The 60,393-nt window shown below is 42.4% G+C and overlaps 1 protein-coding gene across 2 annotated transcripts; it reads right to left on the reverse strand.

Moving 5' to 3' along the window:
• Positions 1 to 462: 462 nt before the first annotated feature.
• On the reverse strand, positions 463 to 32,822 carry LOC140187619 (adenine phosphoribosyltransferase). 2 transcript variants are annotated; one of them, XM_072243132.1, is made up of 6 exons: positions 32,687 to 32,822; positions 18,974 to 19,097; positions 16,060 to 16,153; positions 9,636 to 9,782; positions 4,398 to 4,493; positions 463 to 636 (listed from the first exon to the last, which is right to left on the reverse strand). In XM_072243132.1, the coding sequence occupies exons 2-6, from the start codon at positions 19,094 to 19,096 to the stop codon at positions 485 to 487; spliced, it is 612 nt and encodes a 203-aa protein (XP_072099233.1). In that variant the 5' UTR covers position 19,097; positions 32,687 to 32,822; the 3' UTR covers positions 463 to 484. The 2 variants fall into 2 exon arrangements, with proteins under 2 accessions (XP_072099233.1, XP_072099234.1); XM_072243133.1 differs by lacking the exon at positions 32,687 to 32,822 and adding an exon at positions 20,966 to 21,191.
• Between the last annotated feature and the right edge of the window lie 27,571 nt (positions 32,823 to 60,393).

The following is a 60,393-nucleotide window of genomic DNA, read 5'->3' on the forward strand; positions in this document are numbered from 1 at the left end:
TGCTTTAAAATTGAAGTGTGGATTGAGGTGGCTGGGTGGGAGATAATAAGTAGGTGACACCAGGAGTTTGGGGGAAGGGCGGTAGTGTGATGGGAAGAGGTGGTATTAGATCATCAGAAGATCTGAGGAAGCCTGGGGAGATGATCAGGTTGATGTGATGCTGCCACGAAGAAAACTGGGAGGAAGTTCTGGAAGGAAGGCAATCAAATGGAGCTGAACAAAAGGTGGAGATGGTCGAGGAGATAATTATAGAGATGAACAATATCAGCCAAGATTGAATGTAGGTCAATAAATGACGTAAAAGATTAACAAAAAAAAACCTTTCAACAGAAAGGTGAATGTATAAAGCTCTCCAGCACCAGCCCAAGTAAGAATGAACTCTTTATCTCATTTCATATGTGCATTTGAACTTCTTTTCCTGAGCATTATTTGTGACAAAGATCAATAAGAGAGACTTCGTGATTCATGTTATGCTTCACTTTTTTTAATTACATTTAGTTTCAAAGGCTTTAAAGCTCTCTAGGTATTTACTGTTAAATTGCGGCTGCAGGAGCTCAGGGACGCAAGTTGAATATTTGTATTTCTCTTTAATTTTTCTTCCTCCCTCTGTGTCTTCAATGCAAATTGCAGCAATACCTGTGAAGGCAACAAAGAACATCTTCAAAGAGATAGAACAGAAAGGCAGGATGACTGAAACCTGCTGGTTGGTGTAAGGAAGATGCAAGACTCTGTCACTTCATATCAACTTCCAGTATTTCTGAAAAAAGCTGTGGGGTTTTACTTTTTCCATTTATGTTGAGCAAAGCTGGAATGTTTCAATGGCCAAATGGATATACTCTAATTCCTCATTATTGCAGCCCTTTTGGCTTATTTTGTTGTTATGTGCTCACTTCTTCACCGTGCAGATGGGGCTCCAAATAGCAACCCATGTGTTGCATCATGTCCATTCTTCTTCCAAAGCAATGTCCTATTTAGTGCAAATTGACAAGAGGGAGCTAATGAGCCAAGCTAGCTCGCCTATCAATCAATAGTGCCTCTCTGCCCTGCTTAGCTCAGGGCTTGGAACATCGCATATGCATCTAGGGCTTGTTTTAGATCCACTAACACTTATGCAACTTTTGAACCAATTTTACCCCAGAGAAAGCCTGCCTCCGTTTTGCACACTAAGGGACATTACCTCTAGTTGGGCCCGCAGTCTGCCTGAGGTCAGTTGCTAATGTAGCGACCTATGCTTGGAATATTACTTGACAGCATTTTTATCAGTGATTTGGATGGAAGTTTTAGGGGAACAGATCTTATGTTTGCTAAGAGCAAAGGCAAATAGACATCACAGTTGGCAAAAGTGAAGCTGGCCCAAAGGGCCTATTTCTTTGGATTATGATTCTGTGATTACAGAAACACAAGACACTGCAGATTCTGGAATCTGGAGCAAAACACAAACTGTTGGAGGCACTTTGGGTCAAGCAGCATCTGTGGAGGGAAATGGACAATCATTGTTTCAGGTTGAGGCCCTTCATTTGGACTAATGATAAAGAATCTATGATTTTCATGACTCAAGGGTGTGTAAGGGAGTTGAGTCTTTAGATTAAAGAGATTTAGGTTCTCCTTTCCCTCCTTGTAATATTTCCTTTGTCTCTCTTACCCTTCTTTCCATCGTCACTCCATAGTCTCCCATACCCTAAGATAATGGTGGAAGGAGAGAGAGCAGCGCACCGCGTGTGCGCAGCCCTCCGGTGAAAAATGATGTCGTATCTGTTAAATAGGGGCCGTGGACAATTCTGATTTGATGGAGAATGGACGTGAAAGCACAGAGGAACATCTGGAGAAATTTCTGAAACGCTCGTTTGCTGCTATCGTTACTGCGTGGTCAGGAATCATTCAGAGGGTAGGCCTCAAAATCCCCGGCTTTGCCTGCTGTTGGCGACCGAGATTGAGGTTGAATCATTCGGACAGAGATGGCGCTCAGTACTCGGTGTTGGAGAGCTGATCAGAGCTCGAAGTTTTCGGATGACTCAGAGTCGGATTGTGGTCGGCATGGCAGGGACAGTTTTTCTTCCTTCTCCCATCTGCGTGAGATGTGGGACATTTGAGAGACTTTGAACTTTTACTGTGCTCACGGACTTCATCAAGTTATGGTATTGTTGCACTGTTGTAACTATATGTTATAATTATGTGGTTTTGTCAGTTTTTTCAGTCTTGGTCGTTCCTGTGTTTTGTGATATCACATCGGAGGAAATATTGTATCATTTCTTAATGCATGCATTACTAAATGACAATAAAAGAGGACTGCGTGTCTTCATAATCTAAGCAGTGACCGTAAGCGACCACAAAACTAACCAAGAATTGTGGTGCACATTTGGCATAGTTTGCTGCTTCTCATAACCAAAGTGGCAGGAGCAGGGACAGGGGCTGTCATGGCATGGGAGGACCAAAGTGGAGCAGTTGCAAGAAGACCATTAACCTTAATGTTAGGATTCAGGCAGGCTCTGCCTCAGGCCATTTGTTAGATACCTGTTGACTGTACTTTTACTCCCAAGAGTGCTCCTGTGAAGTAATGGAATCTGCACTGGCATGGGTGCAATTGCAAGAGTCATATTCTGTTCATTCATTATATTAAATTGACAAATGAAGTGCATGGTGCATAAAATAGACTGGAGGAGGCTTTGAGTGAAATATAATAATTGGAAAGACCACAAGACATAGGAGCAGAATTAGGCTATTTGGCCCACCGAGTCTGTTCCGCCATTCAATCATGGCTGATCCTTTTTTCCCCTCCTCAGCCCCACTTCCTGGCCTTCTCCCTTTAACTTTTGATGCTGTGTCCAATCAGGAACCTATCAAGCTCTGCCTTAAATACACCCAATGACCTGGCCTCCACAATTTTCACAAATTCACCACCCTCTGGCTAAAGAAATTTCTCCACATCTCTGTTTTAAATGGATGCCCCTCTATCCTGAGGCTGTGCCCTTTTGTCCTGGACTCTCTCATCATAGGAAACATCCTTTCCACATCTACCCTGTCTAGGCCTTTCAACATTCAAAAGGTTTCAATGAGATCCCCCCTCCTCCTTGTGAATTCCAACGAGCACAGAGACAGAGCTATCAAACGTTCCTCGTATGATAACCCTTCCATTTCTGGAATCATTCTTGTTAATCTCCTCTGAACCCTCTCCAATGCCAGTACATCTTTTCTTAGACGAGGAGCCCAAAACTGTTCACAATACTGAAGGTGAGGCCTCACCAGTGCCTTATAAAGTCTCAGCATCACATCCCCGCTCCCGTATTCTAGAACTCTTGAAATGAATACTAACATGGCATTTGCCTTCCTCACCACTGACTCAACCTGCAAGCTAACTTTTTAGGGTGTTCTGTACAAGGACTCCCAAGTTCCTTTGCATCTCAAATTTTTTGATTTTATCCTCATTTAGAAAATAGTCTGCATATTTATTTCTACTACCAAAGTACATGACCGTGCATTTTCCAACATTGTATTTCATTTGCCACTCTCTTGCTCATTCTCCTAATCTATCTAAGTCCTTCTGCAGCCTACCTGTTCTCTCAACACTACCTGCTCCTCCACCAATCTTCGTATCATCTGAAAACTTGGCAACAAAGCCATCTATTCCATCATCTAAATTATTTAAATACAGAATTTAAAAAAAGCTCGCAACACTATCCCCTGCAGAACACCACTAGTCACTGGCAGCCAACCAGAAAAGGATCCTTTTATTCCCACTCACTGACTCCTACCAATCAGCCAATGCTCTAAACATGCCAGTAACTTTCCTGTAATATCATGAGCTCTTAACTTGGAAAGCAGCCTTGTGTATGGCACCTTGTCAAAGGCCTTCTGAAAGTCCAAATATACAACATCCACTGCATCCCCTTTAACTATACTACTTGTAATCTCCTCAAAGAATTAAGGAAACCATGCTGACTTTGTCCTTATCTTGTCCTGTGTCAGCAAGTACTCAATTACTTCGTCCTTAACAATCGGCTCCAACATCTTCCCAATCACTGAGGTCAGGCTAACTGGTCTATAATTTCCTTTCTGCTGCCTTCCTCCTTTCTTAAAGAGTGGAGTGATATTTGAAAGGCTGGAAGACTTGTAGAGCCTCGCCTGTATCAGACATAATTAGCCACCTATACAACACCTACACCAGGGGTTCCCAACCTGGGGTTCACAGACCCCTTGGTTAATGGTAGGGGTCCATGGCATAAAGAAGTTTGGGAACCCCTGATCTACATGCATGAATATCGTTAATGTCCTGTTACAGATATCCTTTAAGGCTCACGGTTCATATCATTTTACCACACATGGTGCTATTCTATTTAAATATCAGAATGATAAAAGGTGTACAGTGTACAACACTGATTTATCAGCTGTTTTCTTTTTACCTGCTATAATTCCACCTTCCTGTTCAATGAGTGTTATTGCAGCCTCCATCGTCCCTCCGGTCTCAACCCACTGGTCCACCAACAGGATTCGCAAACCTGAAATAATAAATTTCAGAAGTATTTTTCTAGAAAGGTCTCCCTTTCCTTGCCTATTTATAAGGTACTATTGAGATGAATAGCCATTCTGCAAAGAAACTGTGTTCAGTGATGAGTCAGGATAGTTTGGAAACAGGCCCATTGACCCACTATTAAGAATTGGGCACCACGGTAGCGTAGTGGTTAGCGCGACATTATTACAGCTTGGGATGTCAGACTTCGGAATTCAGTTCTGCAATATCTGTAAGGAGTTTGTACGTTCTCCTCATGACCTCGTGGGCTTCCTCCCGGTGCTCTGGTTTTCTCCCACAGTCCAAAGATGTATCGGTTAGTAGGTTAATTGGTCATTATAAATTGTCCTGTGATTAGGCTAGTGTTAAATAGGTGGCTTGCATGGCTTGTCGGGCCAAAGGGCTTGTTCCACGCTGTATCTCTAAATAAAATAAAATAAAAGTCCATTTGCACTAATCCTAATCCTACAGTAACCCCCATTTTATTTTCTCCACATTTCCATCAAAAACTCCCAGATTTCTACCACACGCCAGGCACAATTACTGAATTAATCCATCAAACCCCAAATCTTCGGAATGCCTGTGGAAAGTAGAATTCCCAGAGTTTTATCGTGCTCAGTAAGTTCCATGTTGAAGAGCAAACATTGAAACAATATTGACGCTCAGAGATCACTGTTATTAAAGCAGACAATTATAATAGCGGGCCATTCCTTTTAGGAGAACTTTTGGTCCCTTTTTTTCATATTATATAAGCCTTTGCCAGAACTATCACTTTACGCCTGCCACCATATAATTGCTTCATATGCCAACAGTACAGTTTGAAGGAGAGATGTAAGCTGTTGCTATTACACGTGGAATTGGTTTAATATTGTCCCATGTACCAAGATAGTGCTGGTGAAACACAGCGACAACTTGCAGGCAACAAACACAACCATTAATTACTTTATTATTTACACTTTTTCTTGAAAATGATCACTGCAATCAATAGCTTGTAACTTCCCCTATGGAGCTGAGCTTTTGAACTGTCTGTGCGACCTGGCACGTTTGCAGTGTGAACTCAAGTCTCAGAAGTGCAGGACGGTTGCGGCGTGGCATGAACGGGCCAAAGCAAGGAGGCACGGCCTGGGCCCAAAAGCGAGGAACGACCTGCTGTTTTCCCCACCTGTCTGAGAGTGAGGAATGACTGAGGTTCAATCGATTTAAGCAGTGGGCCAGATTGAAAAGGTCAGGGAATCGTGGCCGGGGACGAGGGATGAGCCAGTGTTCAACCCGCTGCTCAGTTTACTTGCCTCTGTGCTGAGGCTGTGGCCTGCGACTAACAGGCTCCTGGATCGGCTGTGACTGGCTATGTGGCTGTGGGATCACATTCAGCTGTGAATGTTATTTACTTACTTTTATTGTTTGCGTGATTTGTTTTTTCTCTGCACATTGGGTGTTTGATGGTCTTCCTTATTTTAATGGGTTCTATTGGGTTTCTTTGTTTTGTGACTGCCTGTAAGAAGACGAATCTCAAGGTTGTATATAAAGTACATAATTTGATAATAAATGTGCTTTGAACTTTGAAGTTGCAGTTAAACCGTTGTGTACGTGCGCCATCCATACAGATAGTGCATATGTAATGACGCCGAGGTGGTAAAAAGAATAAAACAGAATGCAGAATGGGGTGTTGAGTTACAGAAAAGGTGCAGTGCATGTAGACAAATAGTGCAAGAGCCACAACAAGGTAGATTGGGAGAACAAGAGTTCATCTTGCAGCATTTGAGACATCCATTCAAGAGTCTGATAACAGTGGGATAGAAGCTGTCCTTGAACCTGGTGTGATATTCTCTCAAGCTTCTGTATCTTTTCCTCCATTGGTGAGGAGGGGAAAGAAAATTACTGGGGCAGGTGGGGTCTTTGGTACATTGGCCGCTTTCCCAAGGCAGCAAGATGTGTAGACAGAGTCAATACTTGGTGGATGGCATTGACATGGGCCTGTTTCTCTGCAGAATGATTATTCAACAAGAGGTGTGGCTGTGAATCTGCGTTTTGTTCACAAAGAGGGAAATTGAAACAATGGAGAGTGAAGAGGTGAAGGGGACGGCAGAAATCTCTCATCGAGGAGCAGAGCTTAAAGTTGGAATTATGGAAGAAAAGTGGCATTGAAGTTACTGGTAATTGGCAAACAATAAAAATGCACAGGGTAGAAATCTGAAATAAAATAGCATTTTTTGGTTTTATTTAAGATATGTGGCATCTGCAGTTTGCAGAAATTACACTTGACTGTGCTCCATTTCTTCATTTTGGCTCCAATTAATCCAGAACATAAAAAAGAAAGGTTTAAGTTAGCAGCAAACTTCTCTGTTGTGTTTGTAACCAGACTGGACCGTAGTGCTATCTATAGCAGTGTAATAGTTATCCCAGGACCAATAACCATAGAACCATAGAACCATAGAAACTACAGCACAGAAACAGGCCCTTTGGCCCTTCTTGGCTGTGCCGAACCATTTTCTGCCTAGTCCCACTGACCTGCACACGGACCATATCCCTCCATACACCTCCCATCCATGTATCTGTCCAATTTATTCTTAAATGTTAAAAAAGAACCCGCATTTACCACCTCGTCTGGCAGCTCATTCCATACTCCCACCACTCTCTGTGTGAAGAAGCCCCCCCTAATGTTCCCTTTAAACTTTTCCCCCCTCACCTTTAACCCATGTCCTCTGGTTTTTTTCTCCCCTTGCCTCAGTGGAAAAAGCCTGCTTGCATTCACTCTATCTATACCCATCATAATTTTATATACCTCTATCAAATCTCCCCTCATTCTTCTACGCTCCAGGGAACAAAGTCCTAACCTATTCAACCTTTCTCTGTAACTGAGTTTCTCAAGTCCCGGCAACATCCTTGTAAACCTTCTCTGCACTCTTTCAACCTTATTTATATCCTTCCTGTAATTTGGTGACCAAAACTGAACACAATACTCCAGATTCAGCCTCACCAATGCCTTACACAACCTCATCATAACATTCCAGCTCTTATACTCAATACTTCGATTAATAAAGGCCAATGTACCAAAAGCTCTCTTTACGACCCTATCTACCTGTGACGACACTTTTAGGGAATTTTGTATCTGTATTCCCAGATCCCTCTGTTCCACTGCACTCCTCAGTGCCTTATCATTAACCTGTATGTTCTACGTTGGTTTGTCCTTCCAACGTGCAATACCTCACACTTGTCAGTATTAAACTCCATCTGCCATTTTTCAGCCCATTTTTCCAGCTGGTCCAAGGCCCTCTGCAGGCTCTGAAAACTTTCCTCACTGTCTACTACACCTCCAATCTTTGTATCATCAGCAAACTTGCAAACTCCAATAATCCAGAAGTTCATTCAAGGAAGAAAACCTGCTGTTGTGATCTCGCTCTGCATGCTTTACACTTATGACTGTGAGGCTAAGTACAGCTCTAATGCCTTATTTAAGTTAGCTGATGACACCACTGTTGTTTTGCCAGCTGGTGGCGTAGTGGCATCAGCGCTGGATTTTGGGGCGAGAGATCCTGAGTTCAAATTCGGCCGGCTCCCTTGCACGCTCTCCATCCGTGCCTGGGTTGAGTGTCGAGCTAGCAACTCAACCTGGTCAAAGAAAACCTGGAGAGGGATGGGCTCCGCCAGGTTTCAGATGCCCAAGACACAACGTACAATGAGCACACCAAAAAAAAGATTGGTGCGAAAAGCTTGTCATGACGGCGCCCCGACGACTCCACCAGGAGTTAAGGGGACACACACACCCACACACACTGTTGTTGGCTAAATCAAAGTTGGTGACAAATCAGCAGATAGGAAGGAGATTGAAAGTCCAGTTGAATGGTGCCCCAACAACAACCTCTCACTCAATGTCAGCAAAACCAAAGAATTGATTATTGACTACAGCAGGAAGAAACAGGAGGCCCATGAACCAGTTTTCATCAGGGAATCATAGGCAGAGAGGGTCAGCAACTTTAAATTCCTCAGTTTTATCACTTCAAAGGACCTGTCCTGGGTCCAGAACATAAGTACTAATTGCAAAGAAGGCACAGCAGTTCCTCTACTTTCTTAGAAGTTTGCGAAGATTCGGCATGTCATCAAAAACTTTAACAAACTTCTATAGAAGCGTGGTGGAGAGTACTGAGTGGTTGCATTACTGCTTGAAATGGAAACACCAATGCCCTTGAATGGACAAACCTCCTAAAAGTAGTGAATGCAGCCCAGTCCATCTCAGATAAAGCCCTCCCTACCATTGAGCACTCCTACAAGGGGCACTGTCACAGAAAAACAGCATCCATAAGGACCTCCACCATCCCGACACTGCTTTCTTTTCGCTGCTGCCATCATGAATGGGATCCCACACCACCAGGTTCAGGAAGTTATTACCCCGCAAATATCAAGCTCTTGAACCATAGGGGGTAACTTCACTCACCCCAACACTGAACTGATTCCACAACTTACGGACCTCACTTTCAAGGATTCTAGAACTCGTGTTCTCAATATTCATTCATTATTTATTATTATAATGATTTAATATTTTGTTTTATTTTCTTTTTTGTATTTGCACAGTTTGTTGTCTTTTGCACGTTGGTTGTTACTCAATTTTTGTTGTATGTGTTTTTTCATTGATTCTCTTGATTCACTGTGAGTGCCCGCAAGAAAATTAATCTCAGGGTAGTATAAGATCACATATATGTACTTTGATAATAAATTCACTTTGAACTTTGAATTTTGGCTCCCAATTCCATGCTAAAATGGTTGACTTATAAAGGAAAGACAGCTATTCAGTTAAGGAGGGAAGGGAGGGAAGGGAGGGAGGGAGGGAACGCCGACTCAGACCATGAGAGGCCTGCGTCAGGCATTTTCATGCCTTACAAGGTGCAGATTGGAAGTCTGTGTGGGGCACCACTCCTCGCACAGACTAGAGCAATGTGTGGTTAAGTGCCTTGCTCAAGAGCACAAACACGCTGCCACAGCTGAGGCTCGAACTAGCAACCTTGAGATAAGTAGACCAATGCCTTAACCACTTGGCCACGTGCCCAACACAAAGACACCCAAAACGGGTATGAATACTAATCAAGGACATTCACATCCCAAGAATCTTTTGAAATACACCTTTCCAAATGCCAACCTGCTCTTACAACATCACTGCGCATCTCCATCACTTTCTGTCGACCTGTATAGTCAGAGTAGGCCATTCTTTTAGTTTCCACACAGAGGTGACCTTCTTTCCGGACTGTTAAGAATCCTTTTCCAAGGCGGTTTGCTATGGCTGCTCCTGAAATGTACAATAGATTTGAGTCTTAGTGGTATTTGCTGAATTCACATCTTTAGTTTATACTTCGCCTCAGCTGAATGCTTGAAGCCCCCTGAAAATAGAACTCTGCTCTCAAACGCATCTCTCCCATTTCACACACAACACATCTGCTCTCACTCCATCCTCCTGCCACCCCACTAGGAATAGGGTTCCCCTGGTCCTCACCTACCACCCCACCAGCCTCCGGGTCCAACATATAATTCTCCGTAACTTCCGCCACCTCCAATGGGATCCCACCACTAAGCACATCCTTCTCTTCCCCCACCCCCCCCCGGCTTTCCGCAGGGATTGCTCCCTACGCGACTCCCTTGTCCATTCATTCCCCCCATCCCTTCCCATCGATCTCTCTCCCGGCACTTACCCTCGTAAGCGGAACAAGTGCTACACATGCCCTTACACTTCCTCCCTCACCACCATTCAGGGCCCCAGACAGTCCTTCCAGGTGAGGCGACACTTCACCTGTGAGTCGGCTGGGGTGATATACTGCGTCCAGTGCTCCCGATGTGGCCTTCTATATATTGGCGAGACCCGACACAGGCTGGGAGATCGTTTCACTGAACACCTACGCTCTGTACGCTAGAGAAAGCAGGACCTCCCAGTGGCCACACATTTTAATTCCACGTCCCATTCCCATTCTGATATGTCTATCCACGGCCTCCTCTACTGTCAAGATGAAGCCACACTCAGGTTGGAGGAACAACACCTTATATTCCGTCTGGGTAGCCTCCAACCTGATGGCATGAACATTGACTTCTCTAACTTCCGTTAAGGCCCCACCTTCCCTTCGTACTCCATCGGTTATTTATTTATTATTATTATATATTTTCTTTTCTCTCTCTCTTTTTCTCCCTCTGTCCCTCTCACTATACTCCTTGCCCATCCTCTGGGCTTCCCCCTCCCCCTTCTTTCTCCCCAGGCCTCCCGTCCCATGATCCTCTCATGTCCCTTTTGCCAATCGACTTTCCAGCTCTTGGTTCCATCCCTCCCCCTCCTGTCTTCTCCTATCATTTCGGATCTCCCCCTCCCCTCCCACTTTCAAATCTCTTACTAGCTCTTCTTTCAGTTAGCCCTGACGAAGGGTCTCGGCCCGAAACATCGACTGTACCTCTTCCTAGAGATGCTGCCTGGCCTGCTGCGTTCACCAGTAACTTTTATGTGTGTAGCTGGACCTTGTACCTATTCTCTAAATGTAAATTTAGAAATGTTACGCCTGACACCTCAGTTAGTGTCTCCCTTCTGCCAGTACCCTGGCATCAGCCCCATCTTTGCTTTCTCCACAAATGTTTGTATTCACAGCTCACCTTTGATATGGTGAGACATCCCAAGATTTTTCAGCAGAACAATATTTGGCATGACTTATTTTTAGGTATATTATGACAACTGGGCTTGAATAAAGAGTTTGTATTCTAGTCAAACTGCAATTTGTATTCAAGGTAGTTCCATAGTTTCCTCAACGAAAAATTGTATTTGCTTTGCATTGTTTCTGCAAATCTAGGTTATTTTCCAGATGACCAAGATTTATTGTTGAACATTCAAAAGGAGATTACCATTATCACACTCTGAAACAAACTGTTAGTTTTTTCCTACAAGGCACCTGAGGTGGGGTCAGGATGCTGCTGAAACACAATGACATGGAGTTTTCCCACTCTCCTCCTCAGGAATTCCCTCAGAATTGAGTATGATGTGCTTCCACTGAAGTTCTCTGGGGTTCTGGGATTGCCAGTGGAGCCACCACTGATCCTTCCAGTGGTGTCACTGGGCCAGTTGCTTCATCCTGAGCGGTTAGACTCACTAAACTCCCTTTCTCTCAGACATGGGCAGCTTATCGTCTCCTCTTCAGGGAAGAGGCTAGTGGTGACTAATGAAGCAAGAGGGTAGTCTATGTGATTGGACACCCCTTCCTTTACCTACAAAGGGCATCTGATTGCTCAAACTGCATTGCCATGAGATGCTTAACACCATCCCAATTACTTATTCTCTACTTTGAGCAGTCGTCAGCCAGAGACTCTACCAGGACTAGTAAGGATCTTGTACTTCTTCAAGGAGAGTTTGAACCCATCCTTGATTTTTTTCTCTCTCTAGCTCATGATCTCCTCCCACAAGAGAGCTAAGATGAGTGTATTTGTTTTGGGAGCCTGGTAGCCTGCCGAGTGTTGCTGGCTGAGAATAATTGGGCCTCGGCGGTGGGAATAAGGATAGCAAACAGTGATAATGAAGGCATCATTTTACACTATTCAACACCAGATTGAGCTATTGAATCACTGAATCAGCCCAATGGTTCTGAGCGTCTTGGATTCACATTTTCATGTCCAGAATTTTTCAGTGCCAGTGATGGAAACTGCTAAATACCTTCCTGCAGGTCAGAAAGAATTTCCTTTACAATGTGCTTCAGATCAAATTCCCTAAAGCACTCTAGAAACATGGTCTAAAATTGAATTGTCTTCTAGCTCATAAATGACTGAAGAGAATTTAGCGTAGTGGTTAGCTCTGCACTATTACAGCTCGGGGCATCGTAGCTCGGAGTTCAATCCTGGCATCCCCTGTAAGGAGTCTGTACATCCTCCGCGTGGAATGTATATTTTTTTCCAGGTCCTCCAGTTTCCTCCTGGAGTCCAAAAGCATACCAGGTAGGTTAATTGCTCATTGTAAATTGTTGTGTTAAATTGTGGTTGTCAGGGGTTGCTGGGGTGTGTGTAGAGCTGGAAGGCCTATTCCACACTGTATCTCTAAATAAAATAAATAAATTTCCAATGAATTACTGATGAAATTAATCAACAGAAATATGAAAAGATCAGTATTCATGCGCAGCCCTCCGGTGAAAAATGATATCGTATCTGTTAAATAGGGGCCGTGGACAATTCTGATTTGATGGAGAATGGACATGAAAGCACAGAGGAACATCTGGAGAAATTTCTGAAACGCCCGTTCGCTGCTGTCGTTACTGTGTGGTCGGGAATCTTTCGGAGGGTAGGTCTCAAAATCCCCAGCCGTGCCTGCTTTTGGCGACTGAGAAGGAGGTCGAATCGTTCAGACAGAGATGGCGCTCAGTACTCGGTGTCAGAGAGCTGATCAGAGCTCGAAGTTTTCAGATGACTCAGAGTCGGATTGTGGTCGGCATGGCAGGGAGAGTTTTACTTCCTTCTCCTGTCTGCGTGAGATTTGGGACATTTGAGAAACTTTGGACTTTAACGTGCTCATGGACTTCTTCATCAAGTTATGGTATTGTGCACTGTTGAAGGTAGAAGGAGATGAGATTTTAACTCCAAACTTTCTGCATAATCACTCAAAGAGTTGAACTGCATGTGCATGTAACAAGAGCTGTATAACTCATCTCCTTCTACCTTAGGCCACGAAGTTATCAATCACCACTGCTGTGGATACCTTCCGGAGGTCCAAGATCCGTATGCTCCACGACCGCTGGACTAAGTGTGTAAATGTGGGAGGGGACTATGCCGAAAAATAAATGTGCTAGGTTTTCTAAAATTGACTCCTTCTATCTTAGGCCACGAACTTATCAATCACTCCTCATAAAAATTTCAGCCAAGAAGGTTGAGCTAAGAAACCAAATCGATAAGGAATTTTAATATACCTCCAGCAAGCAAATGTGCAAATTTAATTATACCAGTTTATTACAATCCTTAAATCCAACTTCTTTCAAAGGGTAGAAATGAAATTGGGATTAAGCCACTGGAATAAGGACAAAGTCTGCTTAAACGAGTACTGTACTTGCTCTATCCTTCCAAAAACATTTTTTCCTGGCGGCCACAGCACTTAATTTAACCTTATATTAATAATAACATTGATGAATGGGAGGTTTAGTGGAATGAAAGGACAGAGACCAATAGTGCAGAACGAGTCTATTTGGCACACTGCCCACACTCAACACAAAAGTGCTAAAGAGTCTATTCTTATCTTTGCTAAGGGAAATGGATGGTACAACTGTTCATTTATTTTTAACCAGACAGTGATGAACAGATACTTAAATGAGACATAAGTCTTATAAGCAGATAATGTGAGAATATAATTCATTCTCTGGATACTTGAGCACGGAGTTTGAAGACCTCCCATCCACACCTTTATGGAAACTAAAGAAGTTGTGATCCTGACCAAAGGTTTTCTGTGGGCTCACTGACTAGAGCGAGCTCTAACTGTCCAAAGTTTACTAGCATACCTCTTACTGTTTAAAATCTGCCTTTTAAACAAAGCATTAGATTGCCTCTCCTGATGTCTCCTTTGTGGCTCACTGTAAAATATAACCTAGTACCTCTCCAGCAAAAAATTCTGGAATTTTTTAATGCTAAAATTGCTTTTCAATGTAAATTGTTGACTTAATATGGTATAAAAAATGAATTTTAAAGTTCAAAGTACATTTATTATCAAAGTATATACGAAGGGGTGATTGATAAGTTCGTGATCTAAAGTAGAAGGAGTCAATTTTAGAAAACCTAGCACATTTATTTTTCAACATAGTCCCCTCCTACATGTACACACTTAGTCCAGCGGTCATGGGGCATGCAGATCTTGGACCTCCAGTAAGTGTCCACAGCAGGGCTGATTGATAAGTTCGTAGCCTAAAGTAGAAGGAAATGAGTTATACGGCTCTCGTTACATGCACACGCGGTTCAACTCTTTGAGTGATTATGCAGAACGTTCGAAGTTAATAACTCATCAGTTAATAATGCATCAGGGGTGATTGATAAGGTTGTGGCCTAAGGTAGAAGGAAATGAGTTATTAACTCCAAACTTTCTGCATAATCACTCAGAGTTACTGCTTGTGCATGTAACGAGAGCTGTATAACTCATCTCCTTCTACCATAGGCCACAAACTTATTAATCATCCATCTATGGACACTTTTTGGAGGTCCAAGATCCATATGCTCCATGACCGCTGGACTAAGTGTGTAAATGTAGGAGGGGACTATGTTGAAAAATAAATGTGCTAGGTTTTCTAAAATTGACTCCTTCTACCCTAGGCTACGAACTTATCAAACACCCCTCGTGTACATTATACAACCTTGAGATTCTTCTCCTTACTGGCAGCCACAAAACAAAGAAACAGAAAGGTTCCCATTATAAAAAAAACAACAAACACCTAATGTGCAGAGGGAGGGAAAAAAAACACAATAAATGGAAGCAAATAGCACTCAGATTGAAAGTGAGTCCTCAGATACGAAGCCCAGGGCTGCCAGAGCAGGGCCACAGCCGCAGCCTCAGTTCAGCACGTAGCGGAGTAAAGGTCGTGGAGCATGCAATCACGAAGCTCGGAGCAGCTGGGGCAGGCTCAATGGTCCTGGATTCCAAACCCACGTTATCAAGTTCAGTCAATCTGCTCATCTGTGGTCTTGGCACATGAAAGAGACAAGCTTTGACCTAAAATCTTCATGCTAGAAGCTCCCAGCAATTTAAAAGAGAAAGGGAGAGAGAACATTGGATGCTTCAGGCCAAGGGCCCCTTCTTAGAGCTGGATGAAAACTGCTGGATTTTTGTTTAAATTAGTTAATTCAGCTATATCTTTTAGGAAAGAGACACTGCAGGCTTCCCTGGTCAGGCTGTTTGTATGACTGCAGTCTGAATGTAAGTGATTGACAATACCGTTATCAATGAACAGAATATAGGTTTCAAACAAACAAGAAAATCCAATAATGCTAGAAATCGAAAAGAAAAAAAATTGCTGGAGGTAGCCATGCAGGTTAGGCAATACCAGCAGCAGAGTTTACATTTCCAGTTGATAACCTTCCATCAGAACTACTGATAAGGTATGTTTCATATGTTCTCTGTGAATAACTAGAAATAATCACCTTGCCTGTCTTTTTGTCTTGAGTGAAGCTGTTTCACAGCCAGCTGGCATAAACATTTTGTTACTGTTTTGCTGCATCTACCTATCACAGTGTGAATTTGTGCTTCCAAGCTGTCACTCACTGGGACACCGAAATAATTCCACCTTTAAAACTGTGAGGGAAAAATAACAGAATCCAGTAGGACTGTTCATCATTGAGTGCAAACAATGCCTCAGCTAAGCAACTTGTTGTCAATCAACGACACCCTGGGAGTTCTTTGTTGCTTCAAAGCTACAAAAACTTGTGAAGCTGAGCCTTAATTAATCAATTACCTTGGCAACTGATCTGGTGTCAGTGCTGCTAGTTTAACGTTGGCAAGAAACGTACTGAATTATATACTGTGGCGACGTTATCACTTACGGAAACCTATACAGAACCAATTGATCAGATTATGGACATACCTAAGACAAAACCCATGGCATCTATTCCAGCTACGAGGTCTATTGTGTCATTTTGGAATGGTTGGATCAAGTCTTCAACGCAGTCCTTAAAGGCCTTTAAAAAGAAGAAAAAACAACACTTAAATCACCATCCATAACATGAAACAAATATTAATTATGTTAATATCATATTTATATTGTTTTTTTACAGGAATACTAAGATGATAATCTCCCAACACAGTGGCTGTGTAGATGGATAGGAACAGATATACAAAATGCTGGAGGAACTCAACAAGTCAGCACCTGTGGAGGAGAACAAACATTCAGTGGTCTCGGCCCGAAATATCAACTGTTTATTGCCCTTCAATTGCTGCCTGCTTCCAAGAGGACCACAACCCTGTCGTGGTTTGGAGGCTAGTGTGCCTCAAAGACCCAGAGAGCTATGTTGTCAGGAGTCAAGGCTTTATGCCATGACTCCATGCCAAACAGGACAAATGTAGAGGCCCGACTAAGAGTAATCCATTGGTCCTTCAGGTTCAGGGGGCTCAGCTCAGGGCTAACAACCCTGACTGGTAAAACAAAATTGTTACGGAAGCAGCAATGAAGAATCCTTCTACATCTGAGTGCGGTATTCCTGAGTCTCCAACCAGGACTTGCGTGACTGACAGTAGCGAAAACCGAGAGGAAGCTGCTGGCATGAAAGCCCTGAACATCACCAGAGATGGAAGACATTCATTGCTGCCCTAAACGCCAGCTGTGTAACAGGCAGTAAGTAACTAAGTATAGATGCTGCCAGACTTGCTGAGTTCCTCCAGCACTCTGTACATGTTGCTTAAGATTTTCAGCATCTGCGGAATCTCATGTTTATAGATAAGAAGAGAAGTTGGTTCACCTTTTGGCTAATTCCATTATTCAGTCAAATCAAGGAGAAGTAAGAATGTTAGTGAAGGTTGAAGAGATGGATCACCTTGAATACACTGTCCTAACACCACCAACATCAGAAGAAGAACTGTATAGACTCTGCAAAGAAATCACATTAAGATCTCTTTTCTTCTGCTGAAATCATGGTGGGAGAGTCTGACTAGGAAAGTTCAGATGAAACACGTCCCTCTAATGTTGGACACCAATTGCCTTTGTCTAAAAGTATGTGAGTTTGGACAGACTTGGGTTGTTTTGTCTGGAGCAGTGGAGCTGAGGGGAAATCTGATAGAGGTTTGTAAGATTATGAGAGGCATATATAGAGTAGACAGATAGTATCTTTTTCCCAGGGTTGTATTGTCTAATACCAGACAGCATGCTTCTAAGGTGAGAGGGGGTAATTTCAAAGGAGATGTGAGGGGTAAGTTTTTTTCACAGAGAATGGTGGGTGCCTGGAGTGTGCTGCCTCAGGTTGTGAAAGATTAGGGACATTTAGAGACGTTTAGATAGGCACATGAATGAGAGGAAAATGGAAGGACATGAAAATTGTGTAGGAAGAAAGGATAGTTTAGTTGGCTATTTGATTAATAATTTATTTGATTCGGTACAACATTGTGGGCCAGAGGGCCTGTTCCTGTGCTGTATTGTTCTATGTTCTGAGATATCCCTGATTTTATTCATTTCAAAGGAAAACTAAAAGGGAGCTAATCACCATTCCAACTGGGTGGACACCTCTGTTACTCGGCAATAATGAACTGTTGGAATGGCAGTAGAAATCTCACAATCTTCTCAAATAGTGGAAGAAAATAGCAGGTGTTCACAATAATTAGTAAGAAGGAGTGTGTGTGCGTGCGCGTGCGTGTGTGTGTGTGTGTGTGTGTGTGTGTGTGCGTGTGCATGTGCATGAATTACAAAAGTGTAAAAGAATTCGGGGTGGACACTGGCAATCAGCCAACTAGTAAGAACGAGTGGTGGGGAACTCTTCAGTAATGTATGGGTGTTGCCCCTCTGTTATGCTGTTAAAGGATAAGCCCAGTCAAGGGCAGTTGTAAGTGTGGGACTAAGAACCTGCACCCAAGATCCATAGAAGGAAAAAGGAAGCCACCAAGCTATACAGATAGTCTATGTGTCCAGTAAATAGATAATGTGAAATTGTCCAGTTTAGCAAGATAGGCAAATAAAAGAAGGACATTATATAGAATGTGAGGTTGGATTTACTTTGTCAGGTCTTTTCTGGGCATTATCCAGCTCCTGATGAATTTGCCCAGATGGGATTCACACACTGTTTCTGCAGTGAGGCACAGGTTAAAAATGGGCAGATCCTGCTCAGCTTTTACTCTCTCTGTGTGATTCACGCTGACCAATATCTAAACAATATTTATTATAGCTAGACAACAGTAAAGATCTGAAAATAAACTAACAGTCTACCTTAAAGGCCAGTGATGTTGTGGGGATGGAACTGGTGTCTCTGACGGTGGTGTCTGAAAAGAGGATGCTGTCCAAGTTGCATGCCATCTTGGACAATGTCTCCCATCCACTACATAATGGACTGGTTGAGCACAGGAGTTCATTCAGCGAGAGACTCATTCCTCCAAGATGCAGCACAGAGCGTCATAGGAAGTCATTCCTGCCTGTGGCCATCAAATTTTACAACTTCTCCCTTGGAGGGTCAGACACTCTGAGCCAATAGGCTGGTTCTGGACTTATTTCCTGGCATAATTTACATATTACTATTTAATTATTTATGGCTTTATTACTATCTAATTATTTATGGTGCAACTGTAACGAAAACCAATTTCCCTCGGGATCAATAAAGTATGACTATGACTAAAAAAAGTTACAAAATAAAGTACGAGATTAACCTGAGTATTTCAATAACCTTTGTCTTCCTTTGCTAGAAAAGAGTCAATGTCTGATGATCTATGATTACTTTTATACTGTACTGCATTGGTCATGAAATTCCATATCAATAGAAGTGTTTAGTTGTTATGGACCATGTGTTATTGAGCTAACTAACCTGTTGGTTACAATAGAGTCTGGAAGGATCAAGCCAGGCATATGATGGGCCCTTGATGTTGGGTGCCATTAAAGCTAAGTACCATCCTTTGGCACGCTCTGCTGGGGTAGTCAATACGTTCATGCTAGAGAAAGAAACAATGTAAAATTATATCAGAAATGCAGCACAGAAACAAGACCAATCAATCCAAGAGGTCTATACTGATGTTTAAGCTTCAGAAACTTTCCTTCCCTTCATCCCTCCCCTTAAATATATTACTTATACTTAAAAATTCAAAGTAAATTTGTTATCAAAGTACAAATATGTCACTATATACAACCTTGAGATACAAAAAGAAGAAATAATAAAATAATAAATAAATAAGCAATAAAACTCAAGGACATGTGTGGAAGAGTCCTTGAAAGTGAGTCTATTGGTTGTGTGACCATTTCAATGATGGGGGAAGTGAAGTTGCGTGAAGCTATTCCCTTTAGTTCATGAGGCTGATGGTTGATGGGTGGTAACTGTTCCGAAATCTGGTGGTGTGAGACTTGATGGCAGCAGCAAGAAGAGAGCATGTCCTGGGTGGTGGGGCCCATAGTGATGGATGCTGCTTTCCTGCAACACCATTTCATGTAGATGTGTTCAATGGTTGGGAGGGCTTTTCCTGTGATGTACTGGGCCATATCCACTAATTTTCGTAGGATTTTTTTGCAAGGTACAAAAGAGATCAACAAAAATTACACAAAGTAAAAAGTTATGTCCTCTTTGAAACAAAGCCTAAGAACAAGGCCAAAAAACAAAACCTACTCCCCAAATGGTTAAAACGAAGCTAAATAACTAGGCCTAATAGTACTAATTGGATCTATAAAATTAGACCATTGAGAATATGACTGTTCCCTATAAAATTAATCCAGACTGGGGTTCCCCACACACAAAAGAGATCACCGAAAATTACACAAAGTAGGGAAGTTATGTCTTCCTGAACAGCTCTGTACATCCCCCACTACATAACCATCCCCCACTACATAACCACCCCCCCCCCCAAGCAGACCAACTCTAGGGGTAGCCCACCCTATCCTGTAGGTAGATGTACATCATATAATGCTCCAGAAGAGCTGTCCCCAAGCAGTACAAGCGAAAACCTTCTCAGCAAGGCCCCACTCTCTCTCCCCACCAGGCCCCTCTCCCTTTCTCCGCCAGGCCCCTCTCCTTCTCCCCGCAGAACTCCAGTCTTTCTCTCCAGCAGGCCCCACTCCCTTTGCCCAGCCAAGTCTACCACAGCCTCTCACTGCCAAACCCCAACCCTACCCCTATCCCTAACATTAACCTCCACACATCCCACAAACCCAGGCCCACACCCCAACAAACCCATATTTCTCTCCTGTGCCCTGGGTCTTTTTAAGCCATTGTTTCTGTAGCCAAAAATAAATGGGACATTGGTATTTATTCAATATTTTGTATAAATACCATGCTAGTATCTGCAAAAGATGAAATAAAAAGTGCAATGTCTATACTGGTTCATGAGTCTGTGCAGCCTTTCAGATTTAGCACACAAGACACACGAAAGCAGAAGCAGGAGTTGGCCACCTCTCCCCTCGAGTCTGCGCTGCAATTTAATATGATGATAGCGGATCCACACAGACTTCTTCCTTTTCTGTGCTAGTTCCCAATGCCCTATGTTCCTATAATCCCCCAAAAAGTTATTGCCTACCTCCACCTTAACTACTTCTAATAATCTAACTTTAAATGGAAAATGATGAGAAAACTGAATTTCTTAATTGTTGCTCTTATATTCTACAACACACTCTTTCCCAGACAAGACTATTTACCCGCATTTAGATCAAAGTAAAATCTGAAGTCAACTACGTTTCAATCAGCACTGAATGCACACAAAAATAGAAAGTTGCTTTAGTTTTGAGTCCTCCCGCAATTAACAAGTGAAATCTCAATCTATTGTCAGTGGGGTTCTGTCTTTGATGTCTGCACATGTGATAATTGTCCCAGACATACCCAGTCCTTCCTCCTTCTCCTCCTTGGGAGCTGCTCCTCGTGTTTCAACCTTCTGTCTTGATTCCTCTTCAAATTCTTGGAAAATATCATTTCCGTTCAGTGAAATCCATTTCTGCAACTTTAATATTAACTACACTTGAATGCTAAAACTGAGGGCAGGAAAAGTCTTGACTCCAATTTTGATTAAAGAAATGGATCAATTACTTGGTTGGTTTGACTCCTGTGCTTTGGAGCTGCTGTGATAATGCTTGCACAAGTAGTTAGTAAATCTTAGGGTCAGCTGCAAAAATAGATTTGCTCCACCCATGAAATCTAAAATAGACCTTGAAGTTAACCAAGACTGTCCTGGATATTAGAAATATTAATGTAAATAATTCTAAATTCAATTTTCTGCTGCTTCTTAATATCAAGCTGGACAGAGTACAGAGATTGAGGTTTCAATAATTAATCTAGATTTTGTAATATTTCAAACAATTTCAGCTTGTGATCAGTTTTCTCAAGTCTAAACTTACAGCATTGCAATGCGAATAATTTGCATTGCGCAGCATACTGTGTTGTTAGCAGAGATTTGAGACACAGGCCCTACTTTCTTATGACATAGGAGGCTATTTTGGCCAATGAAGTCTATGCCAGTTTTCAGACCAATCCCATTCCTCAAATAATTTTCCTTGTAATATATAATCTCCTATCAATCCTCTTCAGGTTCACCAGGGACAGGGACATTTACAGCAGTTAATTCACTGATCAACCTGGACATCCTTAGGATGTGCGAGGACACTCACTCAGTTAGAGAGAGAATGTAAACTCCACTCAGACAGCATCAGGTTTTGGGACTGACTCCAGGTCACTGGAACTGAGAGATATCTGCTCTGTCAACTCTACCTGATGCTGAGAAACTGGAAACTTGATCAATTTATAATCTTCCTCAATAACATTGTTATATGTATTGATTGCTTAATGTTATATTAGAATCAAAATCGTATCTATTGTCACCGAAGTTTATGGTTTTGTGACAGCAGCACAGTGCAGGCATAACAAATAACCACAAGTCACAAAAAAAATCTGCGCAAAAAGGAAAAAAACAAGATTTGAGACGTTCATGTATTTGACTGAATTGCTTTGATAATACTGGCCAACAATTTTTTTTAGAAGTTTTGCTTCCTCAGAATTTTTATTTGTTTATGATACTCTGTTTGAAGCTGAATACAAATGTAATTTCAGCCAACTTGTACCATGTAGGAATTTGGAGAAATAAGAAATTAACTTTTATTGAATATAATGTGTTTCATTGCATAATGGTGCTGATGCTTTGCAATAGTTCAACTAAGCTAAAAATATGTTTTTGATGATTTTAATTTGTACTCATTGTCTGAGGCTTCTCGCTCTAGTGTCCAACAGTAATCAGCCAGCATTGATGGATTCCAGTTGCTCTGATACCATTTCTCCATGACTGCCATGTCCTGGTGAAGCTTTTCACCACGCTCATCATTGACAGCGCCAGGATTTGCAGGGAAGATGTGTAAATGGGAATGCAGAAAATGAAACTTTAGTGACTTGCTGCACTTAATAGTTTTGTGGAGGCCAAGTCCATGTGTATATTTAAAGCAGAAGTTGATAGAGTCCTGATTGGTCGGGGCATCAACAGATATGGTGAGAGGGCAGGCGTATGGGATTGAGTGGGATCCAGGATCAACCATGATGAAATGGTGGTGTGGACTTGATGGACTGAATGGCCTAATTCTGCTCCTATGTCTTATGTTTTTATGGTCTTATGCTTGAAGCATGTTGTCAGCCAGCTGCACGTAGTTTGGTGCTCTGTAATTGCCAAGAAACTTTTTCAACAACACCCTTGAATGGCTTCCATTTGATTAAAGTTCTTCAAATTGCCTGTTTTCGGTGACCTGTTGATTTGTGGACCAACAAAAATGCCTTCTTTAATCTTGGCATCAATTATTCTGATTTGTTTTATGAATTGAAATAACAAATATGGGCAATTTCAAAGAGTGGTGTGTGATAGGGAAATTTCATGGCGATTTTCATGATCTGCAGCCCAAAATCAATAAGATACACCCAAAAGTATTCAAGAAACAAAATCTTTGTTGTCCAGCGTAATGGAAAGTGGTTCTGCTGTCAGTGACGATGTAGGATTGAAATTTTCTTTCTGGGCTGATAGACATGAGAGATAGCATTTGTCAGCTTCACCTGGTTTACTTTATAAATAGGGATCTCATTACAAAATTCACTGAAAACATGGCCCTGATTTTCACGGTCAGGCCCAAGTGATCAGCGCTCTTCAATCATTACACTGACATTTGAAAGTTCCACTGAACTCAGTGATGAAGGAAGTACAACCAGAAAGCCAATACTCTCATCCAGAAACCAATGACAAACCTCAAGCACGTAGAGCAGAGGCAAACACTATGAGGTGGAAGATGTCAAATTATAACCATGTGTTCCTTAGGGCCCGTGCAACATCGGCTTGTTAAATTGTTTCTTGGGTTGAGAGGCTTTGTTCTATGAGATAGGATTGAGTGGAGAGAGAGTGCCTCAGTCTTAAGGAGCGTAGAAGAAAAAGGAACCTATTAAAGGATGCACGGAAGCATAGCAGTTAGCATAATGCTGCTACAGCCCCAGCTGTAAGATTGGCTTTCAATTCCCTCCGCTATCTGTAAGGAGTTTGTACATTCTTGCCATGATCGTGTGGGTCTCCTCCAGGTGAGTCGGATTCCTCCCACATTGCAAAGACATTTAGGTTAGGGGTGGTGAATTGTGGGCATCGTATGTTGACACTTACAGGCTGCCCAGCACAATCATCGCTGAATTGATTTGATACAAATGACACATTTCAGTGTATGTTTCGATTTACTGCACATGTGACAAATAAAGCTCATCTTTAGGATGTTGAATGGCTATTTCCCTTGGCTACAAGTAGGGGGCATTATCTCAATACATTTAGGACTATGATATGAAGGAATTCTCTCACCTATAGAGGAGTGCAAATCCTTGGAATTTTCTACTCCAAAGGGTTGTGGATACCCACTCTAAGTACATTCAAGGCTAATATGATCAATTATGGGAAGCATGGGGGACATCCAGGCTGACTATACACTGCTGGCCTGTTGCATGGATGCCTATGGTGATTAAAGACTTTTTAGCATAATATCCTCTAGAGCAGGGGTTCCCAACCCTTTTTTATGCCATGGACCAGTACCATTAACCGAGGGGTCTGTAGACCCCAGGACAGGAGCTCCTGCTCTACAGAGACCTGAGACCTGTGAGAATGACAAGCAGTGCTATACATTTTTAACCCAACAGATAAAGAATCCTTGCCTTAGCACACAGAGCAGACTTCCGTGTCTGATGTTCCAAATGTTCGTGTTTTTGTGTGTAATAAATGAATAGAAAGAAAATCAAGTCACCAAGTTTACTACTAAATGCACAAATAAATGGATGTAATGACAACGTTGATGCAGCATCACTGGCATGTAGCTTCGTACAGCATATAGAACATAAATTATACTTAAATTATTCAAGAATAGAAAGGAAAAGACTGTGCAAAACAAGAACCAGAGAAAAATATACAGAAGGGACCCAACTTTGTGCGCTTCACCACAAATATTGATGCAATGCAGAGCAAATCAGAAGCACTTTTCTATGTCTGCACTTAACCACCTGTATAGGTACAAAAACTGCTCTATGATTTATGATTAATAATATTGAGATGTGACAGAATGGCTGTTATCACCACTAGAAAACCTATCCATTGTTATTTCCAACCACATAGATACTCAGAATCAGAATCAGGTTTAATATCACCGACATATGTCGTGCAACTTGTTGTCTTTGCAGCAACAATACAATGCAATACATAATAATAGAAAATCAGCTTGAATTACAGTAAGTATATACATATTTTTAAAATTTTTGTAGAGATCTGTTTTCACTTCGGCACAGAAGAGTCTTTTTCTGTTGATCAGTGTCAAAACAGCCGAATTAAATCCACTGTGATTCAATGTTGTGAGAACAGAAGTTTTCATGTTTTATTGTTTTTACAATATTGAATCACAGTGGTTTTGACACTGATCAACAGAAGAAGACTCTTTCGTGCCAAAGTGAAAACAGATCTCTGCAAAAAAATAAAAATAAAAGGAAGTAGTGAGGTAGTGTTTATGGATTCAATGTCCATTCAGAAATCAGATGGCAAAGGGGAAGAAATTGTTCCTGAATCGCTGAGATTGTTCCATTAGGCTCCTGTTTGTCCATCCTGGTGGTAGCAATGAGAACAGGACATGTCCTGCATGATGGGGGACGGACAGAGTGACACACACATACAGATACACACACACACACACACACACACACACACACACACACGCACACACATTATCTCTCCCTCTCCCTCTAGCTTTATTTCTCAAATAGAGAATGATGCACTTTGATCCCATGACACACTTTTGAAAAAGTTAAGGGGCTTTATCTACAGTGCCCTGACCAATATTTGTTCTACAATGATCATCACAATATAGACCACATATTTTCTCTCACTTTGTTGTTTGTGGGCTCCTGCTGGGCATCAATCAGCTGCTTCACTCCTCCATAAAAGTGCTGTCTGCACTTTGAAAACACCTCACTGGTTGTGAAATGCTCAGTGTAAGACACAATAGAAATGTCAATCGTTTTCCTAGAATTATTTTTTTATGACAAAGTGTGCACAGCCCTCAAAATGTAAAGGTGTCAGTGTGTTGGAAGTAAGGGGATGTGCATGTGGGGTGATGTGCTGTTCCTTGTACTAGATGGGGTCACGACTTGGAATTTGTGTATTCTTCGATTACGATGAGGCAGGAAATCCTGTTCCCATGGTAGTGTAGGAGAAGGTGTGATATCGTAGCAGTTAGCACATCATTTTACATCACCAGCAATCACCGATTGCTGCTCAATTCCCACAGCTGTCTGTAAGGAGTTTGTACGTTCTCCCTATGACCACATCGGTGTTGTCCGGGTGCTTTAGTTTCCTCCAATATTCCGAAGACATGTGGGTTAGGGTTAGCCATTTGTAAGTTGTGAGCATGTTAAGATGGCAATGAAAGCATAGCAACACTTGCAGGCTGCTTCCAACACAATTCCGCTGATTTTATTTGAAGTAAAATTATGCATTTTATTTTATTTTACCTTTCGATGTATACTGTTGTGGTTTTAACATTTCAATAATATTGAGTAAGCTTGGTTATACATGTTTGATTAAGCATTCTTGTTTGTTTAAATAATTCATTATGGGTTATATGTAAAAATACGTTAAATGCATACATCATCGTGCTGCCCTTTGATACATGCATGCCTCACTTAAAGTAAACTAAAACTACGCCTGTATTTTTGGACTCTTTGCATTTTCATTTGAATTAATTTAAAGTTTTGAAGTTACAAAACATAATATGCACATGGCAGATATAGATAATCTTTAGAAAAATCTTTATATCCATGAAGAAGCAAACTGCAAGACCTGCATGGAACATGAAAAGGGAATTCTGTCCAAGTGGATCACATGCGCAAGATGGAAAATGTTTGGTTTTCCAGCTACTTCAATGAATCAAAAGGAAATCCACTCCTGATTTGTGATGCTTTGAACTAGATCTTAGAAGTTGTACATCATTTAGCGAACAAGTTAGCTCAGTGGGTAAAACCAAAATTCTATAACAAATCCTGCATTAGGACTTCTACGTTTAAATTCTTGCAGAATAGTAGCAACTTATGAAAGTGAATGATTTTTTTTCTGTTTATTGTAGTATATCCATACTGGATTTCTGGAAGTTTGCTAGTAAGCTTGTGTTTGACTTCCTTCAGATGTAACTGGTCACTAATTAAACTGCGGTTATTTATCTGATGCAAGGTCATTGTCCTGAAACATTAACTCTTCTCCCCTCTCAACAGATACTTTTTTGAACCTGCTGAATATTTTCAAGGTTTTCTATCCTTAAATCTAGTTTTTTTATACTTGTAGCTTTTTGGTTTTTGGGTCATTGTTCACTCATATAAAATGGCAGAAACAGAGGAGTATTAAATCCAATTCTTAAGTGGCTTTGATCACCATCAGATAGAGTTGGCAGTAATACTTGGCAAACCTCTTCTGTTAAGTTACTTGCTTTAAAAAAGGCAAATGTTTTCCTTGCGTTGTTCTGACAACACACTTAACACCAAAGAGAGAAAAAAATATATTTGGAGTATAAGAAATGCAAGAGAACACTTAAGAATGAAATCAGGAGGGCTATAAGAAGGCATGAAGTTGCCTTAGCAGACAAGGCGAAGGAGACTCCTGAAGGATTCTACAGAAACAGTATGTTAAGAACAAAAGGATGGCAGGGCTCAAAATTGGTTCTCTGGAAGATCAGAATGGTAATCCATGCGTGGAGCCAAAACAGATGCATGAGAACTTAAATGAATTTTTTGCATCTGTATTTACTCAGGAGACGGACATAGAGTCTATAGAAGTAAAGCAAAATGGCATCAACATCATGGACCCTATACAGATAACAGAGGAGGAGGTGTTTGTTGTCTGGTGGTAAATTAGGGTGGATAAATCCCCAGGGCCTGGCAAGTCATTCCCTTGGATCCTGCAGGAGGGAACTACAGAAATTTCTGGGGCCCTAACACAGATGTTTAAATCATCCTTAGGGGCAGGTGAGGAACCAGAGGATTGGATGATAGCTAATGTTGTTCCGCTGTTTAGGAAAGGCTCTAAAAATAAGCCAAGATATTACAGGTCGGTGAGCTTGACATCAGTAATGAGTAAGTTATTTGAAGGTCCTCTAAGGGACCAGACATATGAGTAATTGAACAGACGTGGACTGATTAAGGATAGTCAACATTGCTTTGTGCATGGTAGGATGTGTCTAACCAATTTTTTTAGAGTTTTTGAGGAAGTTACCAGGAAAGATGGTGAAAGCAAGGTAGTGGATGTTGTCTCCATGGAAGCAAGGCATTTGACAAGGTCCCACATGGGAGATTGGGCAAGAAGGTTCAGTCGCTCGGCGTTCAAGAGGAAGTAGTAAATTAGATTGGACATTAGGTTTGTGAGAGAAGCCAGAGAGTGGTAGTAGATGGTTGCCTCTCTGACTGGAGGCCTGTGACTAGTGGAATGCCACAGGAATCGGCACTGGGTCCTTTGTTGTTTCTATATCAATGATCTGGATGACAATGTGGTCAACTGGATCAGCAAATTTGAAGATGACACCAAGACTGGCGGTGTAGTGGACAGGAGTAAGGCTATCATGGCTTGCAGAGGGATTTGGACCAGCTGAAAAAAATAGGCTGAAAAATGGCAGATGGGATCTAATGCAGACCAGTGTGAGATTTTGCACGTCAGTACGACCAACCAGGATAAGTCTTACACAGTGAACGGCAGGGTACAGAGGAGTGTGATAGAACAAGGGATCTGAGAATACATGTCCATAGTTCGTTGAAAGTGCCGTCATAGGTAGATAGGGTCGTAAAGAAAGCTTATGGCTCATTGGACTTCATAAATCAAAGTATGGAGTACAGGAGATGGGATGTTATGTTGAAATTGTATATGACTTTAGTGAGGCCTAATTTGGTGTATTGTGTGCAGTTTTGGTCACCTACTTACAGGAAAGATGTAAATAAGGTTGAAAAAGTATAGAGGAAATTTACAAGGATGTTGCTGGAGGAGCTGAGTTGTGAGGAATGATTGAACAGGTTAAGGTTTTATTCCTTGTAATGTAGAAGATAGAATGAAGATTTGATAGAGTGATACAAAATTATGAGGGGTATAGATAGGGTAAATGCAAGCAGGCGTTTTCCACCGAGGTTATATGGGATTACAACTGGGGTCATGGTTTAAGCGTGAAAGGTGAAAAATTTAAGGGGAGCATGAGGGGAAACTTTTTGACTCAGAGGGTCATGAGATTGTGAAACAAAGTGCCAGCATAAATGATGCATGCAACCTCAATTTCAATGTTTAAGGGAAGTTTGGATAGGTACTTGGATGGTAGGGGTATGGAGGGCTCTGGTCCCGGGGCAGGTTGATGGAAATAGGCAGTTGAAATGGTTTGGCACAGACTAGATGGGCTGAAGGGCCTATTGCTGCACTGTGCTTTTCTTTGACTATGATTCTATAGGGAACTGATGTCTTAAAACATGAGTAACCAATGAAAGCAGATTCAAAATCTTCAAGGTATAAAGACACATTTATTTAGTAGCTTTTTGTATAGTTAAGTTTTATTTTTAACAATTCCACACTTGAAGGAAATTTTGCAATTCACCTATACTCAAAATTCAAATATACTTGAAATTAAATCAGGGCTACAAGTAAATGACAAACTTGGTATCTTTGATACAATAATCATATTTGGTACTGATTTTCAGTGGCCCAAATGTATTCATTTTATTCTTCCTTAAGACTACCCTCCTGAATTGATTTCCAGATATGAATACTCACTTGGTTATGTTCCCATTGAAGAACACATTTAATGCACCACAAATATTGTTCTCAAATCGAAATGTATAAACACTGTCCGCAGCAAACCAAAACAGTTTTAAAATACTTCCACACCCATTCCAGGCTTCGGAACAGAATTTTGCAAACACCAAGAGGTCTCTTCACGATTCCCAGTATTTGAAATACATAACATTTTAGGTGTAAGAATTCATGTAAAAGTATTATACTGAAAAAAAAAATCCATGTATGAAGATTAAGAGATTTCATTCAGGAAACTTTGCTTATAAAGTTACACATCAGTACTGATGATTCCTTATCATAGTTCAGAATGTACACTTCCAGCCTTTGACCCCATCCATAGGTCTCATAAAGATTCCTTCTCCCACCTTCCAAGAATTTTATTGGTTTGAACACTGCATGCCATGAACTTCACGTTGGCCATTTATTGAATACAGGAAATGGGATGTTATGTTGAAGTTGTGTAAGACATTGGTGGGGCCTAATTTGGAGTATCATTTGTAGTTTTGGTGACCTAACTACAGGAAGGATGTAAATAAGGTTGAAAGAGTAGAGAGAAAATTTACAAAGATGTTGCCAGGTCCGGACGACCTGCGTTATATGGAAAGATTGAAAAGATTAGGTTATTCCTTGGAACACAGAAGACTGAGAGGGGATTTGATAGAGATATACAAAATTATGAGGGGTATAGATAGGGTAAATGCAAGCAGGCGTTTTCCACCGAGGTTGGGTAGAACTACAACTACAGGTTATGAGTTAAGGGTGAAAACTGAAAGGCTTAAAGGTAATATAAGGAGAAACTTCTTCACTCAAAAAGTCGTGAGAGTACGGAATGAGCTGTCAGCACAAGTGGTGCATGCGAGCTTGATTTCAGCATTTAAGAGAAGTTTGGATAGGTACATGAACAGTAGGGGTATGGAGAGCTATGGTCCCAGTGCAGGTCAATCAGAGTAGGCAGTTGAAATGGTTTGCCACAGACTGGACAGGCCAAAGGGCTTATTTCTGTGCTATGCTTTTCTATGACCCTATGACTCTAACTGATGCAGAAGTTACAGTTCTGTTGTACTGTCTGTTATTCTTCATTATTTCCTATCTCATATGTCCTTATAATGTAGAAGGAGTCCTTTTGGCCCATTGAGATTATGCCAGCTTTTAGAGTAATCCTACTTGTCTCTGTACCCAATTCTCTCTTACTCTAACCCTAATGCATGCCCATTAACAACAACTTCCATTTCCCTTATCAACAACACTACGACCAGGGAAATTTACAGGAGCCGATTCACTTAACAGGTAATACATCTTTGGAGTGGGGGAGAGAATCGGAGCAGGCTGTCAAAATCTATTTGTAAACACCAGAAATTCTGAAAACGCTGGAAATCCAAATCAACATGCACAAAATGCTGGAGGAACTCAGTGGATCAGGCAGCAACCATGGAAATGATAAACAGACAATGTTTCGGGCCGCAGGACTGGAAAGGAAGGGAGAAGACTTCAGAGTGAGGCACAGGAGGATAGCTGGAAAGTGAAAGGTAAAGCCAGGTGGATAGGAAAGGTAAAGGGCTGGGGAGGCTGTGATCACTGGCAGAACATGCAAACTCCACACAGACAGCACTGAAACTTAGAGTTGGACCTATGATATGACTTGGGTTGTTCTCCCTTCAGTGTTGAAGGCTGAGGGAAGAACTGGTACAAGTTTTTTTTTAATTATGAGAAGCGTAGATAATTTAGATATTTCCTTCCCTAAGGTAGAAATATCAAACACTAGAGGATATGCTTTGAAGTTATAAGGGGGTTGCTTAAAGGTGATGTGAGGGGCAATTTTTTTATGCAACAAGTGGTAATTGGTTATTGGGGCAGGCAGTTTGGTAAAGTTCAAGAGACTTTTAGATAGATAGATTAATATGAAGGGAATGGAGGGACTCAACTCAAAGTTCAGAAGTTCTAAATAAACTTAGTGATCAGTTTGAAGTCAAAAGGACAGCTTTGCAAACAATTACACTCTATAGAACACAGGATGTTGATTCACAGCAACTGGACTGACTTCTCAAAAGTTGCAGTGTAAGATAATGGGTTATTGAATTGGGCATGTTTTAAACCAGTTAAGTTATTTAGTTCAAGGAAACTTCCAGACCAGACTGATAATACAATGTCACTTAGCATGTCAAATGACTGATCTGTTACTGGAAAGTCTGTATGCTCAAGGGGTCAGCTTCACAGCATTAATTGTGGGAATCTGGGAACTGTGTCGCCAAGAAGCTTTTAGACTGTGTAAAAAGGATATTTGAAAAAATATTATTTACATGTGAAGTCAAACAACTGGCAGAAAAACAGTATAAATGTAGAGAGCAGCTTAGGCTTATTAGAACGGATAAACAACAGCAAGAAAAATGACAGGAAGATGGAGTGATGAATCTATTCCTCTGCCTTCGGTTTCTGTGTTGGATAATTCATTTGTCTGCATCATTGGTATGTTATTTTAGCTTATAGCAATTGTACCTATGGTAAAACATAAACCTTTATGTTTTAATTGTAATTTGGAAATGCTGTTCAAGATAAAAAATCCTCTTTGAGTTTTAAATGCATTGTTAGAGTTTTGTCTGGATTTAAACCTGCTTCACTAAAAATAAATGAACTGTGTTTAAACTGGTTTTTTTAGCTGGAAGTGTCTCCTCCTTCATAGGGAGGGGAGGAACATTGTTCAAATAATGGGTATTCGCAGCTAACCTCACCATGGAGAATAAGCAGAGAAGTGAACTAATTTTTGAAAAGTAGGTAGTTACAGCATAATCTTTTATTGGGACTACTCATGGCTATTTATATCTGATAGAGCTTAACGTCTTCATTTGAGTTTAGAACTTCATTTTAATCAAACCCAATATCATCACAAAAGTATGTACTTATCACTATACACTATCCTGAGATTCATTTTCTTGCAGGCATTCAGCTAGTGATATTAAAAGAACTAACAGTCTTGAGGGAGGGTGGCATGAATTACTGTTCTTACACATTTACACTATTTTTCTCGAGTTACAATGATCCTCAGTGGAGTAACACAAAAATTCCAAGTACACAAAAGCATTCTTTACTCACTTAAAGACAATAGCACAAAGTAACTGGAAACACAATGGTAAAAAACATTTCCCTAATCAGAGCCCAGAATATTAGAAGGCAGACTGTTTTCTGTTAGCCTTTTCCCTTATGAAATGTTCAATCAATCTGTACTCAAGTGAACAAAATAACAAAAAAAGATTTACCTTTCTGAATGCTGATTGCTTCTCAAAGGTATTTCTCCAGTTTTAAAAACACTTCCCGAGAGGAATCTGTTGTCTAATTGAAGCTTCCATTCTCAGAGTTTTTCATTTCTGCAACTTGGACTTTGTCTCCCTTTTTATTTTGTTAACCTATGAGCAACTGTCACAGTTGGAGGGCGGGAGGGGGGAGGCAAAGAAATCTTGATAAATTAACTAATCCTGTGTGTTCTGTAAACCTTTCAAACCAAACTGCAGACTGTGTACCTGTGGAAATTTCCCAGCTAACCTGATCGTCAAAATGTACATAAGGCTTAGAGCCAGAGATGCTAATCACATCAACAAATTAGCTCTTCAAGCATGTGTTTTTACCACTAGCCACACTAATAAAATGTAACTTTTTAAAAAAATTTGTGCACTCCATCAGTATACCCTGATGATTCTCATGAACCTCGTCTGGATCATCTCCAATGCCAGAACATCCTTTCTTAGATATGGGCACAAAACTGTCTACAATACTCCAAACGTGATTTGACCATTGCTTATGAAACCTCAGCATTACATCCTTCCTTTAATATTCTAGTCTGTTTGTATTTACCTTCATTACTATTGACTCAGCCTACAAGTTAACCTTTAGAGAATCCTGCAGCAGGGCTCCCAAGTCCCTCTGCATTTCAGATTTCAGATTTCAGTCCCTATTTAGAAACTAGTCTATGTCTTTATTCTTTCTATAAAAGTGCATGGCCGTACATTTCCCTACATCGTGTTCCATCTGCCACTTGTTTGCCCAATCTCCTAATCTGTTCAAGTCCTTCAGCAGATTGTTTGCTTCCTCACCACTACCTGCCATTCCACCTACGTTTCTATCATTTGCAAACTTGGCCACAAAGCGAAGTTTTGGCTTTGTATTTGCTGGAGTTCCATCATCCAGATCATTAATATAAAGTAGCTGTCCCAACACTTCTAGTCACGGGCATAGTGACTAATTAATTCTGCACAGTTAATTTTCTCCTGATTTTACAGTCAATAGTTGGCCAATTGAGCTGAATGGACTGGAAGCCAGATGAGTTAGAAGTTCAATATAAGACCATAAGATACTAGAGCAGAGTTAGGCTATTTGGCCCAATGAGTCTGCTCCACTATTTCATCATGGCTGATCCAATTTTCCTCTTTGTCCCTATCTCCTGCCTTCTCCCTGTATCCCTTCATGCCCTGACCATTCGAGAATCTATCAACTTCTGCCTTAAATATACATAAAGACTTGGTCGCCACAGCTGCCTGTGGCAAAGAATTCCACAGATTCACCACTCCCCTTTATTCCTACTCTTTGTCTCCTGCCAATCAGCCATTGCTTTATCCATGCTAGAATCTTTCCTGTAATACCATGGGCTCGTAGCTTGTTAAGCAGCCTCATGTGTGACACCTTGTCAAAGGCCTTCTGAAAATCCAAGTTCACAACATCAACTGATTCTCCTTTGTTTATCCTGCTTGTTATTTCCTCAAAGAATTCCAACAGATATGTCAGGCAAGAATTTCCCTTGAGGAAATCATGCTGACTACAGCCTATTTTATCATGTGCCTCCAAGCAACTTGAGAACTTATCCTTAATAATCGACTCCAACATCTTCCCAACCACTGAGGTCAGACTAACTGGTCTAGAGTTTCTGCCTCTCTACGTTCTCGAAAAGTGGAGTGATATCTGCAATTTTCAAGTCTTCTGGAACCATTCCAGAATCTAGTAATCTTGACAGATCATTACTAATGCCTCCCCAATCTCTTCAGTCACCTCTTTCAGAAGCTTGGGGTGTATACCATCTGGTCCAGGTGACTTATCTATCTTCAGACCTTTCAGTTTCCCAAGTACTTTCTCTCTATTTATGGTAACTTCACACACTTCATGACCCCTGACACCTGGAACTTCCATTGTACTGCTAGCGTCTTCCGCAGTGTAGACTGATACAAAATATTTATTCAGTTCATCCCCCATTACTACCTCTCCAGCGTTGTTTTCCAGCAGTCCGATATCCACTCTCACCTCTCTTTTACACTTTATGTATCTGAAGAAACTTCGGGTATTCTCTTTAACATTACTGGCTAGCTTACCTTTGTATTCCATCTTTACCTTCTTAATGACCTTTTTAGTTGCTTTCTGTTGGTTTTTAAAAGTTTCTTAATTCTATAACTTCTCGGTAATTTTTGCTCTATTATATTAAAAAAGGCTTTAAAAAAGGCTCTAAAAGTAATCTGGGAAATTATAGGCTGGTAAGTTTGACGTCGGTGGTAGGTAAATTATTTGAAGGAGTACTAAGATATAGGACCTACAAGTATTTGGATAGACAGGGACTTATTAGGGAGAGTCAATATGGCTTTGTGCCTGGTAGGTCATGTTTAACAAATCTATTAGAGTTTTTCGAGGAGGTTACCAGGAAAGTGGATGAAGGGTAGGCAGTGGATGTTGTCTACATGGACGTCAGTAAGGCCTTTGACAAGGTCCCGCATGGGAGGTTAGTTAGGAAGATTAAGTCGCTAGGTATACATGGAGAGCTGGTAAATTGGATTTAGACATTGGCTCAATGGAAGAGGCTAGAGAGTGTAGTGGAGGATTGTTTCTCTGAGTGGAGGCCTGTGACTAGTGGTGTGCCACAGGGATCAGTGCAGGTTCCATTGTTATTTGTCATCTATATCAATGATCTGGATGATAATGTGGTTAAGTTGGATCAGCAAATTTGCGGATGATACAAAGATTGGAGGTGTAGTGGACATTGAGGAAGGTTTACAAATTTTGCAGAGAGATTTGGACCAGCTGGAAAAATGGGCTGAAAAGTGGCAGATGGAATTTAATACAGACAAGTCTGAGGTATTGCACTTTGGAAGGACAAACCAAGTTAGAACTTACAAGGTAAATGGTAGGGCTCTGAGGAGTGCAGTAGAATAGACGGATCTGAGAATACAGATACAAAATTCCCTAAAAGTGGTGTCACAGGTAGATAGGGTCGTAAAGAGAGCTTTTGGTACATTGGCCTTTATAAATCAAAGTATTGAGTATAAGAGTTGGAATGTTATGATGAGGTTGTATAAGGCATTGGTGAGGCCAAATTTGGAGTATTGTGTTCAGTTTTGGTCACCAAATTACAGGAAGGATATTAATAAGATTGAAAGAGTGCAAAGAAGGTTTACAAGGATGTTGCCGGGACTTGAGAAACTGAGTTACAGAGAAAGGTTGAATAGGTTAAGACTTTATTCCCTGGAGCGTAGAAGAATGAGGGGAGACTTGATAGAGGTATATAAAATTTTGATGGGTATAGATAGAGTGAATGCAAGCAGGCTTTTTCCACTGAGGCTAGGGGAGAAAAAAACCAGAGACCCGGATGGTAGTTTGCCTCCCTGGTGCCAGGGTCCGGGATATTTCTGATCGTGTCCAAGATATCCTGAAGTGGGAGGGTGAGGAGCCAGAGGTCGTGGTACATATAGGTACCAATGACATAGGTAGGAAAAGGGATGAGGTCCTGAAAGGGGAATATAGGGAGCTAGGAAGGGAGTTGAGAAAAAGGACCGCAAAGGTAGTAATCTCGGGATTACTGCCTGTGCCACGCGACAGTGAGAGTAGGAATGCGATGAGGTTGAGGATAAATGCGTGGCTGAGGGATTGGAGCAGGGGGCAGGGATTCAAGTTTTTGGATCATTGGGACCTCTTTTGGCGCAGGCGTGACCTGTACAAAAAGGACGGGTTGCACTTGAATCCTAGGGGGACCAATATCCTGGCAGGGAGATTAGCGGGGACTACTGAGGTGACTTTAAACTAGAATGGTTGGGGGGTGGGAATCAAATTAAAGAGGCTAGGCGTGAGAAGGTTAGTTCACTACAGGGGGATGGGAACCAGTGCAGAGAGGCAGAGGGGTGTAAAGTGAGGGTAGAAACAAAAAGTACTATGGAGAAAAGTAAAAGTGGCAGGCCGACAAATCCAGGGCAAGCATTAAAAAGGGCCACTTTTCAGCATAATTGTATAAGGGCTAAGAGAGTTGTAAAAGAGCGCCTGAAGGCTTTGTGTGTCAATGCAAGGAGCATTCGTAATAAGGTGGATGAATTGAAAGTGCAGATTGTTATTAATGATTATGATATAGTTGGGATCACAGAGACATGGCTCCAGGGTGACCAGGGATGGGAGCTCAACGTTCAGGGATATTCAATATTCAGGAGGGATAGACATGAAGGAAGGGGAGGTGGGGTGGCGTTGCTAGTCAAAGAAGAGATTAACACAATAGAAAGGAAGGACATAAGCCGGGAAGATGTGGAATCGATATGGGTAGAGCTGCGTAACACTAAGGGGCAGAAGACCCTGGTGGGAGTTGTGTACAGGCCACCTAACAGTAGTAGTGAGGTCGGAGATGGTATTAAACAGGAAATTAGAAATGTGTGCAATAAAGGAACAGCAGTTATAATGGGTGACTTCAATCTACATGTAGATTGGGTGAACCAAATTGGTAAAGGTGCTGAGGAAGAGGATTTCTTGGAGTGTATGCGGGATGGTTTTTTGAACCAACATGTCGAGGAACCAACTAGAGAGCAGGCTACTCTGGACTGGGTTTTGAGCAATGAGGAAGGGTTAATTAGCAATCTTGTCGTGAGAGGCCCCTTGGGTAAGAGTGACCATAATATGGTGGAATTCTTCATTAAGATGGAGAGTGACATAGTTATTCAGAAACAAAGGTTCTGAACTTAAAGCGGGGTAACTTTGAAGGTATGAGACGTGAATTAGCTAAGATAGACTGGCAAATGACACTTAAAGGGTTGACGGTGGATATGCAATGGCAAGCATTTAAAGGTTGCATGGATGAACTGCAACAAATGTTCATCCCAGTTTGGCAAAAGAATAAATCAAGGAAGGTAGTGCACCCGTGGCTGACAAGAGAAATTAGGGATAGTATCAATTCCAAAGAAGAAGCATACAAATTAGCCAGAGAAAGTGGCTCACCTGAGGACTGGGAGAAATTCAGAGTTCAGCAGAGGAGGACAAAGGGCTTAATTAGGAAGGGGAAAAAAGATTATGAGAGAAAACTGGCAGGCAACATAAAAACGGACTGTAAAAGCTTTTATAGATATGTAAAAAGGAAAAGACTGGTAAAAACAAATGTAGGTCCCCTGCAGACAGAAACAGGTGAATTGATTATGGGGAGCAAGGACATGGCAGACCAATTGAATAATTACTTTGGTTCTGTCTTCACTAAGGAGGACATAAATAATCTTCCAGAAATAGTAGGGGACAGAGGGTCCAGTGAGATGGAGGAACTGAGCGAAATACATGTTAGTAGGGAAGTGGTGTTAGGTAAGTTGAAGGGATTGAAGGCAGATAAATCCCCAGGGCCAGATGGTCTGCATCCCAGGGTGCTTAAGGAAGTGGCCCAAGAAATAGTGGATGCATTAGTGATAATTTTTCAAAACTCGTTAGATTCTGGACTAGTTCCTGAGGATTGGAGGGTGGCTAATGTAACTCCACTTTTTAAAAAAGGAGGGAGAGAGAAACCGGGGAATTATAGACCGGTTAGCCTAACGTCGGTGGTGGGGAAACTGCTGGAGTCAGTTATCAAGGATGTGATAACAGCACATTTGGAAAGCGGTGAAATGATCGGACAAAGTCAGCATGGATTTGTGAAAGGAAAATCATGTCTGAGGAATCTCATAGAATTTTTTGAGGATGTAACTAGTAGAGTGGATAGGGGAGAACCAGTGGATGTGGTATATTTGGATTTTCAGAAGGCTTTTGACAAGGTCCCACACAGGAGATTAGTGTGCAAACTTAAAGCACACGGTATTGGGGGTAAGGTATTGGTGTGGGTGGAGAGTTGGTTAGCAGACAGGAAGCAAAGAGTGGGAATAAACGGGACCTTTTCAGAATGGCAGGCGGTGACTAGTGGGGTACCGCAAGGCTCAGTGCTGGGACCCCAGTTGTTTACAATATATATTAATGACTTGGATGAGGGAATTAAATGCAGCATCTCCAAGTTTGCGGATGACACGAAGCTGGGTGGCAGTGTTAGCTGTGAGGAGGATGCTAAGAGGATGCAGGGTGACTTGGATAGGTTGGGTGAGTGGGCAAATTCATGGCAGATGCAATTTAATGTGGATAAATGTGAAGTTATCCACTTTGGTGGCAAAAATAGGAAAACAGATTATTATCTGAATGGTGGCCGATTAGGAAAAGGGGAGGTGCAACGAGACCTGGGTGTCATTATACACCAGTCATTGAAAGTGGGCATGCAGGTACAGCAGGCGGTGAAAAAGGCAAATGGTATGCTGGCATTTATAGCGAGAGGATTTGAGTACAGGAGCAGGGAGGTACTACTGCAGTTGTACAAGGCCTTGGTGAGACCACACCTGGAGTATTGTGTGCAGTTTTGGTCCCCTAATCTGAGGAAAGACATCCTTGCCATAGAGGGAGTACAGAGAAGGTTCACCAGATTGATTCCTGGGATGGCAGGACTTTCATATGAAGAAAGACTGGATGAACTGGGCTTGTACTCGTTGGAATTTAGAAGATTGAGGGGGGATCTGATTGAAACGTATAAGATCCTAAAGGGATTGGACAGGCTAGATGCAGGAAGATTGTTCCCGATGTTGGGGAAGTCCAGAACGAGGGGTCACAGTTTGAGGATAGAGGGGAAGCCTTTTAGGACCGAGATTAGGAAAAACTTCTTCACACAGAGAGTGGTGAATCTGTGGAATTCTCTGCCACAGGAAACAGTTGAGGCCAGTTCATTGGCTATATTTAAGAGGGAGTTAGATATGGCCCTTGTGGCTACGGGGGTTAGGGGGTATGGAGGGAAGGCTGGGGCGGGGTTCTGAGTTGGATGATCAGCCATGATCATAATAAATGGCGGTGCAGGCTCGAAGGGCCGAATGGCCTACTCCTGCACCTATTTTCTACGTTTCTATGTTTCTATATGGGTTAAGGGTGAAGGGGGAAAATTTAAAGAGGATATTGTGGGGGGGCTTCTTTACACAGAGAGTGGTGGGAGTGTGGAATGAGCTGCCAGATGAAGTGGTAAATGCAGGCTCACTTTTAACATTTAAGAAAAACTTGGACAGGTATATGGATGAGAGGTGTATGGAAGCATATGGTCCAGGTACAGGTCAGTGGGACTAGGCAGAAAAATGGTTCGGCACAGCCAAGAGGGGCCAAAAGGCCTGTTTCTGTTCTGTAATGTTCTATTGTTCTATGTTTCTATATGCCCTCTCTTTGGCTTTTATGTTGGTTTTGACTTCTCTTGTTGGCCACAGTTGTGTCATCTTGCCTTTAGAATACTTCTTTCACTTTGGTATGTATGTATAAATGCTGTGCCTTCTGAATTGCTTCCAGAAATTCCAGCCATTGCTGCTCTGCCATCATCCCTGCCAGTGTTCTTTTCCAATCAATTCCGGCCAACTCCTCTCTCATGCCTCTGTAACTTCCTTTACTCCACTGTAATACTGATGCATCTGACTTCAGTTTCTCTTTCTCAAATTTCAGGGTAAATGTGATTATATTATGATCACTTTCCCCTAAAGGTTCTTTTATCTTAAGCTCTCTAAACAATTCTGGTTCATTGTACAATACCCAATCCAGATTAGTTGATCCTTTAGTGTGCTCAACCATCTTGTAGTCCCTCTAGAAATTCCCCCTCCTGGAATCTAGTGCCAACCTGATTTCCCAATCTGCCTGCATATTGACCATTGCAACATTGACCCTTTGGCATGCATTTTCTATCTCCAGCTGTCATTTGTAGAGCACAACCTTACCACTGTTTGGGGTCTGTATACAACTCCCATCAGGTTCTTTTTACCCTTGCAGTTCCTTATCTTTATCCACAATGATGCAGCACCTTCCAACCCTAACTCACTTCTTTCCAATGATTTGATTTCATTTTTTACCAACAGGGCAACGCTGCCCCCTCTGCCTTCCTGCCTGTCCTTTCAATACAATGTGTACCCTTGGACATTAAGCTCCCAGCTATAATCTTCTTTCAGCTGTGATTCAGTGATGCCTACATCATACAAGCCAATCTGCAACTGTGCTACAAGTTCATATACCTCATTCTGAATACTGCGCACTTTCAACTATAACACCTTCAGTCCTGTATTCACCCTTTTTGATTTTGTCCGCCTTTTACGTTGCAACGTATCCTTTTGACTGCAATTTTGCCCTATCAATAGCGCCTCCTCTCTACACATAGCCTCTGTTTGTAAACCAGCTACCTCATCTTCAGTACTATCATCCGCCTTCTTGCATTGAAATATACGTAGCTTGGGACATTAATTGTACCAAGCTCATCCTTTTGATTCCTAACTTTGTCTGAGACCTTACTAACATCTTCCTCCACAACCTCTCCATTAATTGTTCTGGCACTCTGGTTCCCATCCCCTGCAACTCTACTTTAAATCCCACTGTGCAGCATTAACAAACCTTCCCCCTGGGATATTAGTCCTCCTCCAGTTCGGGTGCAAACTGTTCCTTCTGTACAGATCTCACCTTCCATAGAAGAGAACCCAATGATCCAAAAATCTTATGCCCTCTCTCCTACACCAATTCCTTAACCACATATTAAACTGTTTAATCTTCCTACTTCTTGCCTCACTAGCACATGGCACAGGTAGCAATACTGAGATCACAACCCTGGAGCTCCTACCGTTTAACTTAGCACCAAACTCCCTGAACTCCCTACACAGAAACTCGTCCCTCATCCTATCTATGTCATTGGTACCTACATTGATGACGACTTCTGGCTGTTCACCCTCCCGCTTAAGAATGCTGAGGACTCGATCCAAGATATTCCAGACCCTCGCACCCAAGAGGCAACGTACCATCCGGGAATCTCGTTCTCACCCACAGAACCTCCTGTCTGTTCCCCTAACTAACAAATCACCTAACACCACAGAGTGCCTCTTCTTTCCCCCCGCCCCCAACGTTCCTTCTAGGTTGCAGAGCCTGACTCAGTGCCAGAGATCCAACCACTGTGATTTTCCTCTGTTAGGTCAACCCCACTCCCATTCCCAACAGTACCCAAAGTGATATACCTATTGTTGATGCTGTCCAAGTTGCATGCCATCTTGGACAATGTCTCCCATCCACTACATAATGTACTGGTTGGGCACAGGAGTACATTCAGTCAGAGACTCATTCCACCGAGATGCAACACTGAGTGTCATAGGAAGTCATTCCTGCCTGTGGCCATCAAACTTTACAGCTCCTCTCTTGGCAGGTCAGACACCCTGAGCCAATAGGCTGGTCCTGGACTTATTTCCTGGCATAATTTACATATTACTATTTAATTATTTATGGTTTTACTACTATTTAATTATTTATGGTGCAACTGTAACGAAAACCAATTTCCCTCGGGATCAATAAAGTATGACTATGACTATGACTATGACTATGAGGGGGATGGCCACAGGTGTACTCTGCAATGGCTCCTTAACCCCCTTCTCCTTCCTGACTGTCACCCAGTTTCCTGTGTCCTGTATTGACCTCTCTATAAGTCCTATCTATCATCTCCCAAATTATATGGAGTTAGAAACATAGAAACATAGAAAACTTAAAGCACAATACAGGCCCTTCGGCCCACAAAGCTGTGCAGAACATGTCTTTACCTTAGAAATTAACTAGGGTTACCCATAGCCCTCTATTTTCCTGAGCTCCATGTACCTATCCTGGAGTCTCTTGAAAGACCCTATCGTATCCGTCTTCACCACCATCACCGGCAACCCTTTTCACATACTCACCACTCTCTGCGTAAAAAACTTACCCCTGACATCTTTTCTGTACCTGCTTCCAAGCACCTTAAAACTGTGCCCTCTCATGTTAGCCATTTCAGCCCTGGCAAAAGGACTCTGACTATCCACATAATCAATGCCTCTCATCATCTTATACACCTCTATCAGGTCACCTCTCATCCTCTGTCTCTCCAAGGAGAAAAGGCCGAGTTCACACAACCTATTTTCATAAGGCATGCTCCCCAATCCAGGCAACATCCTTGTAATTTTCCTCTGCACCCTTTCTATGGTTTCTACATCCTTCCTGTAGTGAGGTGACCAGAACTGAGCACAGTACTCCAAGTGGGTCCTACATAGCTGCAACATTACCTCTCTGCTCCTAAACTCAATCCCACAGCTGACGAAGGCCAATGCACCGTACGCCTTCTTAACCACAGGGTCAACATGTGCAGCTGCTTTGAGTGTCCTACGGACTCGGACCCCAAGATCCCCTCTGATCCTCCACACTGCCAAGAGTGTTACCATCAAGAGTTCATCCAGTTCCAGATCCAACTCAACACGGATTGTCAGAAGCTGCAGCTGGATACTGGACTCTGGAATATCATCCAAATCATTTCTATGCCCTAGCCCTCTCTGTCCAATACTGCAGTAATAAGCTCTATCTTGCGGATTGTTGGACACCTACCGCCCTTTTTCTGCTGGTTACTTTTCTTATTAGTGATACAGCACAGAGTGGGCCCTTTGAGCCATGTCATCCCAGCAACCCTACAACCCCGATTAACCCCAACCTAATCACTGGACAACTTACAATCACCAATTAACCTACCCGGTGTGTTGTTAGAGGAAACCAGAGCACCAGGGGAAAACCCACGCATTCCCCAGGGAAGACGTACAGAGACTCCTTATAGAACAGCGCCAGAATTGAACTCCGAAATTCGGAACGCCCCAAGCTGCATTCCCAGAATGTGTCCCTATGACCAGGCAGTTAGAGAAAGCCTTGAAATCAGTTTCATTCCCTTTCAGTCACATGAACCATGTACAAGCTGAGAATGAAAATGCTGCTGATCGCAGTATAGTCATGTCCAAGTTCCAATAAACCGAAGCGATTAAACTAAGACTTGAAAGGAATTTGCGTAAATCGGATTATCGCTTGAGTTTTTGTCTAATTAACTGGCTGGTTGGATCACATAACAATTATTGCATTTTGTAGGTCACTGACTCTAACAGAACTCCAACCGGTTTTTATGAGACTAAATTTCAGAACCTGTTCTGCATATAACTGTAGCAACAAACCAAAACAGTAATATTCAGTGATGGAGAGAGAAGAAAGCATTCTTCATTTAAAATTTTCATCTATAACCATTATCCTCTCTTATGCTCCAGTGGCCACTGTAGTAGTATTATTGGAAATTAAACCTACTCATTTAACTTACCCATTTTTTGTTCATATATTGGATGTAAATCCAATATACGAACAAAAGATATCTTCTGTATGTCATGCAGAATACTATTTGCAGATAAACAACTTCTAGGCATATACTCTGTGTAAATAATATTTTCTGGTCATCAATAAAGAAATATCATACCCCCTCACAATTAGATAAAGAAATAAACCTGTTTTCATCATTTCTTTCCAGTAATGTCCTTGCTATTTTTGTAGCATTTGACATTGTATGTATTCTGTTGACACTGTCTCTGACAAGACTCAGCATTCAGCAGTTTCTCTTATGTTTATTCAGTCAGCCATGCTTTTGAAGAAATATGATTTTCTTTGTGACTGTCACAGATTCTCTATTCTCTCGAATTGCTTCTATTCTCAGTGCTTTGACCTTGTCCTCCTTGAATCTTCTATTTCTTATAAGCTGTCCTACCCATTTTCACAGCAGTTCGCACACTTTCTCCGTCCCTATTATCTCAATCAGTGAAGATTGACTCCATTATGTCCTTGTCTCTTCTACCGTGTGCTTTTTCCTGCATCATCAATGCCTGCTCATATTTAAACCTAAGCTTGATTGATTGATATTTTTCTATCAGTGTCAAGGGTTATGGGGGAAAGGTGGGATTTGTGTAGTTAGTTATCAGGTTAAAGATAACCTTATTAAATGGCATTGAATGGTTGAACGGCTTCCTTCTGTTCCTGCGTTCCTTTGGCCCTTTTAATCCCACAGTATATTTTATCCCCCGGAAATAGAAATCTCCCCAACCCATTTCAAAATATATTTACAAACATCATTTGGATAGCTTTCTGTGTTCAATTTGTCTAAATATTCTTGTAACAAGATTCTTCATTCTTGATGATCCAGTTCAGTAAAACCCTTTTTTTGCTCACACACTGTATATTCTTCCCTCCTTCTGTTTATCCACAGAGCACAGTCTTGATTACCTGGCAGACATCTAGCTCAGCCATTCAATGCAGAGCTTCTTGGTCAACAGCACCTTCTATCAGCTCTTACCTTCCACTGTTAATAACTCTAAGAACATATTGGAAATAAAAATATGACCTTTGACTTCTTTCCTGCTCTTTCAACTGTCCCTAAAATTTCAGGTCACCCCTTCCTTCCTCCATATTTCCAATTACAGGGGCATGAATTTATGTCACCAAGATTGAAAGGATCCATTCAGGTACACCAGCTGTCCCCTTGTTTCTCCTGCCTACTAACAAATCTTCTGAAGTCCATCATCCCTGGACTCATGTCAGCCTCCCTAGCATGTACACCCTGCTCAGCTGCACCATGTCTGCTGCATGCAAGATGGCCACATCTCCAAAGACGTCCTCTACAGTGAGCTGGCTTCAGGTAGGAGCACCGCTGTCTGCCTGCAACTGCAGTACAAGGATGCAGGACATGAAGGCGCTGGGAGGAACTTGCAAACAAGTGCAACAGATGGAGAAGCATCTTGAAACAGCACCTTAAGTCAGGTGAGGAAAAACTCTTGAAGGCAGCAGAAGACAAGCGGGCCCATGGAAAGGAATGCTGTATCTCCAGCAGAGCTGAGATCACTCATAGATGTGACCTCTGCAACCGAGACCGGCACTTTCGTATTTGCCTTGTTAGCCACAGACGGCACTACACCATCAAGGTACAGTAGGTAGCAAACAAGCAACATCCAAGGTCAACTTTGACCGATGGAGGGCCACAATAGTAGCTGGTCATGCCATTCTCCTCATCGTAATTCCCCCTGGATACTAGTCTCATTTGGTTGCTCGTTTTTTTTTAGTACATTAGTTTCAAAATTTTCAAAAAAAAACAATGAAATCAACAAGAACACACCAGCTTGGTTTAAAAATCCAAAATAAGTTGCTATGTTTGTCTGGATGTAGGATTTCAACACGTTATGATCCACATACCATGAAGAAGATAAGATCAATCTTCATAAAGAACACATACAGAATTTACACACTTCATTGTCATTGAATTGGTTTGAATTTGTCTGCATTAATGTGAATCAATAATAACAGTAGAGGGAAAATATATTTCCTTGCACTGCAGTTGCATTACTTTTTATTAAATCTCTCTCTCCCTCTCTCACTCTCTCTCTCATTAATTGGTCACATGAGCCTGACCATCTGTATAAGTACTACATGGCTCCAGAATGTGTGAGGATGTGGTTAGTGCGTGGAATGCGCTGCCTGGGTCGGTGGTGGAGGCAGATACACTAGCGAAGTTTAAGACACTACGGGACAGGTGTATGGAGGAATTTAAGGTGGGGACTTATATGGGAGGCAGGGTTTGAGGGTCGGCACAACATTGTGGGCTGAAGGGCATTGATACTGATCAAGAAGAAGAAGACAGATTTATAAAAAAATCATCTTGACGTGTTGTCAGGCTGATATGACATGGTCTTAATCTGATCTGCATCCAAGCAAACCCAACGCCCACACTTGTAGTCAGATATTGGATAGGTTCTAGTGAAAACTTTAATATAAGTTTCTTACCATAGTAAAACTCCAGTAATATACACCTTTTAGATTTCTGTTAGGGTCACACCAGAAAATTTTCTGTACCATGGGATGTTGCTCCCATTAACACAGAAACACACTTCTCTTCACTTCTTTTCTGTGTTTACATCCTGGTATACAGGACACCGCTGGCTTATAAGCACTGAGCTTTGGACATCCCTACATTAGAACAAATTTCCATCATTTTTTGAATTCTTAAGTTTGATAAGTTGGGTGGTGAGATGGAGATATGACTCTACAAAATGAGATGCAAGGTGCTCCGTTCCTCTGCTAGCCTGCAAGTCACCCTTGGACAAGGTGTAGCACCTGCTTAGCACCCCCCCCCCACCAAATCAGGGTCACGTGAAGCCATGGGACAGGTGGTGGGTGGTCGTACAAGCAGCTGGTGCATATCACAAGTCCTGGTTATGTAACCACTGATGCCAGGCAGACGTACTCTAAACAGTATTGATAATGGCTGGGGTCACCCATCTTGTAAAGCCACTGCCTAGAAGAAGACAATGGCAAACCACTTCTGTAAAAAAAAATTGCCAAGAACAATCATGGTCAAGACCATGATCACTTCCATCATATGACTCAGAACATAATGATAATGATAATGAAGAAGTTCAATATACACACGTATGTTCCTTCCTACAAATGGCAAAACTGGTTTCCGCTCTCTCTTCCTCCCTTACCACCATTCAGGGCCCCAAACAGTCCTTCCAGGTGAGGCAACACTTCACCTGTGAGTCGACTGGGGTGATATACTGCGTCCGGTGCTCCTGATGTGGCCTTTTATATATTGGCCAGACCCGCCGCAGACTGGGAGACCGCTTTGCTGAACATCTACGCTCTGTCCGCCAGAGAAAGCAGGATCTCCCAGTGGCCACACATTTTAATTCCACATCCCATTCCCATTCTGACATGTCTATCCACGGCCTCCTCTACTGTAAAGATGAAGCCACACTCAGGTTGGAGGAACAACACCTTATATTCCGTCTGGGTAGCCTCCAACCTGATGGCATGAACATCGACTTCTCTAACTTCCGCTAATGCACCCCCTCCCCCTCGTACCCCATCTGTTACTTATTTTTATACACACATTCTTTCTCTCACTCTCCTTTTTCTCCCTCTGTCCCTCTAAATATACCCGTTGCCCATCCTCTGGGTTCCCCCCACCCTACTTGATTTTCTTCCCGGACCTCCTGTCCCATGATCCTCTCGTATCCCTTTTGCCTATCACCTGTCCAGCTCTTGGCTCCATCCCTCCCCCTCCTGTCTTCTCCTATCATTTTGGATCTCCCCCTCCCCCTCCAACTTTCAAATCCCTTACTCACTCTTCCTTCAGTTAGTCCTGACGAAGGGTCTCAGCCTGAAACGTCGACTGCACCTCTTCCTAGAGATGCTGCCTGGCCTGCTGCGTTCACCAGCAACTTTTATGTGTGTTGCTTGAATTTCCAGCATCTGCAGAATTCCTGTTGTTTCCGCTCTCTCTCTTCAATTTTAATAGTTGTTTTTTTCTTACCAGTGCTTTTTTTTGCCATTCATTAAAATAGTGTGGAGGTAGGGTTGATTTTTCATTAATTTTTCTGACCAAGGACAAAATCAACTGATGGGCATCTGTACAAATGAAATCCATTCATTACCCAGGGAGAGCCTGTGATAAATTTACCAATGATCCCAGTGCGTTTAACGGGGCTATGAGATATACCCCTACTTTGGACCCAACTTTGGCTCCTAATCCCCTGGTGTTCTCGAACTCAACACCAGCTCCAGTCCACTGGGTTCCAACTACAACTTGGATGCTCAGCTCTTATCACACACCCCACTTGCACTTTGGACCCTCAGCACACATTCTGCACTAGTAAGTGAGCCAGATGTTGGACCATTAGGATTTCTGAACAACTCTGAGCAATTGCTGGATTATTGTTTTCCTTTACTCAACAATAAGAATCAGTATCAGAATAAGGTTTAATATCAAAGGTTTAAAGGTTCAAAGGTTCATTTATTATCAAAGTACAGAACTCTGAAATTCTTCTCCTCTGGGTAGCCACTAAACCAAGAAAGAAAAGAAAGGCAATATGATCATCAACCCGCTCCCCGCTCAAAAAAAAACAAACAAAAATGGAAATGCCACATCAAACTCCAAATTCCTCTTCCTGCGCAATAAAAATGAACGAAAGTGAAACAGGCACGTCAACCCCCCAGATCCCTCCTCCCCCACAAAAAAAATTAATGGAACAGGCACATCAAACCCCAGATCCCTCCTCCCTCACAAAAAAGAACAAACTGGAACAGGCACATCAACCCCCAAAATTCCTCACCCCACTCAAAAATATAAGAAAGATCGGACAAAAATACAGAATATAAAAAACCCCAAAAGACTGGAAAAAGTCTATAGTCTAAATCCACGTCCAAAATGCAGAAAACCTGGGCAACGCTCTCTGGATACGGCAGCAGGCGCTCTCCTCTCCGTAGCAGAGCGAACAGAAGGCAGGCAGACACTACTCACCCTCCGCAATCGGCTCGATGCTTTAATCTATCACGTCGCTTTAATCGGCACACAATGGGGGCTTTAATCGGCGAAATGGAGCCGAACATCAGTTTGAGCCCATCCCACAGCCTGCCTGCCGTAAGGTTCGCGCACGGACTTCGGTCTCCTGGAATCCTCTCGGAGACTGCAGAGCACTGGAACACCCAAACGATCTCCAAACTTCTGCATTCGCCTCGATGTTTCAATCTTCCCTATCACATTAATCGGCGAACAATGGAAGCTTTAAATGGTGAAATGAAGTCGGACATTGGCCCGCGTGTTGTCCCGCAGACTGCCCACCGCGAGGTTCGCGTACTCTGTCTCTGCCTCCCGGAATCTTCTCAAGAGATCATAGAGTGATGGAACACCCAAACAATCTCCAAGTAGCAAATCACAGGCTCCAACAGTTCCAGAATCATATCCAAGAAGAAATACACACGTAGAAGACATAAAGAAGTGAAATGTATGGTTTCATGATCTATCCAGCATGATCTGTCCACCGAAGGAGCATTGCACGCAGCCGCCATCTTTACTGGCAGTTTCACTGGCATATGTCGTGAAATGTGTTGTTTTTGTGGTAGCAGAACACTTCAATACATAAATTTAAAACTATAAAATTACAATAAAATGTATATATAACAACTAAATTAAATAAGTAGTGCAAAAAAAGTGAGGTAGTGTTCTTGGGTGCATTGTCCATTCAGAAATATGATGGTGGAGGTGAATAAGCTGTTCCTGAAATGCTGAGTGTGTGTCTTCAGGTTCCTGTACCTCCTCCTTGATGGTAGCAATGAGAAGAGGGCATGTCCTGGGTGAAGGGGTCATTGATGATGGATGCCATCTTTTTGAGGCATGTCACCTTTTTAAGGAGTCCTCAGTGCTGGGGAGGTTAGCACCCATGATGGAACTGGCTGAGTTTACACCTTTCTGCAGTCTTTTTCCGATCCTTTGCAGTGGCCCCTCCATACCATAGCTGATGCAACCAGCTAGAATCCTCTCCACCGTACATCTGCAGAATTCTGTGAGAATATTTGGTGACATACCAAGTCTCCCCAAACTCCTAGTGAAACATAGCCTCTGTTCTGCCACCTTTGTAATTGTATCAATATGTTGGGCCCAGGTTAAATCTTAGAAGATATTGGACCAGATCCATGCCGGAGTGGGAGATGGGTACACAGGCTTCCGATCTCCAGTTAGTGCTGGAACCCAAGGACTTTAATTTTACATATCAAAATAAACTTTATTCAAAATACCTGCAAAACATATTTACAATAAGCCATGCACAGCCTTCTCATTATTACGTTCATAGTCCTTGCATTAAGTAGTGTTCTAGTATACTCCTTATACCCAGTAGGACTGTTGTCACTCATGGGACCCCCTGGCATGGTACACAACCACAATAATCGACAGGCTTCCTCACCCAACCCGGCCATTACCTGTCCAATAGTGGCCTTTCCCGACTGGGGTCTTGTGTTAGCTTTAATATGTCCCTCAGCACATCTCCTACAGCCTGGAATATGCCAGTTGGTGTCATTCCTCTATTGCAGATCTCAATGTGCCAGCAAACCAACAGCTTTCGGGCAGACTAAAGGGCGCCTTTCACTGGCTGCGTGATCTTCCAGCAACACTTGAGACCTGCCTGTGTGCGTGTCCCCGGGAACAGCCTGTAGATCAGAGAGTCCTCTTTCACGCAGCTGCCCTGGATAAACAGTGAGACGGGCCCTTGCATCCTTCTCCTCACCCACAGTCAGCAAAGAGGTGAGCGACTGTCAACTACAATCCACCAACACTCGAAGAAGTTATTCTTCACAGAACCCTTGGCCAGAGGTGGATATGTTTTGGCCTATAAATAACTCAAGCCACTTCACAGAAACATTATTGGATAGAATTTCTGAATAAAGAACTATAAGAACATGTGAGCATTAATTTGGGCAGCCAGGGTGGTTTAAAATTTATCTTAATGGAGGAAGAGAGTTAAGGATAAAGGGAGACTTAAGGAGGGAATTCTGGAGCCTGGCCTTGGAGCAGCATAGGCCAAAAGGCCACGGTTAATGCGTTTTAATAAAGAATATGTAAGAAACTGGTAATACAGCTGTGCAGGCAACGTGGGAAAGTATAAGGCTGGAGGAGTTTCAGAGAAAGAGAAGAATGCAGTCCAGAAGGATTTGAAAACCAAGATCAGAATCTTAAAAACTAAGCATTGATCAGCTCAGAATCAATTTAGGTCTGTACACATTTTAATGGGATCTCTACTTACTTTTGCTAAACAAAATGACGTTAAAATATTCAAATAAAGCACAATCGTTTCTAAATCAGAGGCAGTCCTCGTTACCCTGTTCACGACGTGCACTGTGAACATAAATCGCACTCCCTGGCTCGCCCTCCAAACGCAGTGAACTATGCACAATCCCACAGCTAACACTTTTCAGCCAGGAGGCATGTCGATCTTCATTATCAATTTTCTAGAATCGGAGGGAATTGTTTCTATTTTACTGTTGGCTGCATATCCCGTTAACTCATTGGACATGAAGGAGCTGGGTACTTTCGGTAACTGCAGTAACTTTTTCTACACGCAAAATAAGCACATGTATCCGCAGATGTAACAGTCGGATTCAGTGTCTCCACGTTCGAACATCTCACGCAAGACAGCCGTCCTTATTACGACTGCACACCGTCCTTTGGTGTTTTTTTTTCCCGATCCTGGTAAAACCAATTAACGTGACTGCATTTACCACAATTGTACACCAAACATACTAATCCAACTGTGTAAACGCGAGGAAATCTGCAGATGCTGGAAATTCAAGCAACACACACAAAATGCTGGTGGAACGCAGCAGGCCAGGCAGCATCTATAGGAGGAAGTACAGTCGATGTTTCGGGCCGAAGGCTCTCGGCCCGAAACGTCCAATCTAACTGTGTAGACACGTTGAACTGAACACGAAAACGCCTGAACACTGCCAGCGTCGAAATGACACAGACCTTTTGCAAAAAAAAGTTCACACTTGTTGATGATATTTTTCCTCTGGTAAAACCTGTTGAATTTTTCTTCCGTCCTGTGCCCAGGGGCTACTTTCCATCGGTTTGAATTGTGATTGCAAAGGATCAGCCAGTGGGGAGAAGGAGAAATTAGTCGCGGTGACTGACCCGAGAACTTCTTCCTCTCTCAGAGTGATTTTGACCAATGATTTAATGTTTCTGCTTACATGTGGCGGGTATTTTTATTTTGGCATTCTAATGGAAGATACTGCCAATATCTAGTGGGTCAGGCAGCATTTGTGGGAAGGGTTTCAGGGCGAGGGGTAATTGGGGTATCGGTCACTGACTATCGGCGTTCGAGTCTTCGCATAATGGAGCTGAAGCGAAGGAATTATTATCGGTTATTCCAAGGAACAGCTGGTGTGTTGTCGTTCATTAAGACGCGGGATTTACTGCGGAGGCGATGTTTGGTGTAACTTCCTTTAATGAAACTGTGTGTATTGCTTGCTATAATTACACAGCCTACTTGAATTACCCCATTCACAAATGAAGCTATCGAATTCATTCAGCGTCACAATGACTCAGAAAATGAAAATTTTAATGAAGTCAATGCAGATGCAGAAAATCTGAGATAAAATAAACAAAATGTTACGTGTAACAAACAAAATGCTGAAAGAACTCAGCAAGTCAGGCAGCATCAATAGAAAGGAACAAATAGTCGACGTTTTCGGGCCGAGACCCTTCTTCATGACCCTTCGCCAGAATAAAAAGGTGGGTGGGGGGGGAGGGGACAGCAGATTGCAGGTGAAGCCAGATGAGTAGGAAAGGTAAAGGGCTGGGGAGGAAGGAATCTGATAGGAGAGGAGAGTGGACCATAGGAGAAAGAGGAGGAGGAGGGGCCCAAACAAAGGTGATTGGCAGGTGAGAAGAGGTAAGAGGCCAGAGTGGGGAATATTAGAAGAGGGGAAGGAGAGGGTTTTTTTAAAAACTGGTAGTGGAAATCGCCTTTCATGGCATCAGATTCGAGGCTACCTACATGGAACATAAGGTGCCATCCTGAGGGTGGCCTCACCGTGGGATAAGAGGAGGCATGGACCGACATGTCGAAACGGAAATGGGAATGGGAATTAAGATGTTTGGCCACCGGGAAGTTCCGATTTTGGCGGATGGAGCGGAAGTGCCCGACGAAGCAGTCCCCCAATTTACGATGGGTTTCACCGATGAAAATGAGGCCGCATCGGGAGCACCGGACGCAATGTTCCACCCCAGCAGATTTACAGGTGACGTGCTGCCTCGCCTGGAATGACTGTTTGGGGTCCCAAATGGTGGTGAGGGAGGAGGTGTAGTACCTTGGCCGCTTGCAGGGATAAATGCCGGGAGGGAGATTAGTGGGATTGGCCGAATGGACAAGGGAATCGCTGAGGGAGTGATTTCTGCGGAAAGAAGGGGGTGAGATAAAGATGTGTTTGGAGGTAGGATCCTTCTGGAGATTACGGAATTTGTGGAGAATGATGTGTTGGATATGGAGGCTCATGGGGTAGTAGGTAAGGATAAGAGGAACTTTATCACTGTTAAGGTGGCGGGAAGATGGCGTGAGCGCGGATGTGGGGAAATGGAGGAGAAGCAGGCGAGGGCAGCATCAATGATGGAGGAAGGGAAAACTCGTTCTTTGAAGAACGACTCTGATGCTTAATGTTACATGTACTCAGCAGAAGACCCTTCAGCTTTAAACATTAGCACCGCTTCTCCTTCCATAGATGTTGTCTGACTGCTGAATTTTGCAGAATTTTCTGATTTGTTTTAGACTTATGGTATTTGTGGACTTACTATACAGTATATACAGCGCGCGCTCACACACACAATATATATATGAGAAAGAGAAAGAAATGGATAGTTAGACATATAGATACATAATTCTTGTGTAAAATATATTTTGTACTTTCATTTTGATTGAATCGATTAAACCGGTCTATTTTTTTGCTGCATATTGAATATAATTTCAATATTTTAAACTGGATTTGAAGGGCCGTACAAATGCAATATACCTTTAAACAACTCAGTCTATGCAAATTAAAGAGAAAATCATTGGGAATAGGAGACAACCAGCATCTTTCGAGACTCTTTTGCTCTTAATTTTCTGGATGATTTTCTTTTCCACGCCATTCTTCAACACATTCCACATTACTTCTGATTTCCATAAATCTATAGAATGAACACAAGGCTGAGCCTCTGCGGCCTTCCAGAGAAGAGAATTCCAAAGAATCCCAGAGCTACCTGGACTATATCTCTTCCCACCCTGTCACTTGTAAAAGTGCTACCCCTTCTCTCAATTCCTCCGTCTCCACCGCATCTACTCTCCGGATGAGGCTTTTCATTCCAGAACTAATGAGATGTCCTCCTTCTTAAAATAAAGAGGCTTTCCTTCCTCTACCATCAACGCTGCCCTCACTCGCATCTCCTCCATTTCACACACGTTTGTCCTCACCCCATCCACTCGCCACCCCACCATGGATAGGCTTCCTCTTGTCCTCACCTACCACGCCACCGGCCTCCAGGTCAGGCACATAATGCTCCGTAACTTCCGCCATCTCCAACGGGATCCTGCCAGCAAGCCACACCCCCCCGCCCCATTTTCCGCTTTCCACAAGGATCGCTCCCTACGCGACCCAGTTGTTCATTCGCCCCCCGCCCCCCCCCACTGATCTCCCTTCTAGTACTTACCCTTGCAAGTGGAACAAGTGCCACACATATCTGTCCCTACACCTCGTCCTTCACTACCATTCAGGGCCCCAAACAGTCCTTCCAGAGGAGGTGACATCCGAGTCTGTTGGGATCATCTGTTGTATCCGGTGCTCCCGTTGTGGCCTCCTGTATATCGGTGAGGTCCGACATAGATTGGGAGACCGCTTCGCCGAGCACCTACGCTCCCTCCGCCAGAAAAAAAAGCGGGATCTCCCAGTGACCACCCATGTCAATTCCACTTCCTATTCCGACATATCAGTCTATGGCCTCCTCCACTGCCACGATGAGGCCACACTCAGGCTGGAGGGGCAATACCTTATGTTCCGTCTGGGTAGCCTCCAACCTGATGGCATGAACATTGACTTTTCAAACTTCCGGCATTGCTCCCCGCCACCATTCCCATTTCGCTCTCTCACCTTACCTGGCCATCAACTCCCTGTGGTGCTCCTATCCCTTCCCCTTCTCCCACGGCCTCCTGTCCTCTCCTATCAGATTCCCCCCTATCCCGCCTTTTTTCTCTTTCACCAATCGATTTCCCAGCTCTTTACCCCTCTCCCTCTCTCGGTTTCACCTATCAACTACTATCTTGTATTTCTTCCTCCACTCCCCACCCTCTTACTCTGACTTCTTCTCTTCTTTCCAGTCCTGATGAAGGGTCTCAGCCCGAAACGTCAACTGTTTACTCTTTTTCCAAAGGTGCTGCCCGGCCTGCTGAGTTCCTCCAGAACTTTGTGTGTATTACTTTGATTTCCAGCATCTGCAGATTTTCTCTTGTTTGCGAATTCCAGTGGTTCCACTCTCTTAAGTGAAGAAATATCTCCTAATTTCTCTCCCAGACTGCCACATTCTCACCCTCTGCTCCCTGTCCTAAACTCCACGGCCAGGGAAATATCCTTCCTGGGTTTGGTCGATCTTGCATGTTCGAATTAGATCTCTCATTGGTTTTGAACTCTGCCGAATCCAGTCCCAATCCACTCAACCTCCCCTAAGGAGGCAAATTCACCAATCCCGAAATCTGCCTGCGCGATTTCCGCTGAATTTACATATGATTTACACCAATAAATCTGCTATGTCAAATAAAGCGACCCGCAAGGAGACCTTTATATTCGCGTAATTCCAGAGAAATCTCCATTTATTTCAATCCCTGGTTTAACTGCACCACCTTGTCCCCACATGATTGCGTAACCAAGTGAAACATTTCATGCCTTGGGAAAGGGTTCCTCCGCATTTTACGCCACCCCAATTAATGTATGAATGCACTTTGCAATGCAGTCTCTGTGACTTAATAGATGAAATCTCGCCAGCAGAGTTCTCCGCAGTAAATCCCTCGAATTTCTGGAGCACGACTCTCCAGCTGTTCCCCAGAATAACCGACAGTAACCCCTCACTTTTGTCCCATTGTGCCGGAGAATGAATGGAGTCTCGGATTTGGTGACCGACAGTAACCTCGCAATGGAACTCCGTCAAGAAGTTTCACAAACTCCCGATTTTATGTATTTTTAAAATCACCTGCAATTTTTCTTTGTATCTCGTTTAATGGTGACATACTGTAAGAACTATACAACAGATGGAAGCATTTTAAAAACGAATGCTTTTTAAAAATGAATCTTTTTTGAAAATAAATCTCTTAATATGGCGGCATATGCCTATTTTGATAATGAATTTACTTCCAACTTTTTAATTAATTTACTGAAATCAAGTATTTGTCTGAAATCTTCTAATTCCAGTTGAGACATTTTGAAATTAAATATCACCTCCGCTCTGTGCATTGAACATAATTCGAAATACTTCCAATAACAGGCTAGTCGATATTAAAAAATCCTATGTCCCGCAGGTACGGAACGACTATTCAACAAAGAATGAGATTCCAACACGGATTTATAACTGACTAATACTTTTATAAGGCGGAGACTTCTGAATATGAATTTGAAACAGAAATTTTGTTTCTGGCACTCTATTAAAGAATTGTTTCTGTAAAAATAAAACAGCGCTACGGTGTTCTTAGTTCTTTTCGTCGTCTACATTGGTGATTAACAAATTCTCCAGCAGGCGGATTAGGAGTCTGCTCGCGATTTAGGTCGCACTCACTCTGCCTTGAAAAGCCGTTGCGCCCGATCCGTCTCCCTGACAGAGGGTAGACATCGCCTGTTGCCTCGTATGATTTGACATCAGCTGTGTTGCTCCTTTCACCCTGGCGGGGCATTCATCTTCGCCAATCCTTCTTATAGGCTGCTCCGCTGAACAAAGAGAACCGATGGAAGTCAGTAGAATAGTTAAGCACATTTCAGAGCCTTTTACTGAAGGGAACTTTGTTTTCGCATTCCACAATGAATTTGGCTCTCGCTGTAATTTATAAACCAATAGCGTTGGGTATTCGTGAGTGTGTGTTTGGATGGAAGAACTGGTATGAATAAGGTTGAATTAATGAATAGAAATCACGTAATAAGGCTATTTGTATAGTTACTTCAGTCTTAGCCTTGATGGGCCGAACGGCTCTCTATAATTCCATAACAACCCTATAATTCTAGGATATTTAAAACCCCATTTAGAAATAGGTCAGTGCAAACTTATCAGGCAATGGAATCACTGCACAGACTTTTTTTGGGGGGCGCATTTTGGGTGCACTGTGCTAGCCTCTAGTGCTGTATGCACCACTGGTTGCCCATCCAAATTCCCCTGGGGATGTTGGGGTGAGCAGCTTTACAGCCCATCTAAAAGGGCACTTCAAAGTACATTTATTAGCAAAGTATGTCTAAATTATACAAGCTTGAGAGTCGTCTGCTTACGGCAACCACAAAACAAGAAACCTAAAAGAACACGATTTTTTAAAAAAGACCAACACCCAATGCACAGAGGGAAAAAAAACACTAATTGTACAAACAGTAAAAGTGAGTGACAGCATTCAGAATGAAATAGACTCGGAGTCAGAGCAGCTGGAGGAGTCCCATAGCCTTCATCAAAAAAAAAATGGCAATACAATCACCCGGTCCCCTTCCACTAACATTCTGTGACCCTTCAATGACCAAACAGTTCAAATGGTTCAATTTAATATCTGAGAATGAATAGAGTATACAACCTGAAATTCTTACTCTTCACGGACATCCAGGAAACAGGAAAAAAAATCTAAAGAGTGAATGAAGAAGATGTTACATCCCGGAAGCCTCCTCTCCCCATGCGTGAGCAGCAGCAAAAACATCAACCGCCCCCCCACTTGCTCCAGAAAAAACATTAACTTCCCACTGCCCACCGTGGAAACAATAGCAAAGCCCCCAATGAGACCATGATCTAGGATCCATCAAAAAGTACTGTCCATCCTGACATATTAACATCTCAGACAGGCTCTCTCTCACTAGTGAGGGAGAAGGAGATACCACTCCTGCAATAATGAGAGCGGAGATCAACAGCTCACTGTGTCGATGTCATAATCTCCCACGCAGGTTCTCCAAGCACCCCTGACTCAAGGACCTACAGACTCTCACTCATCATTGAGAGAGAGAGATATTGCTCAAGTTCAGGGGTCTTCTGACAGTAGCACACCTCACCACATAAATATTGTGGATACAAAAGAAGACCGCAGAAAGTTATTTTGCAGCAAGGACTCACTCCCAGTACCTACTACCATCTCCAAAGCCCAGTTATGGGAATGATAGAATAGGTTCCAGTTGACACACAAAATGTAGCTCTAACAACTCTTGAGAAGTTTGTCATTGTCCAGGAAAAGCAACTTGCTTGATTTGGATCCATTCCCTTGATCACCAGTGCACTGTGGTTGCAATGTGCACAATTCTACAAGGTACATTGGAGTTGCTGATCTGTGCTAATCTAACAACATCACCCAAACCACTGACCTCAACCATGTAGGACAAAGGAAGAAGGTTCACAGAAAATAAGTTGCTTGTGGGTTCCTTCCAAGTTACCACCGTGATATTGAAAATATGTTGTGGCTCCTTCATAATTGCTGAGTTGAATATGAGTTGAACTCCTCTCCCAGTAATACTGTGGGAGAACCCTCCCCTGAAAGGCTCATAGTGGTTTGAGAAGGCTGACCTCCAGAATCATAAGCACAATCAAGAATGAGAACAAGTGTTGATTTTTCCGGTAGAGTCCATATCCTATAAATGGGTAAAGAAATATGCTATTTACATTGCTATGGATTGGGAGTTGAATGCGGGTGATAGCAGGTGAGGGCATCAGATTTCTTTTTCTAAAATCTTTTAAGTGGACATTATCAAAAGTAACAATTTAAATTAACATCCCATATAAATTGTGCAATTAAATGCTAGTTTAAATAAATAACACTAAAACAGTTAAATGCTAAAACACTGGGATGCCGGTATTTGTAATGTTAAAATGATTCTGAACCTATTGCAGCTTTCTGCAAATGATTTGGGATTGCACAGGTAAGTGGTTTATATGGACAGTAACTTTCATACACAAGCAGAGATTATATAATTTTGCAGAGCTGTTAGCTACTTCAAAAATCCTGAGATGGAGTTTTAAGTTAGATAATGATTTGCACTCCACAGCACCACAAATCCAAAGGACTTTACAATCTATGTAGTATTTTGAACATTTTCACTGCTGAAATGTAGAAAGAAAAGTCAATATCTACACAGCATATACTCAGTTAGCACTCTAATTATTAGTGGTGTTTTCCCTCCAAACTACTTTATTCATGAAATGTGCAAATTTACAATATAATCATGTTACAATGCTCATTGCAAACCATGCCATTCCGTTTACTTTATACCAGCATGACATTGTTTTTTTTCACACTCCATGAACAGTAGATCCAAAGGTTCTGGCACAGGTTCTTGCTGTTTGGCAGGAGTGCCTTAAGCTGTGGTCTTTCCCAATGGGGCTGTAGGTGTGGCTGCTGCAGAATCCAGTGAGTCTCCAGTTTGGTGCATCGCTCTTTGGACTGGGCTCACTGGTAGGTTTCAGCGGGCCATAAGTCTTTCACCATGCTGACAATCTTATAACAGTGGCTGGTGTTTGTTCAGTATGCATTCCAGGCATCAGCCTGCAGATCACAGAGTTCTGTGTTACAAAACTGTTTGGGATGAGCCTCAACAAAGACCACTGTATCTCCTCCCATTACTTTTTGGTCAATGCATATTCCTAAGGCAGATGGATGATGGTCCCAGGGGCAGTGTATGATAACACACACAAAACACTGGAGGAATTCAGCAGCTCAGGCAGCATCTGTGGAAAGCATTGTTCCCTCTAACTGCGCAGCTATGCAGCCGAGTAGTAACTGAAATGCTCCCCTGCACATAACCTTGGTTGCCATGGAGCCGGGAATCGACATAGCTAGAAAAAGTTTACAAAATGTGAAAGGTATTCTTTGATGATCTATATTTCATTATACCCTCTGATTAATAAATAAAAGCAAAAGGTTGTGATTTTTCAAGTTTTATTACAAATATTCATAGTATGCATATCACAAATAAAGGAACATTTAAAGCATTCTGCTGCCTTTGGGCCATGTAAAAATTTCCTGCTCAGAGCACGGGCTGGTTCGGTCTGCAGAGCTGTAAAAAAAATTAGAGGGAACTTTGAGGAATAAGCAGCCAACATTTTGGGCCAAGACCCTTCATTAGGCAGTGTATGATGATGCTTAGACTTCAACTCTGCAAGAAAGGTCAACATCGAGGGCCCTTCTTACCACTAGCCAAGCAAAATACTCATTTGACATATCTGTAATGACTCATTCTACCAAATTTACTGATTATCTTTTTCTGAAGACTTTCCATGGAGACTTTCTATCTGAATGAC

This window comes from Mobula birostris, chromosome 25 (genome assembly GCF_030028105.1).
Source record: "Mobula birostris isolate sMobBir1 chromosome 25, sMobBir1.hap1, whole genome shotgun sequence".
Taxonomy (NCBI): Eukaryota; Metazoa; Chordata; class Chondrichthyes; order Myliobatiformes; family Myliobatidae; genus Mobula; species Mobula birostris.

Bases quoted from the DNA above. Each gene is read 5' to 3' on its own strand.
- LOC140187619 (XM_072243132.1), bottom strand. From the start codon at position 19,096: ATGAACGTATTGACTACCCCAGCAGAGCGTGCCAAAGGATGGTACTTA. The intron at 16,154-18,973 runs GTTAGTTAGCTC...TTCTTTTTAAAG, and splicing joins GACTCTATTGTAACCAACAG to GCCTTTAAGGACTGCGTTGA. The intron at 9,783-16,059 runs GTATGTCCATAA...TGTACATTTCAG, and splicing joins TGCCATGGGTTTTGTCTTAG to GAGCAGCCATAGCAAACCGC.